This window comes from Vicia villosa, linkage group LG5, assembly GCF_029867415.1.
Source record: "Vicia villosa cultivar HV-30 ecotype Madison, WI linkage group LG5, Vvil1.0, whole genome shotgun sequence".
NCBI classification, from domain to species: domain Eukaryota; kingdom Viridiplantae; phylum Streptophyta; class Magnoliopsida; order Fabales; family Fabaceae; genus Vicia; species Vicia villosa.
In genome coordinates, this window is record NC_081184.1 from 170,758,961 (window position 1) to 170,831,049 (window position 72,089).

The 72,089-nt window shown below is 31.1% G+C and overlaps 4 protein-coding genes across 6 annotated transcripts; 3 read left to right on the forward strand and 1 right to left on the reverse strand.

Annotated features, from left to right (window-relative positions):
• The first annotated feature begins 4,348 nt into the window (after nt 1-4,348).
• LOC131606016 (protein neprosin-like) lies at nt 4,349-6,566 on the forward strand. The gene is made up of 7 exons (XM_058878303.1): nt 4,349-4,465; nt 4,549-4,635; nt 4,751-4,894; nt 5,511-5,672; nt 5,787-5,840; nt 5,958-6,098; nt 6,178-6,566. The coding sequence occupies exons 1-7, from the start codon at nt 4,349-4,351 to the stop codon at nt 6,556-6,558; spliced, it is 1,086 nt and encodes a 361-aa protein (XP_058734286.1). The 3' UTR covers nt 6,559-6,566.
• Nucleotides 6,567-30,869: 24,303 nt separating this feature from the next.
• Nucleotides 30,870-38,447, forward strand: LOC131603904 (AMSH-like ubiquitin thioesterase 1). Its single transcript, XM_058876363.1, has 14 exons — nt 30,870-31,165; nt 31,796-31,860; nt 32,009-32,084; nt 32,169-32,348; nt 32,533-32,627; nt 32,847-32,952; nt 33,026-33,072; nt 33,326-33,656; nt 33,849-33,938; nt 34,329-34,391; nt 34,478-34,552; nt 37,023-37,085; nt 37,569-37,621; nt 38,080-38,447. The coding sequence occupies exons 1-14, from the start codon at nt 31,049-31,051 to the stop codon at nt 38,252-38,254; spliced, it is 1,536 nt and encodes a 511-aa protein (XP_058732346.1). The 5' UTR covers nt 30,870-31,048; the 3' UTR covers nt 38,255-38,447.
• A 3,799-nt stretch (nt 38,448-42,246) lies between these two features.
• On the forward strand, nt 42,247-43,350 carry LOC131608202 (uncharacterized). The gene has a single exon (XM_058880125.1). It carries the CDS (start codon nt 42,442-42,444, stop codon nt 43,081-43,083), a length of 642 nt encoding a protein of 213 aa, XP_058736108.1. The 5' UTR covers nt 42,247-42,441; the 3' UTR covers nt 43,084-43,350.
• Nucleotides 43,351-58,905: 15,555 nt separating this feature from the next.
• Nucleotides 58,906-61,373, reverse strand: LOC131603905 (uncharacterized). Of its 3 annotated transcripts, XR_009284547.1 has the most exons (5): nt 60,958-61,373; nt 60,813-60,882; nt 60,446-60,568; nt 59,769-60,090; nt 58,906-59,277 (listed from the first exon to the last, which is right to left on the reverse strand). XR_009284547.1 is itself a non-coding variant. In XM_058876364.1 (3 exons), the coding sequence occupies exons 1-3, from the start codon at nt 61,324-61,326 to the stop codon at nt 60,543-60,545; spliced, it is 465 nt and encodes a 154-aa protein (XP_058732347.1). In that variant the 5' UTR covers nt 61,327-61,373; the 3' UTR covers nt 59,324-60,542. The 3 variants fall into 3 exon arrangements, 1 of the variants encoding a protein (XP_058732347.1); XR_009284546.1 differs by having other exon boundaries at nt 59,769-60,568; XM_058876364.1 differs by lacking the exon at nt 58,906-59,277 and having other exon boundaries at nt 59,324-60,568.
• Nucleotides 61,374-72,089: the final 10,716 nt, after the last annotated feature.

Here is a 72,089-nt window from a genome sequence, read left to right on the forward strand (position 1 = left end):
AAGTATTCATTTGTAAACCATTTTTACATTCTTTGTATTTGTTTAAATTCTTGTATTTTTTAGTCAGTATGGAACAATTGGTATTTGGTACCTGCATTCTTAAAGTCTGCTTGTGTTGGCACCAGGATAGTGATTGTCATTGAGTAATTGTTATATCTTAATCACATTGGTTCCTTTATATGATGTTTATATTTCTTTTGGAAATGAGATATTAATGATGTTCCAAAATGATCTAAAATATCTTGATCACATTGTCCTTGAAGGTTTTTCAAGTTTACTTCTAAAGATATTTCAAAATGATCTAAAAAATCTTGATCACATTGTCCTTGAAGTTATTTCTAAAGATAAGAATACGATAAAACGTTATCAATTAAATTGAAATTTTGTTAAAATGAATAATATCAGGGAGATTAAAGTAAATAACATCAACGACATGTCACACTCACATCATCCTTCATTATTCATTTTAAAAATTTTACAGTTATCATTTTAAACATATTAACTATTTTAAAAAAAATATTCATGAACAAATAATAAATATTCTTTGTTTTTCAATAATTTTTCTTTTATCACCATTACTATTAAAATATATAAATTTATTATGCATTTAAATTAATACATATAATTTTCTTTTATCCATATCTTTATATTTCTTTTTAATTCACATTAATACAATAATAAATAGCCGTCCCTTTTACTGATTTACATACACATTTTTTATTTACTTTTCTTCTACTTATAAGGAGATGGAGGGTCAAACATATTTTTTATAAAACTCTTATAAAAAAAGTGGTTTTTTTATGACAAAAAATTGAGTTAAATGAACTTGTAAAAAAGGCATTGAAACCAACTTTTTTAAAGCTTAAAAGAGGTGGTTGCAGTTCGAATCTCAATGAAAGCATTTTTTTCCCAATTTTTCTACGATTTATAACATCTACAGTTATGTTTTATTTATTCTTTTTTTTCTTCTTCTGTTTACATAATCATTTTTGTAAATACTAGTATTGTCCAACTTTTTATTCGTTTTTGTATATTATATCTTATTTTATCGTATAATGATTTTCAATAATAATATTATTAATTTTTTATACTATACACTAAATTATAGATGATACTACAACAATTAATCAATACACATTATATATAATATAACTTTTACGAAACAACTTTTAAATTAAAAATAACTTTAAAGTTTAAAAAATAATCATAACCAAACAATTTTAACTTTAATTTAAAAGCTCTTATTTTTAACTTTAACTTTAAAATAACTTTTAATAATTAAAAAAGTTGGGCCAAACAAAGCATGTTAAAAGAAGAATTTGGTGGATAAAAATGAATTTAAGCTAAGTATTTAGTATTTTTAAGATATTACGTTCAAAGCTTAATTATTAAAAAAGAGAAGAAAAATAAAAAAATAAAGAGAAAAGGTAACAATAAAAAGAGAAGTTTAGTCCATATGTCACTAAGGAACTATCAATGCAAAAAGGGACAACTTGAGAAAATAAACCTGAAGAAACAAAATCAAGCAACCCGCAAACATTAAAGGTCAAAATCAAGTCATTGAAATTTGATGGGCCAAATTCAATCAATTGTTCAACTTGGAGAACCTAAATCAAACAATTGAAACTTGGATGTCAAAATCAAGCAATTGGAAATCTTGGGGACCAAAATTGTATTTAAGTCTAAAATTTATTTAAAGATTATTTTAAAATTAATAATAATAATAATAATTATTATTATTATTACTTCTTTTGGTTTATTAATTATTGAATTCAATATATTTATTTAATTTATCTTATTGAATTTAATTATTATTATTATCATTATTATTGTATTATTAATAGTAATTGTTATTATTATTATTCGTATCATTTTGATAATAATGATAATAATAATTAAAAACTACAAATAAATAATTATAATTATGGTTGTTATCTGGAGGAATTATATCAACTTCATATTTTTATGCTTACTAGATATTTGTTTCATTGCCAAATAAATATATTATTATTATTATTATTATTATTATTATTATTATTATTATTATTATTATTATTATTATTATTATTATTATTATTATTATTATTAGGATCACTATCAATATTGTCATTTGTAGTTTCTAATTTTACAATGAAATAAATATTAAGTCAAAAAATATATATAAAGTTGATATACACCTCCTATTACTATTATAAATAAAAATATATATACTTTTTATATTCATTAAATACATGATACATCCGATTATTATATATATATATATATATATATATATATATATATATATATATATATATATATATATATATATATATATATATATATATATATATATATATATATATATATATATATATATATATATATATTGAGAGAGAGAGAAAGAAAGGGATATGCACTGACAGTGTAAATTTTTTTTACACTGTCAACCAATCACAACCATGTATTCAATTAAAACATAATTTTAATTTAAAAAATCTAATATGATATGGCAAGTGTAATAATTTTGATTGGTTGTATGTGTAAAATTTATTTACACTGTCAGTGCACTACCGTTAAACTCATATATATATATATATATATATATATATATATATATATATATATATATATATATATATATATATATATATATATATATATATATATATATATATATATATATTCATTGAATATATATATATATATATATATATATATATATATATATATATATTCAATGAATATATATATATATATATATATATATATATATATATATATATATATATATATATATATTCAATGAATATATATATATATATATATATATATATATATATATATTCATTGAATATATATATATATATATATATATATATATATATATATATATATATTCAATGAATATATATATATATATATATATATATATATATATATATATATATATATATTCATTGAATATATATATATATATATATATATATATATATATATATATATATATATATATATATATTCAATGAATATATATATATATATATATATATATATATATATATATATATATATATATATATATATATATTCATTGAATATATATATATATATATATATATATATATATATATTCATTGAATATATATATATATATATATATATATATATTCAATGAATATATATATATATATATATATATATATATATATATATATATATATATATATATTCAATGAACCTAAAAAGTTTAGAATAATGATTAAAAGGTGCACTTTCTATATTTATTATTTTAAACAAACATTGATTTTTGGCTAAATTACAGTTTAAGTCCCCCTATTTTGGCCATCTCATGAAATCAGTCCCCCTATTTATTTTTTAAACAGTTTTGGTCCCCATGTCCATTTTTCATTCAAAAAATACTGTTGTGTACTATTTTTTAGATACGTAGCATACTTTTATTAACTTGGAATAAGAAATATTAATTATTGACGATGTTTTCTTCCTTTAATCGTCTTCTCTGATCGTCGTCTTTTTCTCCCAGCTTGCTTGTTCATCTCTTTCATTCTCCAAAAAACGCTCTCTACGTTCTCTCTCATTCATAAAGTATCCCAAGAATACAAAAAACTTAAAAATCAACATTTTTTAGACGATAAATGGACATGAGGGACCAAAACTGTTTAAAAAATAAATAGGGGGACTGATTTCGTAAATTGGCCAAAATAGAGGGACCAAAACTGTAATTTAGCCATAAATTTTTATATTCTTTAATTAATTGATGTATCTGATTTATATATTAACCAGATACATTAGTTATTCAATAAATCTAAAAAATTATTTTTAAGAAGTTATAATTTCATTATGTATTATAAAAATAAATTTAAAATTTAATAATTACAACATAAATATTATTAAAATCACCCAATTGTCAAAGCTCAAGCCTATTAAAGATCATAAATAAATAATATACTCCCTCTGTCCCAAATTATAAGAGAAAATCACTTTTTAGATTCATTGAATAATCAATGTATCTGGTCAATATATATAGACCAGATACATTAATTATTCAATGAATCTAAAAAGTGAATTTTTCTTATAATTTGGGACGGAGGGAGTATTTATTTACAAGTTAATTATTTAAATCTCACCAAGTTTTTGACAATTAATGGTTATACTTATAATTATATATTGATTTAATTATTGAATTTTTTTAATCATTTATTTGAATTTCGTTTCATTTTAATTTTTAAAGTATAAATCGTATGGTTCAATTTTATATGGAAAGTATGTGTATGTATTAGTATAAATACGTATAAACAATTGAAAAACTATTAGATAGAAATCTTTTAGAAGTGGGATCTATAAAGTTATGAGGTTATTTGTGGCTCTAGTTCTTAGCTTTTTCGTAGCATTTGACAATGTTGATGCAAAAACTAAAACTCTAACTAATGAGACACATTATTTTGTTACATCAGATAACATGATGGTATTGTTTATTATTTATTTTTCTTTGCTATAATTTGTTTTACATATCTTTTACTTGATTGTAATTTTTGTAAACTAATCCAGCGTCATGTGGACTTTGATTTTGATTGTATTGATATCTACAAGCAACCTTCTCTAAAGCATCGTTTATTAAAAAATCACAAAATTCAGGTATAAATAGTTTAAATTCTTATTGGTTTAGTTAAATTACTTGATTTATCATAGAGTTTATTGTTTAGAATTTAGAATATAAATCATTGATTGCTTCCATCTCATTGTCAAATAGCTTTATCCAACTTTTACAAGATCAAAAAAGTCATCGTATGTTGGTAATATCATTGAAGAATGTTCAATAGGAAAAGTTCCTTTTTACAAGAAAACAAAAAGACATCGAAATGAAGGCTTTCGGTCAAATTCGCTTGACTATCATGTAAGTAGATTATCCTAATCATACCATGCAGTGTAAGATTATAGATTATTTAATAAATTTAAACTACCATGATATATTTATATTGGAGTTAGTATCAACACAAACCAATAATATTTTTTCACAACTAAAAATATATTTCGTAATGTAAATTAATAATTTTAAATATAAGTTGATGCAAAAAGATCTACACCACTATTTTAAGTATTTGATAATTGTCTAATTTTTATTTATGTTTAAAAAAGGAAAATGTAATTTTTTTAGCACGTACAAGGATTATATATATATATATATATATATATATATATATATATATATATATATATATATATATATATATATATATATATATATATATATATATATATATATATATATATATATATATATATATATATATATATATATATAACAATTTTTTTAAAAATCATGTAAAGGTTATAAAGTTTTAACATAACAGTAAAAAATAGTTATGTATTGTCTTGTGTGTAAAATATGCATTTAGTATATATCGTGAAAAGAAAGATTAATAGAACATGTAATACAAACATTTATAACTATATAATTTTATATTGAAATATTATATAATTTAAATATTGTATTTATTATTATTCTCTAGTCGGTTACCCTCGATACAACTGAAGCTATGACATTTCATGGAGCACATGCACTGATGGGTATCTATGATTTACAACTTAAAGGAAAACAATATAGTTTATCTGGAATTTGGATTGAGAGTGGTCCACCTTCTAATCTAAATAGCATATTTTTTGGCACCGGGGTAAGTTATTTTCAAAAAGAATTTTAATTTCAAACGTGTATTAATGGTTTTTTTTTATGTTTCAATAAAATTATTTTTTAATGTACTATTTGTATCAATTTTATTATATACAAGGTTATGCCATACTTATATGGAGATAGTCAAGTTCACCTAACAGCACGATGGACGGTATTAATAGAAATTCAATGTTTTTAATAATTTTAAAAATTCGTAATAATCAGACTATTAAATTATAAGACTAAAAAATTTTAATATTGTTTTTCTCAATTTGATACAAACATGCAGGCAGGTGGATCAGAATGTTACAATAGTCATTGTCCTGGTTTCGTGCAAGTGCATAGTAGTTTATATCTTGGAATGGTCCTATCACCGGTTGATATCATTGGGAAATTTGAAAAAGAAGTTTTAGTTATGACAATAAAACAAGTAATGTTCATTTGAATTTTTCTTACTTATATATGTTAATCTATATTTTATTATCTTTTAATTTCTTAAATATTTGTAGGATAAATCAACGGGTCATTGGTGGTTATGTCTACACTATCAGCAAGAGTGTTTTGGATATTGGCCAAAAGAATTTTTCCCTCACTTAAGTTCAGGAGCATCTGTCATAAAATATGGAGGTGAAACTTATACTCCACCTGGAATGGTTAGTCCTCCAATGGGTAGTGGAAGATTGCCACAAGAAAAATTCAAAAACTCGAGTTTTATGAAAAATATTGAGATTATTAATTTAGAATATAACGAAATCGACATACAACCTAAAAATATGAAGGTAAATAAAGGGGGTAATTTAAATTGTTATGACTTAATATATCTTGGTGATCAAGGAGCATTTGTTCATCAAGCTTTGTTGTTTGGTGGGCCAGGTGGAAAGTCGTGTTAATGATTGAATGTATTGAAGAATAAAGTTATTCAAAGTATTTATAAAAACTTATTAAATAAAGTTAATGATTTCTCTCTTCTATTTTATATTTTTCCCAACGATATAAGCTATCTTATTATAATGGTCTATAAGCTTTATAATTTTTGAAATCTTACTTGACTGAGTTCTATCATCTTAAGAATGAGTTCTATCATCTTAAGAACGTCTTCGCTCTCAGAATTGTCACCTGTCCAGTCTTCCTCTGTATCGACTGAATCAGAAACAGAGGTTAGATTTATAACATCTAGTGTAACATCTTTATTTCTCTAGGCATGAGAATAAAGACTAGTGAGACCATTTGGAAATTAAGAGTTGTTGAAAGAAATTAATGGATTAATTTGGAATTAAGTAAAGGTTAGTGAGGACCTTAAAGACTTAGTTAGTATTGGACTAAATGGAAACCTAGTAAATACTACTTGGTTAAATGGCATTTTGGGTATTGAAGAAATTATATCATAGAAAAGGGTTTTTTGGTAGAGAAACACTTTTGTTCTCAATACAAAGAAGAATTTTGTTGGAGAGGAAGAGGAAAAAAACGTGAATGGAAGAGAAAGAGGAGGCAAGTTAGTTCAAGCTCATCATCATGCCTGTGCAAGATAGTTGAAGGTTTTGAGGTTTTGGACTTCTAGAAACAAATTGGCTTAATCATCATCAACAATTTCAGTTTCTTCATCTCTCAAATCAAAATCTTCAAGCTTGAAGTGAGTTTCATAGTTAGAACTTGGGTAGGAATTGGGGTTTTGTGATTAATTGCATGTTTGGGAACAAGGGTTTGAATGAGAAATTATTGTTGTATGCTTGATTAATGATGGAGTATGTGTTCTTGAAGTGATATTATATGTATTGAGTTGCTGTTACATGTTAGGGTTTGGATAGGGATGGATTAGAATGTGTTGGAACTAATCTTATGCAGGAAAAATGCCATTTTTGGCTTTGATTCATTGAGCAATTGATTGCACACCAGTGCAAATTGATTGCACTGTGAAAAATTGACTTTCTACGCTTCTGATTCAGTGAGCAATCGATTGCACACCAGTGCAAATCGATTGCACCTCACAGAAAATCTTCCCTTTATTGTTTCGACCATAACTAGAGTTCCGTAACTCAGAATTAGGCGCTGTCGGAGGAATTGGAAAGCTAACGGAAAGGACTACGATATGCTTAAGCTTCTACAACATTATCATATTCTTAAATGATGATCAAATCTACGTGAATATTCTTGTACCTTGATTACTAAAAGATAATGCTCAGATAACTGATTCGTTAACGGTTCTAAAGGCCTTGGTGCCCAAAATTCAATATATTTATTTAATTTATCTTATTGAATTTAATAATAATGATAATAATAATTAAAAATTACAAATAAATAATAATTATAATTATGGTTGTTATCCATTGAATAGAGGAATTATATCAACTTTTAGTCTTGCCGTTATCAACGGCAAACGTGGAACATGTTTTTTCAACTATGAAGTTTGTGAAGAGTCAGTTATGTAATAAAATAAGTGATTAGTGGTTAAATGTCCGTCTTGTAACTTTTATAGAAAGAAATGTTCTTGTAACAATTAACAAAGATGTCATTTTAGCTCATTTTCAAGAAATGAATGATAGATCCCTTCAACAAAAAAGAAAAGAAATGAATGATAGACTATTTTGATTGTAATGTATTACATTAAACAATATTATTATTCATTTTTAATATGATTTAGTTCGTACTTTCTTTTATGTTTAGCCACACCAATATATATTGTGTGAATCCGCCCCTAAATCCAATAGATAAGTTAATTGAGACAATTTTAACGATGAGATTAATAATATTTATTAAAATATTTTTAATTACAATTATTGAAATACTTTAGTGAAGAAATCATTAAATAAATATTTCACTGATAAGATATTATATTAGTTTTTAAAATGACAGTTATTTTGATTTTTGAGATAAAAATGTAAATATAACTTTTTTTTATAAAACAAAAAGATTATTATTATATTTTTAATTAATTATACAAATGGATATGTAAGTTTTGTTTCCACTATATGATTTTCTGGAATTGTTCTTATATTTAAGTATAAAGTCCTGATGTCTAACAATTTTATTGGTAGAATTTTAATTTTTTTATAAGAAATATTGTAGGCTTGTTCATGTATTCTAAAATGACTTAGTTGGTAGTTTTACACATGTTATTGACCAAAGAATATGTTATTTTAATTAGTTAGTGGTCTTTTTTTTTGTTAAAACAATTTTCCATCAAGTATATGTTAAAAGAAATATTTAAGCTAAATGCATTTTTGGTCCCTCAATTTTAATTTTATAAATATTTTAGTTAGGGATGTCAACGGGGCATGGAATGTTCGGAAGATGCTTTCCCACTTCCCACCACACCTCCCAATTTATTTTCCATCTCCATCTCCAATCTCCACCACGGAGGGATATTTTCCCATCCCCATTCCCACATATCTCCACGGAGATCCACAGAGATCAAATTTTAAGAAAATTTCTATATGTTTTGATCAAAACTGTGACACTAGTATTTCATTATTACCATATAATTGAAGAGTAATTACCATAAGGTCAATAAAAAAAGAGAATGTTTGTTGTGGTGATGATGAAGAAAATGGAGAAGATGATGAATGGAAGACACAAAGATAATTGAGAATAGAAAATGAGGAGATAGTGTGTGCATACTATGTCTTGGATACACTTTTTAGAGTTAGGTATTTGAACAGTGAAACAATACATTATACAATAACACATAAAAATAAAATGTTACACTAATGACTCTTCATTTTCTAATACATTAATATTTTTTAGGTAAACTTTTATAATTATATATTATATTAATATTTTCTAGTCCTTATTTAAAAAAACTCAAGTCATATGTCACATTTTAAAATAAAAAACTAATTAAAAAATATTTAATTTAATATAATTAATATATTAAATGATATTTATTGATTAACAATTGATGCCACGTCATATTTTAAAATAAAAAATTAATTTAAGATTATTAATAAATTAAATAAGATTTATTGATTAACTAATGGTGCCACGTCACATTTTAAAAAATATTAATTAAAAAAATATTTAATTTAATACTATTAATAAATTAAATAATATTTATTGATTAATAATGGTGCCACGTGTTAAACAGTGTAAATTAAATTAAATGAATTTTTTTACATAAGGTGAGGGTTGAACATCTTCAATTGCACATCTTCAACCATCTGAGCTATTACTTCTTTAATTGCATAATGCCCCAGATATTTCATAAACAACATGAAAATTAAAATATGCACATCAAACTGGGGTTGGATGCAAAAATTCCTTTATATAACAAAGGTTGGAATATCAATTAGGGATGATGACAATTGTTGTTGATTTTGTGTGTTGTTGGTTTTCACGTGTAACAAATATACAAAAAAAAAAAAACTAGGGTGTTTATTTAATAGAAGATACAATAGCATAGATGGTTAAGGATTTGTTTATTTTAGGAGAGGGCACGAGTTTAACACTCATCTCAAGCAAAAATCTTATTTTATTCAAATTTACAAAAGCTAAGTACATTGTAGCATCTGGATATACATTTTAGGGATAAGCATGATGAGGCTAAACATCATTTCTTTTGTGACTATGTTCATAAGGGAATTTTAAATCTAAAGTTTATAGATACAAACCACCAATAGGTTACTAATATCTTTACAAAACTCATTCCCGAAGATAGGTTCTTGTTTATTTTGAATCATTTAAATATGATTGAATGACCATAATGAAAAAGATGAAAATCTCAAAATGTTTATTTCTTAGAAAGTCAAATGAGATTATGGGATATATTGCTTCTAAGACCATTTATAACTGAGGTGTTGAAAAATTTAGTCAATAGTTGAATAGGTGCAATAAGGTGTTGAATAAAGAGTTGAAAGTGATGTGGATTAATATGTATTAAAAACATTTAACATGTTTAATGAGAAAGTGTGGGCCCACATATAGTACTTTGCAAAATTTTATTGGTTGTTGTGATTGTTTAAAATGGTGAGATTTGATGTTGAATTTTATTAAACAAAATTATTGTAGTGAGTAAAAATTAAATGAGTGTTGAATTATTATGTAGAAAGAAAATAAGATGATGTGGAGAATAAAAAGTGAAAAAAAATTATTGAATATGCAAACCATTGTGCATAGCACAAACAAGTGAGCTTTTATAACTGAGAAAGTATCTTGTGTGAGAAATGTCGTAAGTCCAGAATTTTTCTTCAAAGTTCTAACTTTTGGATTTTATTGAGATTTATTGCATTAACTGTTGTCGAGCAAACAAAAGGTTTTTGGTTCAAACTAAGACAGTTGTCATACGCTGAACCTCTTGACGTTTGAGTGACTTTACTTTATTGGGATTAGGTAAAATAGTTGTATGCATCACTCTTTGTCGGTTTCTACACTGTTCAAAATCGTGTTTCATCATTACAAAACTTTTCATTTAAATTAGTGGCGGAGCCAGAAACTTTAGACAGCTTGGGCAAAAACTTTATACTATTGATTATTCATTTGTTTTAATTTTCACACCCTATTTTTACTAACTTTGCCCCTGATTTTATCTAAAAACTAACTATTAAATTGAGGAGAGTACAAAGAAAATAGAGGTTGAACTCGGGCGTCTATCCGGGCTAGCTGGGTCTTGGCTCCGCCCTTTTAAAACCCACTACACTCACATTTCATACACCACACCTTCAAGCCCACACTTTCTATTTTCATAAATCCTAAAAACACTACGCCAAATTTAAGCTACTAAAGCGCAGCTACTAAAGCGCAGCTACTAAAGCGCTTTTAGCAAAAGCGCTCTCGTAGGGTTTGCTAAAAACAAAATTAATAAACAAGGGAAAATGATGCAAAAAAAGCGCTCTGGTAGGGGGGGTATGAGAGCGCTTTCAAAAAGCGCTCTGGTAGGGGGGGTATGAGAGCGCTTTTAAAAAGCGCTCTGGTAGGGGGGTTATGAAAGCGCTTTTAAAAGCGCTCTTATAGGGTGGGTGCTACGAAAGCGCTTTTGGGATAAAAGAGCTCTGGTAGGGGGTGTTATTAAAGCGCTTTTGAAAAGCGCTCTAGTAGCCCATTTAAAAAATTATATATTTTACAAACACACGCGTTTTGTTTCAGATCCAAAACACGCGAAACCCTAGCATAGAAGAGAGAGAGAGAGAGAGAGAGAGAGAGAGAGAGAGAGAGAGAGAGAGAGAGAGAGAGAGAGAGAGAGAGAGAGAGAGAAAGAGGAAGAAGCTACACTCCATCGCCTCTACCCCGTTACAGCCGAAGAGGAGGCGGAGGAGGAGGTCGCAGTCCAAGTCCCCGTCGCCGTCACCAGTCTTCTTGTTCGCAACCTCCGCCATGACTGTAGGCAGGTTTCTTCTCCTTTTTCATCAAATCTTTCATTTTTTCCTCCAGAATCAACAATTGAAATGGATTGTTTAACATCGTTGTGCATTTTTTGAAATGGATTGTTGTTGTTTATGTTTTGATTGGAATGAAAAGTGAGTATTTAATTGGAGATTAAGCAATATAAAAGTATTAAAAGAAAAATAAGTAGTAGAAGTGAAACATTGAATAAAAAGAGGAAAAGGGTAAAGTGAATCATTCCTGGGCTGCAGGAAACAAATTTTTATTTATAATTTCCCAAAAAAATCCGCAGCTATACCTTTCGAATATTTTTTTTGCAGGTAATTCGTGTTTTTCTAGTAGTTGTATAAATTCACTTGTGAGTATTAGTGAGCATTCAACTGCATAAGTCTTTACTTTTCATGTTAAGGGCATGTTTAGGTGAAGTTATTTTAGCTTATCTGTTGACTGAAGTATGCACTTGTTATGGAAGACAATGCGAAAAGAACTTATGACATTTTCATTAGTTGTTTTAAGCTTATTTTGTTTAGCTCTCTTATTATAAACATTTCATATACAGGACTTGTTTGTTACATATTATAAAAAAAAATTGTTTTATGTTGCTTGTTCAGAGTTTGATCCTTGTGTTGATTTTTATGTTTACTTCGTATGAAATCTTTTGATTTTTCTTGTTATGAATTTTTTTTTATGTTGGAAATTGGAATTGTGCAGGAATTTTGGGTTGGAAATGAAGAGCTTGTCAATCTGTATGAGAAGAGACTTGGTGATGCTGGATATATTCATTTTAAGCTCGGAAGGACTAACAACTGTAGGCAGGTTTCATCAACTTTTACATGATTCAAGATTTTCTATATGTAGTTAGTAATAATCACGTTTTTCTATTGTAGGTTGAGCTTCAAACAGTGGATGGACTGGTAAAGGATAGAACACAATGTGCCCCTGCCGATTATGTTCCATAGAATATGAATCAAGTAATTGTACCCCGAAGTCTTCTGTGGAAGGATCCTTCGGGGTACAGTTATTTGATTCATATTCTGTGACACAATACAACATAGCTCAGGTGACTACTGGTTCTCCACTAAAGCATCAATACAACATAGCTCCAGATAATACAGGAAGCGTACATTGGTTGCATAAGAACTCGGAAGTTGTTTCCCATTTAGTTGTTTTGGTTTAGAAATATGTGAATTGGTTTAGTTGTTTTGGTTTAGAAATATGTATATATATATATATATATATATATATATATATATATATGTATTTTGATTTACATTAATGGTATATAATATAATACTTTTTTTGTATATAATCGATATCGATTATAATGGTATATATCGATTAGAAATGATAAATTATAGGTTCATGAAAAAATACTGCCAAAAAATTGTAAATTACAGGTTCTGAAATACTGCTGCCAAAAGTGCAGGTTTAGAAATAATAAAAAAATTATAAAAATAATAGACACCTACCAGAGCGCTTTTGAAAAGCGCTCTTATAGGGGGGGCTATAAGAGCGCTTTTTCCAGAAAAAGCGCTCTCATAGGGGCGTCTACCAGAGCGCTTTTTCCAGAAAAGCGCTCTTATAGGGGGGGTCTACCAGAGCGCTTTCAGAAGCGCTTTTGTTACCTACGCCAGCGCTGGCTGTAACACCCCTCTAATACCCCGCGGTAATTAACAAAATTAAATCAGAGTAAACATGCAAAGGGTGTCACAATTCAAAAATAAAAGAAAACACACGTTCGGCATATGTCATGCATTCACTGAAACATCTGAATTATAACTCATTAGATAAAAATCATGTTTACACAGCGGAATCAAATCATCAAGTCAACATTACATCGTTAATGTATCAGACTTCAAATAAAATAAACAATAGAGTTATAATCGAAACTCAAAACATCGCATTCCCAGTGTTACATCTATCAGAGCATGACACCGACACAACAACTAAACCGACTTATGAGCTAATCCTCACTAAGTCGAAAGCAGCTATCCTCAATCTGAAAATATCAACAGTAAGGGTGAGTCTCATCACAGTTAACAAATGTTATTGCATCTTAAATAACAACACATCATAGTTTATCATTCACCCAATTACATCATATTCAGATTATCAGGAACATCCATTGTTTACACAAACATCATCAGAACACATCTTTCATACAGACAATCATACTCAACACTAATTCAACAAAACACGCAAGCAACACATCATCAATATTTATAACACTGGAATACTTCCAATCATGTTATAAAAGTATGCATATGTATGAACTGACACTATGCATGTGGTACCAACATCGTCAAATGGGAATAACCCATGACCGATCCAACATCATCCAGATACGGCCCTGCCAGCACAGATTCCTCACAATGGGAATCATGCCCTTCACTGATCCAACACACCCTTATGGATACAGTATCATCAATGCACATGAATGAATGCAACATATACAACATACTTATACCATCGTCAAGTCTAATGAGTAACATCATCAAATACTCATTTCATCATCATCATTAACATCATCATCATCATCAAAGTATGTTTATATACATTAGCATCATTCAATACAATCAATCATCATCATCATCATCATCATTTAAAGAACATACATGTGTCCATATCAATCATCATCATCAATAAGAAGAACACACATGTATCCACATCATTCCAAAACAAATCAATCAACATCATACAATTCTCTACAAATCATCACATCATAATGTTTTCAAAACAACATCTTATATTGTCACATTTCATCATATATGTCAACAATACATCATCCAATCAAACAAATCGTCACATGATTAATATTTCAACATAGCATGTATTTACACATCTCATCACATATATGTACAATACATCATTCATCAAGAAGTAAAATCATATTAAAAAAATAATTGGATTCACACCTCATTTCATCATTTAAACACATAGGCTATCTCATAAGATTCATCGTGCACGAAACGGCACTAAAAACGGACCTACGGTTCAAAAGTTACACATCATTTAACTTTTCCAAGAAACAACTAACGCTACAGCACGCGGCGCAACCAAAGTTCGCGGAGCGACCTGAACCACAAAAACACGTTCGCGGCGCCAACCTATGCACGCGGCGCGGAACGAGAAAAAGTTACGCCTTCGCGGCGCCAACACGGGGACGCGGCGCGAACTGGCGATTTCGCAGACTTTCGGGTCTGCGTCAGATCCTGCGATCTGACTCAATCTGAGTCCAAAACTGTCTCTAAACGTCATATATAGGCAGTTAATCATCAATTGCATCATTATTCATCATCACATATCAAAACAACACATAATCAACCAATAATCCATGCAATTTTCATCAATTCATAACCTCCCTAAACCTAACATATGATCCAATTGACTCAACAACATCCCTAATCAATATTATTATCTAAGAACACGATAATAGATGATAACCAGAGAGTCCCCCCTTACCTTAGCCAAGAGTTCTTGATCTTTGGTCCTCTTCCTCTTTGGTTCCTCTTTACGTTCCTCAGCTCTTCTCTTCCACTTCTCATTTTTCACGTTCTGACTCTTTTCCTCCTTTCCCAATTTTCCTTATTTTATGAAACATAACATTTTAATTAGTAAAGGCTTTACTAACATAGTACCCCCTCTTTACTAACACCACACTTGGCCCAATAGCCTATCTCATATTTCTTTCCAAATAATAATTTAATTTCCAATTAAATTAAATTTAGAAAATATGGGGTGTTACAACTCTCCCCCACTAAAAGAGTTTTCGTCCTCGAAAACATACCTCAAGTATCCAGCTCGTATAAGAGTCCTTCACCTGACTCTCCAGCTCTCAATTAACAGTACCATCAGTCAATCCTCAAAATCCATCTAACATAACCAACGGGAAACATGTTTCATACATTCCAATCCCAGTTCTTACGTCACATTTAACCATCCAAGGTGTACCACTCGTAATATCTCCAAAAGGTTAACAACAATATAACTTTGAGGTACAACATATACCATACGCTCAACAACTGAGTAATACAATTACACAATCTATAGTATGATCACACTTGATCCACAATGCAGTAATGCATTCCATCTACCAACATACCAACCTTAGACACACTCTTCTATCTGAGCGATAAAACAATCCTTACACTTTTCACCAGCTGCTTCCTTCAAGAAACTCAACAATAATATTCGTATATCATCGGATTTCAACTTTCTGACTCCTCTTAAGTCACATCCGCAATTATCCAACACGTTACATTCCGCTTTTCCGCATTACTCTGATTACTCATCACAACCATCTATACCAAATAGATTTCTGAGTTTTACCCGATTCCGACTCTCTCTTTACTAATTCGTTCAAGAATCATTCTTCATCATTCATGGTACCAATTTACCACTTAGCAATACTTACTCGTACTCAAAAACAAATTCTTGAATTACTACATCTATTAAAACATTCTAACCATCAGAACGAGTATACACAAGCAATTATAATCACACTCATCAGCTTCAATACACAATTTCTTACAAAACAACTCAAATTGAGTTTCAATCTTTTCTAAGAATTAAATCAATTTCTCTCTTCATAGAGTATAATTCCTCATTATATCTGGAATCTACAATGTCACCTCAATAACAGCGCAAAATTATTACAACATCATATAGCATCAACTCTTCGTTTTAATTTCGCCGAATACATACTTGTTAACTACGTACAACCGTAGTAGCATATTCATCATCTCGGTAATTATTCAAAAGAGTTACAATCCTTCGACACGACATCCTCACATCCACTGGATTCTAAATCCAACATATAGATCAATACATATTCTCTATGTAGGCTTCCGACATATTAATTCCTTACTTCCCGCGAGTAGTACTCATAACACTACTCCACATCACACTTTCGCTGCGCGACTCTGATTACCCGTCTTAAGTCATCATCCACCGTGTCGCACTCTTTCATATTCACTTCTTCATAAGTTCACACAACATAGTGAGTGATTATTCTCACGGCTTAGTATTCATCACATCTTAAACCATTAAGGTAACAAAACAAGCTTATCTCTTCTATATGATTCCGTCTACTACCAACAAGAGATTTAGGGTGATCAAGTCCTAAATTTGTCAATATTAGTTGAAAATCATATTTAAGCATAAACCGTCGTTACTACATAATAGTGTCCCTTTCCTGAGTTTGCACCCAAACTTATTAACATCGTCATAGTTCAATAATCCACTACGGTGTCCTTCTTCTAGAATATTCTTTCGAAGCTCAAAACATCAGGAACACAAATCCAATCACTCAACCTCATTATACTATTCTCGTCGGTTCTGAATTCACCGCCTTTACCTTGGTAATTCAAAGTCAAACTGTCGGTCAACTCAACCTCATCTTTCTGACCTTCTCTAATCTCGTCAAGAATACTACTAGTCATCTTCTAGCATACCCAATCTAACACTATTAGGAGTGCCTTCACATACCAACTCAAGTCTCAAAATTGTCCAATTAAATCCAACTCATTCATCATTAGCACCGACATATTTAAAGACTTCCTACGCAACACAGTAACACAACATTCATAACTTGTGGTTTTAATCCAAATTCTATTACATCCTTCACGTCCAAATATCATCCCACTCGGAATCTCAACACAGTCTTCCTCACGTCAACAAATGTTAGAAATTCCCTACAAATTCTTCTTTTATACTTATCGTTACTTTGCCATCACAAATACGATTCCAAGGGTTCTAAAGTTTATTCCATCTTTACTACTAATTCACTTCTCACTAAAATCCATCGGTACTCAATTCATCTTTATCACCGAACATCTCGTCAATTAATTCATCGACAACATATTCTACTCAATTCTGTTTCAAACAATCGCGGTAGTAGGCATTCTTATTCAACAAGTTTCACGTTTCCTTAACCAACTTCACAATATCTCCTTATAGGATCAATCTACTGTATTTATAACTCTCCCATAAGTTATAACATAATCTCTCCTCTTCGTAGGTTCAAACGGTACATTAATCCGACACTCGGAACTCAAGATATGAATTTTCCAGTCATTGCCCGAAACATGCAACACCGATATCATGTAGCGACACTCTATACGATATATCCAAAACTCTTCAAATGCTATATTCAATTCTTAAAATTACTCCTCAACAAACCTTCTAATTATTCCTTCGATCCATTCAACACTGACACTGACGTCTCGTTCAATACTAACCAACAAGTCTAGTTCTAAGAGCAAACGTAACCGCAACTTCACGTCTTTCCAACATCATCTTGTCACAATTAAATATGTTACAGCTGCTGCAACTATTTTTATAACAAAGTTCATATCGATAGCTTTCTGTCGCTTCAAACAGAACTCAAATCGGATGTCCAGAACTCCAGTTATGAATTTTCGAAGTTCTGCAGCTATTCAGCAATTTTTTCTGCGTTTTGCTTACGAAAATCTCACTCCAAAACTCATTCTCTTCAACTCGATCACATTCCAAACAGCCCCTTATCATATCTCTTTGCCTCCAAACATTCTTATAACTTGAGCAACACATCCCATCGCTGAAGTGCGATTTCTGAAACATTACGACCGCAATCCTCTTGCAACTTGCAGCTGAACCCCTTCCTAGACGCAAGGCTACTCAACTGACAACTTTGCAGCCCCTCAGCAGAGCTGATACATTTCAACTTCCTAATTTCCTCTCCTACACATAATCATCAATTACCTCTAATCATTTTCCTTCCAGATGTTCCAACTTAACTACCAGTCAAGTCCTAATTTCAAGTCACCTTCGATTCGGAAAACAACAACTCCAACAATGCTTGCACTGTTGCCAACAACAGTAATCAATCATCTTACAACTGAAACATAACTGAGAAGCGAAGCTTCTCCCCCACTTGTTTCAAACCAACTTCCACAACAAACAACCAAGTACCGACAGTGATTCACTCACATGTCGCGTACCAAGGGATAATATGCCGACAGTATTCGACTGTCGTGCAACTCAACTGACTCGACAATTGGCCAGACGGACCGACCTGCTCTGATACCACTATTGTAACACCCCTCTAATACCCCGCGGTAATTAACAAAATTAAATCAGAGTAAACATGCAAAGGGTGTCACAATTCAAAAATAAAAGAAAACACACGTTCGGCATATGTCATGCATTCACTGAAACATCTGAATTATAACTCATTAGATAAAAATCATGTTTACACAGCGGAATCAAATCATCAAGTCAACATTACATCGTTAATGTATCAGACTTCAAATAAAATAAACAATAGAGTTATAATCGAAACTCAAAACATCGCATTCCCAGTGTTACATCTATCAGAGCATGACACCGACACAACAACTAAACCGACTTATGAGCTAATCCTCACTAAGTCGAAAGCAGCTATCCTCAATCTGAAAATATCAACAGTAAGGGTGAGTCTCATCACAGTTAACAAATGTTATTGCATCTTAAATAACAACACATCATAGTTTATCATTCACCCAATTACATCATATTCAGATTATCAGGAACATCCATTGTTTACACAAACATCATCAGAACACATCTTTCATACAGACAATCATACTCAACACTAATTCAACAAAACACGCAAGCAACACATCATCAATATTTATAACACTGGAATACTTCCAATCATGTTATAAAAGTATGCATATGTATGAACTGACACTATGCATGTGGTACCAACATCGTCAAATGGGAATAACCCATGACCGATCCAACATCATCCAGATACGGCCCTGCCAGCACAGATTCCTCACAATGGGAATCATGCCCTTCACTGATCCAACACACCCTTATGGATACAGTATCATCAATGCACATGAATGAATGCAACATATACAACATACTTATACCATCGTCAAGTCTAATGAGTAACATCATCAAATACTCATTTCATCATCATCATTAACATCATCATCATCATCAAAGTATGTTTATATACATTAGCATCATTCAATACAATCAATCATCATCATCATCATCATCATTTAAAGAACATACATGTGTCCATATCAATCATCATCATCAATAAGAAGAACACACATGTATCCACATCATTCCAAAACAAATCAATCAACATCATACAATTCTCTACAAATCATCACATCATAATGTTTTCAAAACAACATCTTATATTGTCACATTTCATCATATATGTCAACAATACATCATCCAATCAAACAAATCGTCACATGATTAATATTTCAACATAGCATGTATTTACACATCTCATCACATATATGTACAATACATCATTCATCAAGAAGTAAAATCATATTAAAAAAAATAATTGGATTCACACCTCATTTCATCATTTAAACACGTAGGCTATCTCATAAGATTCATCGTGCACGAAACGGCACTAAAAACGGACCTACGGTTCAAAAGTTACACATCATTTAACTTTTCCAAGAAACAACTAACGCTACAGCACGCGGCGCAACCAAAGTTCGCGGAGCGACCTGAACCACAAAAACACGTTCGCGGCGCCAACCTATGCACGCGGCGCGGAACGAGAAAAAGTTACGCCTTCGCGGCGCCAACACGGGGACGCGGCGCGAACTGGCGATTTCGCAGACTTTCGGGTCTGCGTCAGATCCTGCGATCTGACTCAATCTGAGTCCAAAACTGTCTCTAAACGTCATATATAGGCAGTTAATCATCAATTGCATCATTATTCATCATCACATATCAAAACAACACATAATCAACCAATAATCCATGCAATTTTCATCAATTCATAACCTCCCTAAACCTAACATATGATCCAATTGACTCAACAACATCCCTAATCAATATTATTATCTAAGAACACGATAATAGATGATAACCAGAGAGTCCCCCCTTACCTTAGCCAAGAGTTCTTGATCTTTGGTCCTCTTCCTCTTTGGTTCCTCTTTACGTTCCTCAGCTCTTCTCTTCCACTTCTCATTTTTCACGTTCTGACTCTTTTCCTCCTTTCCCAATTTTCCTTATTTTATGAAACATAACATTTTAATTAGTAAAGGCTTTACTAACATAGTACCCCCTCTTTACTAACACCACACTTGGCCCAATAGCCTATCTCATATTTCTTTCCAAATAATAATTTAATTTCCAATTAAATTAAATTTAGAAAATATGGGGTGTTACACTGGCTTTCACAGCGCTTTTAGGCGCTTTTAAAGCCCAAAAAAAGCGCTTTTAAAGCCCCAGCGTGTTGTAGTGAAAGCTTTTTCTCTGAAAAATACCAAACTTGTTCATCTTCATCACAACAACAACATCAATCTCATCATGGGTTTTAGGAATTAATATTTGTATCACTGAAGATTCTATTGCTCAACTGTTGTACCTCAATAGAACAGGAAAAGTGTGCTACAAGACGGATCCTTCTTATAATAGGAGGAAGCAAATTAATTACTTCAAGAGTTTTTCAGAATAGATAAGTATATCAAAGATCTTCTTCACCCTCATCTCAGCGTGTGGACTCCTTTTCCAATCACAACTACTTAAAAAACCTTCCATTAGAAGCCTTTGCTGACTCCTTTTCTAATCAAGATTTCTCCATCATAGTCCATAGAATCACACCCTTCTGATTCTGAAGATGGCTCTAATCTTCAGATCATAGTCATTCTAGATAGAACTTCGGCACGAGTTTAACACTCATCTCAAGCAAAAAAATTATTTTATTCAAATTTACCATTTATAACTAGTCATTGTTTGTCATGTAATTAATTAATAAGTATTACAAAATGAAGTGCCAACAAGACAAATCATAAAATGAAGTGCCAACAAGACAAATCTAAAGGAGACAAAAAAAAAACCCCAAAAAACATATTGAACAGGGGATTAAAAAGATGACTTTTTTTAAAGCGGACTTACTTTTTATTTACTCTTCTTCTACTTATAAGGAGCAGGGCAAATAAAAAACTGAAAAAATAATCTTAAATTTTAATTATCTTTTTTTATCCTATTTTTAAATTAAATGTTAATAATTATATGTAAATATAAAAACGTGTACCAACAAAGAATTTGATTAGCTTGGTTGTTCATGGTAGAACTTGTATTTTCAAAACCCACTAATTCGACTTCACCTTTTGATTTAAATATAATATACTAGTGTCTCACTGGATAAAAAATTTTATACTAAAAAATATATTTTATAATTTATAAATAAAGTTTTATTAACATTATAATTTGTCTTTGCTATTAGATGCATACAAAAAAAATTATCAATAATAAACTATATTTTATTTATAAAAATATCCTTATTACTAAAAAATTTAATTTATTTAACTATAAAACAAATTTTAAATTATAATGCTAATTTAAAAAGAATAGAATTTGTCTATAGAATATTTTAAGTAAAAAAAATTAAAAAACACTTATAATATTTTAAATAATTTTGATATAATTTGCATTTATAATTTAAATTATAAGTTAATTATTTTGACCTTTTATAATATTATTTAACTATTTTAAATAAGTTTAGATAAAAATTCAAAAATATCATTTATTTATAACATCAAATTAATAATTAAAGTAGAAAATAAGTAAATGTGAAATTAAAATAGAAAAATTTAACCAAAAAAAGTAATTAAAATTTATATATTTAAAAATGGAAATACTTCTTTTAACCCGTTCTCTTCTACAACTCAAGTTCTTCAAAATTTATATGTTTTTTTGTGTTTCTAATTTTGTTGTTTTCTAATTCTTAATTAGAAACACAAAAAAAAAATATAGCCAAAAATTTTAAAAACAAAACTAAAACTAAATATAGAAAGAAAAAGAAAAACTATAAGTTTAAAGAGGGAGATGATTCTAACATACCATTTAATATTATTTTGTGATATTCAAAATATGCACCTATGAAAGAAAATATAACTAAATTTGAGTGAGAGAATTAAAATCATAAATTTAAAATACAACATAAAATATTAATTTGTCTTTAGTTTATAACTTAAACTCAGTTGTACATGAGTGTTGATCTTGGTTAAGATAATTCTGTATGCCTGTTCAGAATCTGATTGTATTTTTCATTCAATAAAAAGATTTAAAATGATTTCTAGACCAATATATGGGATGGTCCTATATTTGTATTAGCTTGTAGTATTGACATAATAGTCAATGATACAAGTTATAAAATGTTTAATTTTTCCACCAATGATGCTAATCTAAGCTCTTCATTATGCAGACATGTCTTAGAGTTAGCATTGCTTTACTACCAAAAAATTGGTGATCTTGGGCTTCTTCATGTTGGAAAGGGATGTCTATTCTTGCAAGCTCTTCACTTCGTATATTTCTCAAGCATTAGAGATGAAGCCATGTGTAGTATAGCTACTGCCTGCACAAATTTAAAGAAGCTTCATATCCGACGTTGTTATGAGTAGGGATGTCAACTTGCCTCCGTTAGCGGGGATCCCCGTGAGGATTCCCCGTTTGGGGCCCTAAAGACGGGGAATTTTCCCCCCACGGGGATGGGGAACAAAGTCTCCCCGAAGACACTTTGGGGACGGGGGTGGCGTAAATATCCCCCGCCCCGTGGAGTCCCCGCCCCGCCTAAAATAACATAATGTCCTGAATTTATGTATAATTTTAAATTATTATGCAAGTTTATTTTTCATTTCATATGATTAATCTTATACAAAAATTAAAAATACATATGTATTGTTTGTAAAAGAGTGGGATCTAAATGATTATTTCAATTTTTTTTGGTTTGAAATTTTGGTGGTCATGACACTCAATATTATAGATTAAATATTGTTAAAACAATATATTTATCTTAAAGGAATAATTTCTAAATTTTTTGTGGTTAATTTTTGAAGCTTTTACTATTAACTTGATTTAAAATAATAAATAAAAAAAATCATGTTTATGGATCTCCACGTGAACCGCGGGGATCAGTGGGGACCCGCGGGGATGGGGAAGAAAATTTCCCCGAAGCGGGGATGGGGAATAAATTTGAGGGCGGGTATTGTGATGGAAATGTATCCCCGCCCCCGCCCCGCCCCGCCCAATTGACATCCCTAGTTATGAGGTACTCCATTTGTGTTCATGTTTAATTATAGAAATGAAAATGTCATTACGTATGTGTAGCTTCATTTTTGGCTTTGGACGTTTTTGTTTGGGTGGCTCACTTTCAAAATGCATTCTGGACCTTATAAACTAGAATAATGCCATTATTATTCATTTTGGCCATAATTAATACTAGCATGCATTTCACACAATTCTACTAATTTGGCGTTAAATATTTCAATATTTCAAGTAATTTATTTTTCATTTGCCTGACTTCACATTCAGATATTACTTTATTTTAACACAGTAGGGTAAACGGAAAGATGCAAAAGAAAAGAGATACTAAGAACTCCAAATTTGGTTTTGGAGGCCGGAAGGGACCGAAGAAGCAGAATACAGCTGACACAACTAATAATTTTGGTGGATTCAGTCAGGGTCTTCGTGTTGGAAATAAGAAGAGGAAGAGATAAACATAATCTTCTTTTGATTTGTTTTCTCACAAAAATGGATGTCATAGAATGTCTGTGGCCATGACACATTTTTTGGGATGCTGATATGGAAAATAACAATAAGGATGATGATCAAGCATGGAGAGCTGAATTTGGAGCAATCTATCAAGAGCATTATTAACAATTTGACTACTGCTTATTTGATTAGAAATCGATGAGTTTGAATCTGATCCTGCTTGGATCAAAAAGTATTCATTTGTAAACCATTTTTACATTCTTTGTATTTGTTTAAATTCTTGTATTTTTTAGTCAGTATGGAACAATTGGTATTTGGTACCTGAATTCTTAAAATCTGCTTGGGTTGGCACCAGAATAGTGATTGTCATTGAGTAAATGTTATATCTTAATCACATTGGTTCCTTTATATGATGTTTATATTTCTTTTGGAAATGAGATATTAATGATGTTCCAAAATGATCTAAAATATCTTGATCACATTGTCCTTGAAGGTTTTTCAAGTTTACTTCTAAAGATATTTCAAAATGATCTAAAAAATCTTGATCACATTGTCCTTGAAGTTATTTCTAAAGATAAGAATATGATAAAACGTTATCAATTAAATTGAAATTTTGTTAAAATGAATAATATCAGGGAGATTAAAGTAAATAACATCAACGACATGTCACACTCACATCATCCTTCATTATTCATTTTAAAAATTTTACAGTTATCATTTTAAACATATTAACTATTTTTTTTAAAATATTCATGATCAAATAATAAATATTCTTTGTTTTTCAATAATTTTTCTTTTATCACCATTACTATTAAAATATATAAATTTATTATGCATTTAAATTAATACATATAATTTTCTTTTATCCATATCTTTATATTTCTTTTTAATTCACATTAATACAATAATAACTATAGCTGTCCCTTTTACTGATTTACATACTGGTAAGAGGAGGTTAGTAGGCATCTACCGATAAATGTTAAAGACATTAACTTTTCAATGTTAGATATATATTTAGACATGCTACTGTCCCAATATTATATTGCATTGCGAGTCTTATATCATTCCAGTTTGTGAAATTATCTCTTTTTCAGTTGTAGTATTATTGTGTTGTTTCTTTTAACCGATGTTAGAATTGGATTATAAAAATGTAAAGAGAGAGTGAGTTCAATGCTTCATAGTAGTATATCAGTATTACACATCATTGGCGATTATGAAAAGTCTATAATTAAATTATTTTCAATTAATTATTTATTTGTATGGTTAAAGTATTTTCAACCATTATTTTTTAAATTATTGAGTTATTAATTTAAATTATTATAGAATATGAATAAATGGTTTAAACAATAATCAAATTTAAAAGCGCTATTATACCTAATTTAAATTAAAAATATGTATAATTGTAAATAAAATAATTTATAAAAAGTTACAAGAGAATAAATGTATTTTGAAATATTTATATAATATATGTGTATCACTTTAATTATATTTTAATTTTCTTAAAATATATCATTTATCAGTTTAATTATAGTTTAATTATCTTTCTTTTATTAATGACTTTATTTTTTAATATTCAATTTTTTTAATAATAGAAATTTCATAATTTTACTCATTTTAACTAAAATTTAGGCTTTTACTAATACCTTTTATTATTCTCAATCCAAATGCGCGTTTAACTTGGTTGTTGTAGTAGCAATATTTTTTTTAATTCATACGACACGGGACCAGTCTCAAACGTTGACGCCCACGCGGATATGGGCTTCTGTACGTGAATTTTTTAAACTGCATATATGAGAACGGGTACTATAGTATCCTATCCATACCCTACTAATTTAAAACTTTTCCAATTTTAACAAAAATATAATCTTTTACTAATACCTTTTATTTGATCCATTATGTTATTTTTGTGACAAAATAATAATGGTAATCCTTTTGGGCCTATTAATCCCACTGTATTAACTAAAGAACAAAATCATCCAAGGCCCAAACTATTTTGAGATATTATTAAATTATTTATTATAACCAGACCCTGGGTCCAAACTGTTAAAAATAATATTTGCCTTTACAAACATATTATAGTATTATATTAACCTATCCAGTCAAAATTTATTTTTTCCTAACATTTTTAATTATCCTCGACCACAATGCGCGAATACGACGGATACCCGTGCGAACGCATGGGTAAGACATTAGTTTAAATTATATATATGGTTTATATAACGGTTTTAAGAAATAATTAATTAAGTCAATTTTAATTATAAGATTAATACTACTTAATAAAATATTTTTAATCAAGCACTTGGGCTCCAGTGATAAAGGAGCTCCTGCTAAGGACGTAATCCGGAGAATATCGGGTTCGATTTCTAGGTGGGAACAATGCTTAGCCAGTGCTCATACCTCTCGGCACAAGCTCTGGATTACTAGGGCTATTTCTCCTAGGAACTAGAGTGCAAAAGAAATTGTTTTTTTTTTTTAATTTTAATGCATTGAATACACGAATTTTTAAAAAATATATATCATTTTAATCACTTAAAGAGTGCCCCGTGAGCACTCGTTAACATTACCCATAATTAAAAAAATACTACAAACACACCAACTCACTTTTTTCCCTCTTTTAATATTTGTTCTCATTTTTCTTTCTCTCACACAATATTTTTTTTCTCATCTTCTCAAACCCCGCCATCTCTCATATAATATTTGTCTCTTGTTCTCGTATTTCCTAATTCAAATACCTCTTATTTATTTCTCCAAAATTTACAAAGTTAAAAGGACTTTCAGATCTTTGTGCAAAACTTGTGGAAACAAATAAGTGCAACACGTTTGATATAGTTTATAATCTCTTGAAATTGACTTTAGTCTTGCCGTTAGCAACTGCAAACGTGGAACATGTTTTTTCAACTATGAAGTTTGTGAAGAGTCAGTTATGTAATAAAATAAGTGATCAGTGGTTAAATGTCCGTCTTGTAACTTTTACAGAAAGAGACCTTCTTGTAACAATTAACAAAGATGTCATTTTAGCTCATTTTTAAGAAATGAATGATAGACTATTTTGATTGTAATGTATTACATTAAACAAATTATTATTCATTTTTAATATGATTTAGTTCGTACTTTCTTTTATGTTTAGCCACACCAATATATATTGTGTGAATCCGCCCCTAAATCCAATAGATAAATTAATCGAGACAATTTTAATGATGAGATTAATAATATTTATTAAAATATTTTTAATTACAATTATTGAAATACTTTAGTGAAGAAATCCTTAAATAAATATTTCACTGAAAAGATATTATATTAGTTTCTAAAATGACAGTCATTTTGATTTTTGAGATAAAAATGTAAATATAACTTTTTTTTATAAAACAAAAAGATTATTTATTATATTTTTAATTATACAAATGGATATGTAAGTTTTGTTTCCACTATATGATTTTCTGGAACTGTCCTTGTATTTAAGCATACATTTAGTATCTATCGTGAAAAGAAAGATTAATATATAGAACATGTAATACAAACATTTATAAATATATAATTTTATATTGAAATATTATATAATCTAAATATTGTATTTGTTATTATTCTCTAGTCGGTTACCCTCGATACAACTCAAGCTATGACATTTTATGGAGCACATGCAGTGATGGGTGTCTATGATTTACAACTTAAAGGAAAACAATATAGTTTATCTGAAATTTGGATTGAGAGTGGTCCACCTTCTAATCTAAATTGCATATTTTTTGGCGCTGGGGTCAGTTATTTTCAAAAAGAAAGTTTATTTTAATTTCAAACGTGTATTAATAGTTTTTTTTATGTTTCAATAAAATTATTTTTTAATGTACTATTTGTATCAATTTTTTTTTTATATACAAGGTTATGCCATACTTATATGGAGATAGTCTAGTTCACCTAACAGCACGATGGACATGATTAATACAAATTCAATGTTTTTAATAATTTTAAAAAATCGTAATAATCAGACTATTAAATTATAAGACTAAAAATTTTTAATATTGTTTTTCTCAATTTGATACAAACATGCAGGCAGGTGGATCAGAATGTTACAATAGTCATTGTCCTGGTTTCGTGCAAGTGCATAGTAGTTTATATCTTGGAACGGTTGATATCATTGGGAAATTTGAAAAAGATGTTTTAGTTATGACAATAAAACAAGTAATGTTCATTTGAATTTTTCTTACTTATATATATGTTAATCTATATTTTAATTTCTTAAATATTTGTAGGATAAATCAACGGGTCATTGGTGGTTATGTCTACACTATCGGCAAGAGTGTTTTGGATATTGGCCAAAAGAATTTTTCCCTCACTTAAGTTCAAGAGCATCTGTCATTAAATATGGAGGTGAAACTTATGCTCCACCTGGAATGGTTAGTCCTCCAATGGATAGTGGAAGATTGCCACAAGAAAAATACAAAAACTCGAGTTTTATGAAAAATATTGAGATTATTAATTTAGAATATAACGAAATCGACATACAACCTAAAAATATGAAGGTAAATAAAGGGGGTAATTTAAATTGTTATGACTTAATATATCTTTGTGATGAAGGAACATTTGTTCATCAAGCTTTGTTGTTTGGAGTGCCAGGTGGAAAGTCGTGTTAATGATTGAATGTATTGAAGAATAAAGTTATTCAAAGTATTTATAAAAACTTATTAAATAAAGTTAATTATTTCTCTCTTCTATTTTATATTTTTCCCAACGATATAAGCTATCTTATTATAATGGTCTATAAGCTTTATAATTTTTGAAATCTTACTTGACTGAGTTCTATCATCTTAAGAATGAGTTCTATCATCTTAAGAATACGTCTTCGCTCTCAGAATTGTCACCTGTCCAGTCTTCCTCTGTATCGACTGAATCAGAAACAGAGGTTAGATTTATAACATCTAGTGTAACATCTTTATTTCTCTAGGCATGAGAATAAAGACTAGTGAGACCATTTGGAAATTAAGAGTTGTTGAAAGAAATTAATGGATTAATTTGGAACTAAGTAAAGGTTAGTGAGGACCTTAAAGACTTAGTTAGTATTGGACTAAATGGAAACCTAGTAAATACTACTTGGTTAAAGGGCATTTTGGGTATTGAAGAAATTATATCATAGAAAAGGCTTGTTTGGTAGAGAAACACTTTTGTTCTCAATACAAAGAAGAATTTTGTTGGAGAGGAAGAGGAAAAAACGCGAATGGAAGAGAAAGAGGAGGCAAGTTAGTTCAAGCTCATCATCATGCATGTGCAAGAAGATAGTTGAAGGTTTTGAGGTTTTGGGCTTCAAGAAACAAATTGGCTTAATCATCATCAACAATTTCAGTTTCTTCATCTCTCAAATCAAAATCTTCAAGCTTGAAGTGAGTTTCATAGTTAGAACTTGGGTAGGAATTGGGGTTTTGTGATTAATTGCATGTTTGGGAACAAGGGTTTAAATGAGAAATTATTGTTGTATGCCTGATTAATGATGGAGTATGTGTTCTTGAAGTGATATTACATGTATTGAGTTGCTGTTACATGTTAGGGTTTCGATAGGGATGTATTAGAATGTGTTGGAACTAATCTTATGCAGGAAAAATGCCATTTTTGGCTTTGATTCATTGAGCAATCGATTGCACACCAGTGCAAATTGATTGCACTGTGAAAAATTGACTTTCTACGCTTCTGGTTCAGCGAGCAATCGATTGCACACCAGTGCAAATCGATTGCACCTCATAGAAATCTTCCCTTTATTGTTTCGACCATAACTAGAGTTCCGTAACTCTGAATTAGGCGCCGTCGGAGGAATTGGAAAGCTAACGGAAAGGGTTACGATATGCTTAAGCTTCTACAACATTATCATATTCTTAAATGATAATCAAATCTACGTGAATATTCTTGTACCTTGATTACTAAAAGATAATGCTCGGATAACTGATTCGTTAACGTTTCTAAAGGCCTTGGTGTCCAAAATTCAATATATTTATTTAATTTATCTTATTGAACTTAATTATTATTATTATTATTATTATTATTATTATTAGTGGAGAGACATAATGATATAAAGAGGTTTTCTAAACTTTTGATAGGGAATTAGGATAGGAAAATTTCGAGAAAAGAGAATTTAAAAAATATATAATTTTTTTTAAAAGAATAATTTTGTATGAAGTTATTTTTCAAAGGAAAAAACTTGTAAAAAAAAGGAGATATGAAAATGGTTTATGATGAAAAATTTTGGTACCCATACATGCTTATTATTTCTTGATATTTTATCCATGCGTTTTTTTATTTATTTTAATTTTTTTTTTTGACAAATTTATTAATTTTAATTTAACTATAGCGAATTGGTGACGTAACCATCTCACCAACCTATATGAAATAAAATAAAAATTATCGTGATTGTGTTGACATAATTACCCTCACGAGAAACCAAAATGACAAGGAATCCTCTGATCTGAACAACCGTGTGCCGAGCCGAAGCCGCCATTGACGACGAATCGGAGAAGTTAATCTCGAGCGGCGCGGCGGTGTTGCGTCGGAACGGGAAACGCACATCATCGCATCACCATATTCATAATGATGACGTGTTCTTCGGAGACGATCAACATCGCTGCGAGAACTCAGAAACTCGATGTTGATAATCGGATTTCGCTGCGTTTCTACTACAGGATCGCTGATAATATCCTCAAACAGGTATATTTCAACTCAATTGAATTCACCCACAGTTTTTAGGTTATTTGATTTTATGTATACATGAAGAGAAGAAGATGAATTGTTGCATTTCAATTTGTACAGTGTAATTGTTAGGTTATATTCATCAAACTTCATATTGGAGAAATTGATGATAATATTATTCAACATTTTACCTTCTTTGTTTATGATTTTGAATTCTGAAGTGTTTGATAGTAGGTTATCTCTTAAATATGTGACTGATAAGAAATATTACGAGCACTGATTTTACTCTATAGTTTTGGGACCAGTATTCCCTGCAGTCATCAATTTGACATTCACATTCGACATTTTGTCGGTCGTCGTCGGTTAAAATTTTAAGTTAAACATTTTTATTTAATATAAATTAAAAATAGTATTGAAATTTTAACTGATTAATCTTAATGAAAAATGCATGAATGTGTCAAATTGACTACTGTAATAGATCTCATTTCATAGTTTTCATGCTATCGGATTTGGTTTTACTTTACAGTCATGTTATTTTCTGCACTCTGCAGCATCATGTAACGTGGTAATGTTTTTGTTTTACGTTAGAGAAATCATTACTTGCTTTGCATGGCCTCTCATCTCCGAATATTGAATTTGATATTGCAGGCTGATATTTTTCGCGCAGAGAAAAATGTTGTTGATCTATATGTCATGCTCCTAAGATTTTCTAGGTAATACAACAAGAAATCCTATATTGTTATTTGACTCTTAATGCTGTGTACTGTGTGTAGTAAATTTGTTTAAAATAGGCGGAATTCATTTTATTCATATCTATGTCGTCAAACTGAATTGAGGTTCTTTTCTCTTTGTTGGTGTTAGTTTGGTCTCTGAAACAATTCCACGGCACCGAGAATATAGAACATCTCCACAAAGCAAGAAAGAGTTATTGAGAAAGGTTAATTTTCAATTCTCTTCTTCAATGATAACATGTTACACATTCTTGGATGCAATTTAATGTATTGGTTCTTGATATAATTAGAAATTGTTAGCTTCGGTGATTGAGCTTGAGAAGTTGAAACCACTAGCACAACAGAAGATTTATGAGCTTAACAGCAGGAAATCATATCAACAAAGTGGGACGGAAAATTTTCGGTCAAATTTTTCGATTGATTTTTCCCCAGTGAAAAAGCAAACTATGGCTAGTTATGATCAAATAAAGGTAAAATTTATTAGAGAAATTTAATTGAAGGTTGTAGCTTGTGAATGATAATGTTTCCTTACAAGTGACAGTAATATCGTTCTTTTGGTTGAACATATTTTTACTATTTCCGTGCTCTCCACCTCCCCTGAAGAAGTTTTGTATAAATATTCATATGATATATTTTTTTTTTATTCATGACCAGGCAGTCAGACAAACTGCAGGAGAGCTTGTCTCCCGAGGATCAAGGTGCCAGCAGTTTCCTTATGTAAGGCCTGTTGAAGATAATATGAAAAGACTGTAAGTATTGGACTCTTCCTTCATAAATGATTGACCTTCATATATGCTGGTCAGTTCTGCATAAATTGATTCACTTGCTTTCTCCACTGGGATGAAGTTATATGAAGGCTTTGCAATTATCTTTTGCTAGTCATATGAGCCTTCTCATCTTATGGAAGTAGATACTGCTTCATGGACTTCTTTGCTTGATAACTCTTTTAACTATGTTTCTTATTGTAGATCTCTAACTCTCCCACGTCCAAAAGAAGAAACTCTCTCCAGACATTCTATTCTAGGTCCAAATGGGCTTAAAGGGCAGTGGCGACCACCTACAAGTGATAAAGGGGTATGACAGTGTTTAGCTGTATCTTTTGATGACTTTAAAAGATCATCCTCCTGACTGTTCTTTGTGGATGTAGGTGAGGTATCCAACTATCATAGATCTGTCTCCAGTTGAAATTCCAAGGTTGTGGCTTTATTTTAATTTTATGTACTATAATTTTATTTTGCTGGCCTTCTAGTCATTTAAGAAAAAAGTGATGTTGTTCATCTCATCCCAACCTCTTTCTCAATAATTGTACCTCATTTGAAGAATTTTAAACAACTAAAATTTTGAGGTCTGTACTCTGTAGTACATGATGCAACTTTGAGTTGGTTTATCTATTTACTTACATATAGTAACTACATTTCTTCTGTTGGATTCTCTTTCTGAATAACAGCCTTCACCAATCCTTGGAAGATGGATCTTTGAATAAAAAAGATAATAGCATTTCAGAACAGAATAGATCAGATTTAGAATCTACTCTTACCCAGAGTGAGAACTCCCAGGTCCAACATGCTGATGAAACTCCTTCACTTATCTCTTTTGAAGAAACAGAAGACTTGGATCCTATAAAAGTTATCAGACAGCCTTCTCCTCCACCTGTACTTGCTGAAGTACAAGATTTGGTTCCTACAGTATCACCTCATGTTGATGAGGCAGGATGTAAGACAGAGACTCTATCGTCAGATAGTTTTGTTCGTGGAGAGTCTCCTCTACAATTACACATTGTGAGTTGAAAAAACATTTTATCATTATTAATCTTTGATGGAAGCTTCTTTTAAGTTCATTTCAGGGGAGGAATAGCTCAGTTCATTTTGAGCATTTAGTTTCTTTGCTTACATACTTACCACTCCCAAAGTTTAAGAGTTGGTTGGTATGACACCATTCCTTATTTTCCTGATAATTGTTTCTATTTGCAGTCAACTGCAATGATGGGGAGCTTTATGAAGCTTGCCAAGTCTAACACTGACAAAGATTTAGAGACTTGTGGTATCCTTGCAGGCTCACTTGTAAGTGTTGTTTACATTTTTTATGCGTTAAAGTAATATCAGCAAGAATAGGTATATGACTAATGACGAGTTGAAATGCTAAGATTAACTTATGGATCAAATGTAGAGTTTTCTTTTCACATTAAACTTTTTTGGCTGTGTGCGTTATTTACTTTGAAAAAAAAAAAAATCAGCCCATTGCTGCAGCAGAAAAGACATTTGAACATTTTGTCTCATGTCCTTAGCTCCATTTTTTGGACTTCCTCTCCTTGATCATATGTTTTTGTGCATGAGCTTGCTATCTGTTTTGAAGTACTAGATTTTAAACTTTTCACCTTGGATCTATCTCTCTAACGCATAGTTCAACTGTGAGATATTGATTGTTCTTTTTCAAATCCAACTGATATGCAGAAAAACAGAAAATTTTATATTACTGCTCTAATAATCCCCAAGCAGGAGGCAACATCAAGCTCTGTAAGAACTCATTCATTATAAATCTCTTGAGTAATATCTATTATGGTTATTTACTCTAAAAATATGACATTCCTTTACTTGAGTAGTGTCAAGCTACAAATGAAGAGGAAATATTTGAAGCACAGGATTCACGATCTCTTTTTCCCCTCGGATGGATCCATGTGAGTTTCCGTTTTCTGTCTGGGCACTGGTTACAGCTTGTTTAATTTTTTAAAAACCTTTTCATGCTATTTGTTCAGATAAATTCTCTATATTATACCATATTCTTAGGGATTTGGCTCCAATAAAGTGAGTAATTAGCTTTATTAGAGAGTAAAATAAGATATATCAACCGTTGATGACAAAATTATCAGTTGATATTACATGACCATACATATTAAATCATGGATGTTCATGTTATAGACAGTTGATTTTCTAATTAATGATTGAGATTTCATGCATTAACATCTAAAATGAAAACTCTTTTTGAAGGAGTCAAATCCATTGTTAGGTCATATACTTCATTCTATAACTGTCTCTAGCCTTAGTAGTTAGTGCTACATCCCTAAGATTTCTAACAAAATTTCACTTCACAATAAGGCGATACTTCCGGTGGTGACGGTAGATATTATAATACAATATTTATAGCACCCTCCCCATTTTCTTTAATTTCTTAGGTTCATTTTTTTCTTCAGCGTACCCAGTTCAAAATTTCTGCCAATGTCATTATTGGTTTTTTCTTTGCAGTTTTATGACCCTGTTCCAATGAAACAAAAGTTGGCATAAGAATTTGCAAGTTTTGTTTTAAATTACAGAATTTATTGATATGTAAATAACAACGACAACAACAACAACCATCACAGTTTTTTCCCACTTAGTTAATATGTGAGCCAATATTGCCAAGACCGAGAGGGGTAGAAAGATCGTAATTAGGATCGGAAGATCCTACCGAACGATATACATAAGATCAGGAGAGGGTAGCAAGATTGTAAATCGCAAGATCGTAGTAAATTATAAAAAAAAACTATACTAAAATAATATATATTCCTTTGCCAGATTTTATTGGGAGAACCCTTAATTTATTACTTAGTAAGATATTATGGGAAGTTTTTTTTTAACTCATTATTGGGAACTTAACACTGTTATTATGACAAAAAAAATTTTCACCATACTATTTATTTGTTGTTGGACCGGGGCCATTTAAAAGAAACCCTAATTATTTGGATTTCTTTCTATTCCAACATCAGCTCAGCTTTCATAATCTTCATCTCCCATTGTGGCAACGTCATTATTTCTACGTTTTTTTTCTCACTTACGGTTTTGCCTAAACACGATCTTACTCACGATCAAGATCGCTATCACGTCGTGGGATCGTAAGATATGAAGATTAAGATCAAGATTTTGATAACGTTGTACGCTCAGTCCATTCTGGAATTTCAGTTGAGGAACACCTCATATTTACAAATATTATCATGGTCTAGTCACAAATTTCCTGATACTTATCCATGTCACAATGAAACTAGATATTAACTGTAAGAAATGTAGATTTTGATTGGAAATATTAAAGAATGGCATATGCACAAAGCACTAACCATATTTGGAATCTGGGGAGGGTGGGATGTGCACAATATTACCCTGTATAAGCTAAGGGGTAACACTTACGAAATTTGGAGGAGAGTAAATTGGATGTCATTATATCACAAAAAGCCTACGAATTTAATTCCATGTAAAGCCCTCTCACAGCCATACGTCTATATTGATTTTGACCAGTATGGAAAAGCAAGCTCTTGTAGGAAAGGTATAAATTATAAACAAATGAACCTGGAGTGATTTTCATAAACTTTAGTGCACAATGTTTCAAAGTTGGCTAAGATGATTCTAGGGTATATTGACGGTGAATGTTTATGAGTCGTTAAATATAAGGCTCCTACTCCCACATATGAGAAAGGTGAAGAAAATTAATTTGGAAAGAAAGTGGATTTCGGTAGAATCTAATCACGACGAAAAGAAAAGGAAAAATAAAAGCCAAACAATTAGTTATTTAAAAGCTATCCTTAAAAGTATATGGATTAATGGAAGGGCAGTCCAAGCGATCATGACACGGAGGGACATTTTTAGTCATACTTCTGGATTATTTTCTGAGAACAGCTATGGAGAGTTTCAGTTTAGAAATGTTTACTTGTGACTAGCATTGTGCACAGCCTTCCCGTGGTGGATTTAAAATTGTTTGCTTAAACGGAGCAGCCTAAACTTTTGTGGCATTTATGCTAGGAGGGTACAAATTGGGGTTTTTATATATTATTCCTTTCTATTTCCCAACTTCGGAAGACAATTATAAGAAATTATGTCATGTAAAGTTGAGTTTTATTTTGTCACTCTAGTTAATATTAGCAATAGATTCTTTTCAACTCCCAATTATTGGATAATATTGCCTGTGAACCTCATTGTTAAGGAGTGGTTCCATGTTATTTAATGGGATCCACTCAAGATTTCATGTAATAATAAAGGATGATGAAAAGAGAATGAAAGTGTGTCTTTTACTTGTTAGCACTCCTTGGTTTCATTTACATCGTATAGAAATTGTTATTTTTACTTTTTTAATCTCCTCATGTTCATGTTGCAATGCTGACATATATAATTCTGAATTGCCAGACTCATCCTACGCAATCTTGTTTCATGTCATCAATTGATGTTCACACCCATTACTCATATCAGGTGAGTTCAAGAGAGGTTTCATAAATTTTAGCTGTGATTGTTATTCATTGATGTTGTTTGCCTTAAACTTTGAGATGTATTTGTGTTATTGGCCATGAGTAATGTCAGAACACAAGAGAATATCTGCTGATGTGTTACTCGTAGATCAAACTTCTAACACTGTTTTATGAATTGATGACTTACAACTAGTCATTCTTGATTCAGTTTTCAATCTTTTTTTTTTATATATCAAACACTTAGTTGAAAGTATTATATACAATGTAGAAGTTTAAACTATATCTGAAATCCCATTTCTTCGATGTACCTTGCTTTAGATCAATCTCTTACAAATCTGGTGATTTTGCTAAAATTTGCTTTTTCTATCATCGCGGTTAAAGATGAGTCAATTTATAATGCTCAAGTCCTGTCAGAATCAAGCTAATTAATTTTGCCATTTCCTTGCAACTGACTTTTAATCCTTTATGAAAATGCTTGTCTCTGTAGATTATGTTGCCAGAAGCTGTTGCAATTGTCATGGCACCAACCGACAGTTCAAGGTAACATCTTGTCTCAAATGAATCTTGATAGGGAATTAGAGAAGAAAGCATACTATATATAAAGAAATAAACCAAAAGATAATAAGTAGGAAGCACAATAAAAGATATGTTAAACCTAGACAAACAAGTAGAGTCCTTTATAGAATAACTATAACCCATATAGAAATGTTGTAGAAAACTCTGATTCTATGGTAAGTCTTTTTCAATATAATCCTTGTTTAAAAATAAAATATCTAAAATATTCACTATGATAGCACAAAAAGTATATATAAAAAAACATTATTATAATGTCTCGCCTCTTTGTTCTCCTCCTCCTACATTAACATGTTTAAGTCAATTCTCCACCTAAAAAGAAATTAGTCTGAATGTTCTTAGATATATGCGTATAAAGAATGTACTGAATTTGGGTGCTGATAGTTTGTCTATTTTGAATAACTTTGTCTATTTATATGTACCAGAACCCATGGTATTTTTCGGCTGACAACCCCCGGTGGCATGTCGGTCATTAGACAATGTCAGCAACGTGGCTTTCATCCACATAATCAGCCTCCAGACGGCGGTCCCATTTATGATACATGTACAGACGTTTTCTTGAACCCAGATTTAAAATTTGATGTCATCGATCTTCGATAATAAGAGTTTTTTTTTTGTCTCTAGAAGGGTAAAAAAACTAGTCATTGAATTGTTCATATTACCACACTTTCTAAGATATATAGGTTTTACCATTTATCCAGCCATGGACATCAAAATGTATATCACGTCGGCTTTATTTGTAAAAGAAGAAATGTTGCTCATTGACAGTTTATTCTTGACTTTTACAGCTCTACTTATTTTGTAACTATACACCAATGGCATGTTCGCCATTCTTCTGTTCTGTAATGCATCCAGGAGATTTGGTGAAATCCTAAACTTCCAGTAAAAATATTTACGATTATTGCTTTGTGGCGAGAGTATTCTGTATTACATAACACAACATTTATCATAAAAGAAACTCTAGTTCTTCTAAATGCTCGAGTGTGTTACTCACTAAACAAAATTACCTTAACATGTCTATGTTTATATTTCAGACATGATTTACTCTATCCATTCAAATTATAATCAATTTTAAACCCAATTCTAGTTCAAGCCAGTTTGATGGACCGATCAACCCTATTAAGATCTAGTCTGTTGAATGAAATGTACAAGTCAGTTCGGTGTAACGTTTACAGCAGTGTTTTGAAGTGGCAATAAGTCAACTAAGATAGTAGAGTTCAATTAAAAAAAATTAAATAACAACATATTAAATACTTACTGAATAGAAGTAAAATATAATGATACTGGACTGTGACAATTCATTGTTGATACTTGAAAAAACCATTCCCTTGAAATTAAATATCAGAATGAAATGTGAATGTTTCTAGGTTTGATAATTGCAGTGACTTCTATATAGGGGAATCTGCCCTCAAATTAATTAAAAACTAGTCTGAAATATGTATCATCTTGGATAACTTGGGAGGACGGTTAAAAATCTGTGGAACCAAGTCACAAATAAACCAAACTTGAACCGAAATTGAAAAATGTCAAAAATTTAAAATTTTTTATTGAAAAATTTAATATAGTTTGATTTTTTTGACAAGTAGTTCAGTTTGGTAACAGCTGTTTTCTAATGATTTGGTATAATTTAGAATTTTGAATCGGTATACCAAATAAATAATTTGGTTGGATTCAGTTTATAGTAAATTGAAACGGTTTAGTTCGGATAATTATGGTTTGATTTTCTAACTAAATTTTATGACTATTGTTTAAGACTATTGTTTAAGTAACTTGGTAGACTAATAAAAAAATCATCGAATTGAATTATCGAACCAAATATAAAATAAAAATAATCAAACTTGGTTTGATTAATAAACTGTTAAAAAAACTGTTGAATCTAATTATTGAATCAAACTGAAATTAAAGTAACCAATTATGTTTGATTAATAAATTGAAACCGTATTGCAAAAATAGTCAGAACTGAACCAAATAATAAATAATGTTAAAAATAAATTTAAAACTTTTATTAAAAAATTATAATAGTTTGGTTTAAATAATGTTAAAAATAAATTTAAAACTTTTATTAAAAATTTTTAAAAATTATAATAGTTTGGTTTGGTTAAGAAAAAACCGTTGTTCATTTAATATAGTTTGAAATTTCGTACTAATATACTTAATCAATCATTTTAATTCGGTTCTTAGAGTAAATTAAAACCTTTCGGCTCGGCTCATATAACTTTTTATAATAGTTCGTTCAAAAGTGAAGATACAAGTTGAAGTAATTAATAGGTAGCAGTAACCGTTGTTTACAAGTCTTTGAATCTTATTGTCATTGATTTTCTCTTATTATTCAGGAACATATATGTCACATTAAAAAAATAAAATCCTAAGTCTCTACAATTACATTATCCTTAGTATCTACAATATTCCCTGCAAGAATACTTTCATGCATTGAAAATATATTCCTTACCACAAGAACAGGACAACCACCACCTATGTAATTGAACCATATTATAAACGAGTGGTGTGTTTTTTCTAGCCAAAATAGCAATCACAACCAAGTTTGTTTGTACATCATTTATATCAATAAAATGAATAAATGAAATAAGGACTATTTTGTCGTTACATGGGTCTTGTATATTGAGGTATACACATGGTATATTGTGAAATAGGTTAGTTGTCTTGGTTAAAGAAGGAAATAGCTTGCTATCTGTAGGGGGTCCTTCCTTAAAGGACACCCCAGCTTACCACGCTAATACATTGTTTGTTGTTAACAATTTGTCCTTACATTATAAGGAAGGCTTTAATATTTCCATTTCACAATGGAGTGTTGGAGGAGCTCTTAAAGTGAGAAACAATGGTAGTTGATAAAAAAAGCACGTTTTAGAATTTATTTTAATATATGAAAATAAGGAGAAGTACACTCACATCTAGTCTGATGTTTGTTAAATGACATATACATCTCTTCTAATTTCAAAACATACACATTTTTAGTGACAGATCAAAATCGTAGGTAAAAATTATCTATAACTATAGTTTTGGTTGTCACTAAAATTAGAGAGGGACGTCAATGTCATTTTAATAGTTTTGACTATCAATGTTATTTTAATATAATTTAAAGAAAATGAGCTAATTTAGAGATTCATAAGATTTCGAAAGAATCTCTTAAGTTCATAAAGTATTTACAAAAGTATTTAGAGATTACATATTAAACAAATATTCACATCAACATCAATCCTTAAATTTATGACTTTTGTTGATTTTTTGTTGAAAAATATGTAAATAAATCCATAACTTTAGTCATCTAAATTAAATTATATATATATATATATATATATATATATATATATATATATATATATATATATATATATATATATATATATATATATATATATATATATATATATATATATATATATATATATATATATATATATACACACTAGTTTTTGTTAATGGTTAAAATGACTTTTTTTATCTTGATGGTTAAGCATTATAAAGTCAAGAGACCATTGTTCCATTTGACCAAGTTATCTAATAATTTGAATGATGGGTAACACAATTTTTTTTGTCAAACTAAAAAAGTGACTCATTTTTGGAATTTTGGAATGTAGGAAGAGGAAAGATGAATCACAATTTTTAATTTGTAGAAAAATAATAATGATTGTAGTCCTTGTAACAAAAATCCTAGTCTTCGAGAGAGTTGGTCCTTCACATCATGATATTGAATTAGCCTCACCACCTATACATGCAACATTGGTTCATAAATCATGCACGTTTTTTCTTCTTCTTCTTTCCTTATTTTGATGAAATAATGGCAGATGTTATGATTTGTACCTCAAAACTTTTGATACTTGATATAAAGTTGAAAAGGTTAAACTAAATGAAAAATAGTTTAGATATATTATCATTAAATAGAAAATAAGTAGTTAATATTTATTTATATTTAATTCCCTAAAGTATGAGGCCAATTTTACCTATAATTTATTTGAAGGATTAGTATTTGATAGTGCTTCACCAACTAAATGATTTTTTTTTTTGTTAGTGATTGTTTATTTTATAATATTTGAGATGAGACAATATTGTTCCCCTTATCTGAAAAAAATATACAAAAATATTATGGTGGAAAAGAAGAAAAATCTTCCAAAGTGATTAGGATAAGAATTAAGAACCCTTCAAAGTCCATATCTTATAGAACAAGTCAGAATATACCAAAATATTCTTCCTTCAATCTATCAAATTTAAATTTATTATTTTTAATTATAATATCAATAGCTTACATTAATACATAATATATTTATGCAGAAATATATAAAAAAAATTGTATGGTTAGAGATTGAAATAAGTCGACAAATAGTTCTAAGAGTTAAAATTTGATTGCGTGGCATAAAGGATCCATCTATTTTGTCTGCATTATGCGAAATTAAATTTAAGGTTGGGACATTCTGATATATCCGTTCTGTCTCGTTTTTTTTTTTTTTTTACAATTTTACAAGTTTTAGATAAAACTTATATAGTATTTACAAGTCGGCTTTGCTACGTTCTATTTTTTTACGAGTTTTTTACGAGACCGACCAAGATTTTAAATTAACGCCTTACATAACATCCGTCCCGTCCTGTCCCGTCCCGCCCCGATCTTTTTTTATGAAACGGGATGGCATACTTTTCTGTATAACATTAATTTTTCCTTTTATATTTCCAATATTCACACAAGATCGCTACCAACCCTTCAAAACCAGTATAAATCCTATCATGCTACTGACTCATTTGAACCTTGAAATCCACTTTGCTTTCTGTTTTCAGTTATGTGTTCTGAAACATCTTCACCTCGTTTCTCTTTCTCCAATGATGTTTCAACAATGAAACATGATGATAATGATGTTCCTCGTAGAGACACATCTCTTCTTGAATCAAATCCTGATTTTGAATTCATCACTAGCAAAACCATCGAGTTTGAAACATCTTCAGCTGATGAACTTTTCTGTAATGGAGTATTACTTCCATTGCAGATAACAAACAACAAGAAAATCATCACTGAGAATTATAAGGAACATCCTCCTCCAGGTACGATGAATCTTCCGCCTCGTCCATTTTCGACTAAAATAAAGAAACAAGTTGAAGAAAAATATACTCAAACAAGTTCTTTTTGGGGATTCAAAAGAAGCAAAAGTCTTGATTGTGATGCAAAGAAAAGTTTTACATGCTTTTCGCCTCCTTTGTCGCGAAGCAATTCGACAGGTTCATGGTCGAATCTAAGGAGAATGAGTTCGAACAGGCAACAATCATCATGTTCTGCATGGAATAACTTGTATCCTGTACAAAAGTTTTGTTCAGGTAAGAGTTATGAAAATGGTTTTAGGACTAGTCCAGTTATAAATGTATCAACTATTTGTTGTGGATTGGGTTCATTCTTTAGTGTTGGGAAGCCTAAGAAGAATAATAATTGATTCGAAGGTGTGTTTGGTGTCGGATGCACGCTTATGGTTACATTCAATTAGTTTATTTGGTCAAAGAATTATGAAAGTGATTGTATGTTTTATATCACTTAAATATATATTGATTTGAATGCGTGTTTGATGTCTAACCGATGTAGTTACATTCAATTATTTTATTTTTTCCGAAGAATTATGAATGTGAATGTGATCGGATGTTGTATATTAGTGAATAGCAAAACCTTTTTAAATCTAAACTTACATATAGTATTATCTCAAATGTATGCTTAAAAACATTAGCAAAAAGTGAAGTGTCATTTGTGTATGCTATTAGATACACTTAAACTATACACAAAATTTCCTGTCAAAAAAAATTATACACAAAATGAAGAAATAAACACACAAATTGTGATTGACAATTCTAACAGAAATTTAGGGCATGTATGTTTTAGCTTTAAAAAAATGAATTTTTTCTTTGTATTTTTAAAAATAGATATTTTAAAATTGTTTTTCAACATACTACAAGTTATTTTATATTTGTTTTTTTTTTAAATGAAACATTAATTTTGACATTCTATAGCATAAACATACATTATTGAAGACCAAAACTTAGTTAAAATCACAATTTTTTTAAAAAGTTGTATTTTAAAAATGATTTTTATGAAAATCTATTTGAAATAGCTTCAAAATGAAGTGGATGTGAAATCCCTTATCTTCTTAGAACTATTTCCAGCTTTTCCATCCCTGAGGTAGATGTCCCTGATGCCTTTGTTTGGAGGAACACTACTTCTAGCCTTTTAACCATCAAAGATAACTACAAGGAATTTGCTAAGGACAAATTTGCTAATCGTTGTCCTTCAGCTCTGTGGTCTTCCTTCCCTTGGGACAAAGACTCCCCTCCTTCTCATTATATGATTGTATGGAGGCTGATTCATAAAAAGATGCCTACTGATGAAAACCTAATGCTTCGAGGTTTCTCCTTTGCATCCATGTTCAACCTCTGTCTGAACCAACCTGAAACTTTTGATCATTTATTTTTTATTGCTGTTTTGCTAAGAACCTGTGGAAGTGGTTGCTGAATCTTCTTATTCTTAATATTTCTGTTAGTGGTATTGAAGATTGCAGGAAAGTTATTGATATGAATTGGTCTGCTCAGGCCAAGTCTGTTGTTAAAGCTAGTGTGTTGGGAGTTTTTTTTATCATGTTTGGATTGCAAGGAACAAAGCTAGATTTGAGGATCTGAGAATTCACTGGAAGCACTGCATATCTTTGCTTGCTGCGCAGGTTCAAATGATTGGAAACAACACCAATAGGACATCAAACTCCACCATTTCAAACTTCACCATGCTCAAGAATTTTAACATCTCCATCAGGCCTAGTAAGTCTACTACCACTGTGGAAGTGTTGTGGACTTCTCCTCTTCATGGCTGGATTAAATGTAATGTAGACGGAATTGCTATCGGCTCTCCTTGGAGCTCCGCGTGCGGAGGTATCTTCCGAGATCATAACGCTCTCCATGTGCTCAGTTTCAGTTCCTTCTTGGGTAAGGAACCTCTGGAAATAGCGGAATTCTTAGCTGTCATTATGGCCTTGGAAAAGGCTAAGGACCTTTGTCTATCTAAGCTTTGGATAGAATCAGATTGCATTCTCGTTGTTAAAGCTTTTAAGGACCATAACTTTGTGCCTTGGAAAATCAAATTTCGTTGGCTCGTGTGTTGGGCGTATTCACTTTCCATAGATTTTATGATCACACACATTTTTAGAGAAGCTAACTTTTGTGCGGATTTTCTTGCCGGTATTGGATTAAAAAATAAAACTACAACTTGGTTCAATCATATTCATCAAGATATCATTAGCGAGTACTTGTTAGACAAGCAAGGTACCCCTAGGCTAAGACTTTGTCGTTAAGGGGTCTTGGTTTGGTCCCCCCTTGTGTACTTTGTTCTCCTTTTTTTGTTTAATGATATCTTTTTCTCTGGTTTAAAAAAAGTGATTTTTTAAAATTTTGATATCTAATTTTTTTTCCACAAATAAATGAAATACCAAAAATTATATTTTAAGAATAACTATTCAAACAAAATTTTCATTTGAAGCTTTTATAAAAAGTTTCTTTGTAAAAAAATTTCTCACAAAATTATGTAACACTATAAAAATCATTTAAAAAAACAAACAGGTCCTTAGAGTTGTTTCAATTACTACTTCTTTATTCTATTTTACATGCGATTAAGCTTTAAAATATTGTCTCATGATTGTATTGTAAGTTATTGATGAGGTATCTTCTATTTATCATTCAACACATTGGAACACCTTTTGAGATCATACAATTTATTGTAAATAGCTTTTAGATTTTAAATTCGGTCACTAATTTTATAAGGATGTCTTTTTATATAATTAGGTGAGCGGGAATATCAGTGAAGAAAAAGACGTCAGTGAACATTTTGACCGACGCACAATAGGAAAACACACATGTTGAAACTTTATGAAGTTTCACGACATACTATTACTCATAAGAAAAAGAAAAAGAGTAATAGTAATAGGGAAACTCTAAAATACTCTTTACAATGTTAGACTATGAAACACGATTACTCTAAAATATATGTCATATCGTATCCAATACATACTGATGTCGATACGTTCTGATACATATCGAAGGAGTATTCGAAATTTTTTTATTTAAAAAAGAAAAAGAAAAAAATTCCGATACGACGCGATACGCTGGAGACATGTAGCTGATATGTTGCAGATACGACTAGTTAATCTCATGATTATTCATATTTCTAAAACATGAATCGATCTTTTTCATCTCTAATTCTTCTTTCTTCAACTTTAATTACCATCACTTTCATTTTTTTTATTACAAGAATAAATTTTTTTCCTTTAATTACGTTTCTATCAACTTTAACTATCTTTTCTTTTTCTCATAATTCTTTTACCAATTATTATCAATTTTGCAAACTCAATTGATTTTTGTTAGAGAGTCATTTAAGTTATGTTTAATTTTAATATTTTTATATATGTATCATAAACGTATCGTATCCTAAATTTTTCAATGACTAACGTATCTCCATATCGGATATGTATCGAATCCGATACCTGTATTGTATCAGTGCTTCATTGACATTAGGAGATTGAAATTCGGACGCGCTCCAGTTCCAAACAAAAACCTTAATATAACAAATCTCTTCATAAAAAACGCTTGAATGCAAGTAAGCATTTTGTCCGAATTACACTTTTTAGATACACATATCGACAATCGAGTTGAGAACTAATTCGAACAGGAAAATGAATAACATATTTCCTTACACCTTTACAATTTTTTTTTTATTTGGAAACACAATCCTATTATATTTCAATATCAAAATGCACAAAATTTACTAAAATTTCAAGTGATGTACATGTCTATCGTTGATGATCATTGAATGATTTATCCAAAAGTTGAATTCAGATTGTATGAATGTTGATGGAAATTGTCTTATTTTTTTTATTAATTGTAGTTATGGTGCACCTTGATGTTGTGATAAAAACTAATGAACCTAATGATGATGATCTAGAATTACTCCAACAAGGTGTTTTCAAACGAACACGAGACCTCATTTTATAATAAAAAATTTAGAAAATTTGGAAGGCCACGATCTAGTTCATAATTGATTAGACTACAACCATAATCGATTATGACATAGTAAAAAAGGAAAGATTTGTTGGATCAGAAGCATAATCGATCACACAATTGCCATAATCGACTTATAGGCCAAATTTTGCTATATAATTGTTTATAAGTACTTCTTAATCGATTATGATTTGATTTAAAAAGTTTTGACCCAATTTAGAGTTATTTTCATGTGAAATTTTTAAAATAAATGAAGTTTTGAAAAAATTGTGAGATTACACTATAAATATCAGATATGCCTAAGAGGGGGGGGGGGGGTGAATTAGGTACTTTATAATTTTTTTCGGTTTTATGGTGTAAAGGTAATTATTTTTCTGGTTTATGGTGATGTTACTAAAAGATGTAAAGTGCAGAAAAATAAATGACACAAGTATATATCCTGATTCCCCTCACAAACCGAGAGTACTCCAGTCCCCTTACGCAGTAAGATATTTTAATATAGTTGGTATCTTGTACAAGCCTAACCAAACACCAAGAACAATCCTCTTGGACCAAGAACAATCCTCTTGGATTTTTCACTAAGACCACTTATGAGAACAATCCTCTCAAAGTGTCTAACTTGTTTCCAACAATCCTGGATAACAAGAATACAACAAGTATTTGATTTTGTATAAGAGTTTGAATAGTAGAACAATGTATCAATCACTTGATTGATCTTCCCTTCCAATGACAATAATTCACAATTCTTTAAAGTAATAGATTGCTCAAATATTTTCTAGTTTGGATGATATGAAAGTGTGTAGAAAATATCTTGAAAAAGATTGAAGAATAATAATGTGAAATTCTGAAAATTTCTAAGAGTTTTTGATTGGAAGAGGTGAAGAATGAATTTGAAATTTTAAGTATATATAGATGTTCATAACACCCCTTGAAATATCATAAGTTTCTATATTTTAATCATGAACCATTGCCAAGATTAAAGGAAAGATTTTAATGAAAAGGTGTATGAGAAGGTGTAATGAAAAGATGCTGTTTTTCAAAAACGTTCAGCAAGCAATCGATTGCACCTTTGTGCAAATCGATTGCACAACTTCTAACAGTCAAAAAATTCAAAAAACCTTCAGTGCAAATCGATTGCTATGTGGTGCAAATCGATTTATACAAGCAAAAACAGAAGCATATATAAAAACTTTCAGCAAGCAATCGATTTACAGTAAGTGTAAATCGATTTACACATAGTGAAAATGCAGTTTTTGTTTAAGAAAATTGAGATCTAAGAAAGAGTATGCTGTGCAATTTTATGGTTTGATTTTTGAGAATCTAAGACTTTAAGTAATTGGTAATTATGGTTATACCTATTCCAAAGAATCCAAAGCTTGAATCAAAGTCTTTACATATGATGCTTTATCTTGAATATCATCTTTTCCTTCTTGTCATGTATGATTTGTCTTCATCAAAACAAAAAAATCTTCATTGAGAATCTTGATTTCACATTCTCCCGCTTTTTGAGGATGACAAATAATCTTTACTAATGCATTGTTATTTTCGGAAAGCTTCTCCTTTAAGATGTATAACTCCCCCTCAATATGTGAAGCTAGGAGTATTTTGACTTGAATAATTTTGTGATGAAAATTTTGTACCTTAAACAAAAAGTCAAGGAAATATAAGCATATAGGTGTAACTTCCTTCTCCCCCTTTGACATTATCAAAAAGAAGGGAAAGATGGAAAAAATACAAGACATTATAAGAGATATAAAGAAACAAACATTCATTGATTAAAGAAAATAAGCATAACATGGATAAGTCATAATACCAAGAGTGCAAGATAAAATAGCTATGGTACTAAGTACCTTACAAAAACATAACATAAAAAACCATAATTTTAAAAGACATAGATAAGCTAAAGCATAACATAAAAGACCATAATTTTAAAAGACATAGATAAGCTAAAGCATAACATAAAAGACCATAATTTTAAAAGACATAGATAAGCTTTAAGGTTGGTCCATGTTATTGAAAGTGTTGTTGTTGTTGTTGAAATCAAAAGGGCCTTGGTTGAAGAAATCTTGTTGAATAGGTGGTTCGGTGTATCATGGAGGAGGTGCAGCCGGGTTTGTCGGACCATAAGGAGGGATATAAAGATGTGAATAGAGATAAGAAAATTGTTGGTTCACATCATGGCGAAACTCATTAATCCGATTTGTGGTAGATTCATTGATTAAGTTCCATTGGTTGTTAATAGAGGTGTTAAGGTTGGCAAATTGTGAAGTCATAAAATCATAGAGTTCTTGGTTGCTTGGACCGTTTGAACCATGAGAGGGACGAGCATCTTCTTCACCACCTTCAACCTCTTGCTCATTTCCTTCATTCTCCACGACATCTTCACCAATGTAAGTGATAGTTTTTGTGGCCGGATTATATAAAACACCCATCCGTGCATCAACATTCTTAACAGTAATTTTATTACTATTTGAATCCATAAGACAAACTTCATAGCCGTCAAAATCTATCTCAAAGAATTCCAAGATCCGAGTTATAAACCAAGCATATGGTAAGAATTTGGACTTATGATTGAATTTCAACATATGAACCATAATTAAACGAGCCCAATTAACCTCAATGTTGTTCTTCCTTGCATACAAGACTTGCATTTCAAGCTCCGTAACAGTGCAATGATTTCCAGCCCTAGGAAACATGATATAGACCATAAAATAGTGAAACAACCTATCGTCTATATAGAAAATTCCAGCAGACCATGAACCTCTTGATGGTTTAACACCACCTAGTCCCTTAACTCTTTTAGCATGAAATTCTTGTTCAGTCATCCTCCCTATACTATAGTAAAAATTTCTTTTATTTAAATCAGCCCATGCTTCATCCTCGTGGTCATAGAGAGAGCTACCACTACTAGGGATATTCAAAATACGACCAAGTAGTTTGAAGGTTAAACAAATTCTTTTTCCAGCAACATAAGAAATAAGTTTTCCTTTATCCATATGCATATTACAAAAGAACATTCTCACTAATTCCGCATAGTATGGTCCAAATGAAGATATGACCGGTTCCAAACCATAAGAGGCCAAAGTATTTTGAAAAGAAAAGCATACTTGAGGAAAGGTAGAAAGAATACCATATTTTGGAGTTTGAACATTCTTGGTTGAAAAGAACTTTGTATACCTTTCCTCTTGTTCAATGGTGAGATATTGAAGTAAAGGATTCACCATGGATGATGAAGAAGCTTTGCCCTTGCCTTTGCTTTAGTCTGAAACTTTTCTCTTTTGTCTTGAAGCCATGGAGGAGAGAATTTTCGGTTAGGGTTTGTTTGAGAGAGAGAATGAATTTTTTGACAATGTTTAGTGTTAGGTTTAAGAGAAAGGATATTATATATTTGATTTGGTCAAGAGAGATTTTAATGAGATAAGATTGGGAAGAGAGAGTGATGAATGGGTAATAAAAATGGTCAAGGATAGGTGGAAGGGTTGGTGGAAGAGTGGGTGGATAAGAAGTAAATATTCTGACCAACATTAAAAGCAAAATAAAAGCAAAATAAAGACAAAACGTACCAGGTGCAATCGATTTGCATAACATCAGAAAATGTAAAAAAATAAAAACAAACAGCAACCAATCGATTTGCACAGAGGGTGCAATCGATTTGCATAAGACCAGAAAGCGTAAAAATAAAAAACAAACAGCAACCAATTGATTTGCACACATGTGCAATCGATTTACATCAAAATAAAAAACATAAAAAATTAAAACAGACCTTACTGTTTCAATATGCAATCGATTTGCATATAGGTGCAATCGATTTAAGCATAAAGAAAATACAAAAAACATAAATAAAGCATGTTTTTTGACACACATGAATTGTTAGAAATGTGTACTTTGATTTATGGTAATGAAGAACATATTTAAACATCACCTTCATCTAAAATTCCAAGCTCTCGTCGAATTTTATAAAATGATTCTTTTGGAAGAGGCTTGGTGAAGATATCTGCAAGTTGATTATGAGTATCTACAAAAGTGACTTCAACATCTCCTTTAAGCACATGATCGCGAAGAAAATGATGTCGAATGTCTATGTGTTTGGTTCTTGAATGCATGACCGGATTCTTTGTAATAAGAGTATCAAGGGGTGGATTAAGAAATTGTCGTTTGTCGCGGGTCAAAAAAATCGTCGCCACGAAATTGTATCGAACAGAGTCGCCACCAAATTTTATTTATTCCAATGGGAAAGGGAAAATATTGATAAAACCCACAAATGAAATGAAATGGACAAAGATGGTCATCGCAACCAAATTAGGTTCGGGAGTCGGTTAAGTAAGGGGAAGGTATTAGCACCCCTTACCTCCATCGTACTCGATGGGACCCATTTAGTTATTCTTGTGATTTATTGTTAGTTTATATCTACTTGCGTTCTAATTATTATATGGACAAGAAAGAAACGGGATTTGGATTTTTTATTATTGTGCTCGCCAAGATATTTGAATCTTGTGCCTACGTATTCCCAATGGGGAAAGTCAGAGCGTTCGTAGTTCGGGGCTACGAGTTTGTTGATTGATTTTATGGGTCTAATCGCACTTGGGCGGGAAGACGAGTTTTTTGAATGTGGTTCGCACTTGGGCGAGATTTGCACTTGGGCAAAGAAAAGATGAGTTTGAATTGAAATCGTTTTATGAAAAAGTGGAATTCAAGCATTTAAACAATGGCTTAACGGCCATCGCCTAAAATACTTGAAAAAAGCATTTGCTAAATTGAGCTTGATGAAGTTTTTAATGGGATACAAGCATTCAAACAAAAGCTTAACGGCCATCGCCTAAATGTTTGAAAGAGCAACTTGTACAAGTACGTACAAACCCCTCTTGATTCATCCATTATAAACTACACTCAATTTGATTATTAAAAGAGTTCTTGCAAAAAGGTTAGACAAATCGAACTTTAAAGAGTCTTTAATGGAATCTAAGCATTCAAACAAAAGCTTAACGGCCATCGCCCAAATGCTTTAGAGCAACTTGTACAAGTACGTACAAACCCTTCTTTTCATCCATTATTGGCAAAAATTCGATTTAATTATTAAAATCATTTTTTGAAGTTTTTGATTGTGATAAAAGAAGTTTAAAATGGATACTTGGTGTTAACCAAAAATGATTATGAAATTGTTTGAAGTGGGAAAAAAGTGTTTGGTGTTGACCAAGGTTTATTAAGATTGTTTTGAATGAAAGAATTTAGTACGAGATTAAGCATACGAGCATACAAGAATATGGCAAGTAATTCATGCAACAATTCCAACAAGATTATATTTAAAAGATGAACAACTTGAAGAAAATAAAATCTTTTTGATCTTTTGAAAATATTTGAAAGAAATCCTAAACATACATCTAAAGAGAAAATATTTTTTGATCTTTTTAATTTGATAAAAATATTAAATATTTTTTCTTTGATTTTGTTTTATCATTTTTCAATAAAACTAAACTATTATTATAAAAAAAAAAACTAAACAAAAGACTAGATGAGCCAAGAGTTTTACTCGGCTAACTATATGGCCTAAGATAACAACACAAATGGAAGCCCAAAGTGTGAACAAACTCAAGATTTGAACTGGGCCGACATGATCCGACCCGCGACCCGCCTTCCTCACTAACAAAGTTGATGGGTTGAGAAACCCTACAAACAGAAACACGCCATGCTCCTTCGGATCAAACGTAACTCTCTTTCTCTTATCTCACGAGAACTCAGTGTTCTCACACTCGGCTTCCATGGCTTCTCGATTTTCATGGTGAATAACAACGACATCTCTCCATCTCTCAATCGTTTATGTTCAAAATAACAACACTCAACAATCAAACATCATCAATCAAGCAAGAAACCTAAACCCCAATCGATCCCCAGCAACCCCAATTCAATATGCATCAGTGAAGGTTACAAGTTAAATACATGAACTCAGAAAAATGAAAAGCGTAGAACAAGACAATCAAAATGAAGGGGAAAATAAACCAGGTATGATTCCAAATCTCCGTTCTTCTCCGATATTCGTTTGCCTTTACTCCGTCTTCTACTCCGTGAATCTTCTCCTTCTTTGTTTCTGGATTTTCTGTGCGGTTATTGGTTCTGATTATAGTGTGTTGGGAGAGTGAGGTTAGGGTGATGTGTTGTGTGCTGTATTGTTGAGTTCCGGTTTCTTCCTCTTCTATGTTGCTGTTGTTGCGATTCTGAGTGTATTGGTTGTGTATGGTTTTGTGTATGAATCGGTTTTATGAGTTTCGCGGTGAGGGTTGAGTGTGAAGGTGGAAGGTTTTGAGAGATTGCGGTTTGAGGGAGTGTTGTGGAGTGTTTCAGATCAAAGAGTGAGGTCTTGAAAGGGTAAGTGGTGGTTCGGATTTGAGGGATTGAGTTGAGGAGTTTGTTTGTTGAAGGATCACGAGGGAGTGTGGTTTGTGAGTTGAGTTTGGCAGAGGTTTGTAGTGATTTTCAGTTTTGAGTAAGGTTTGAACAAAGACTGTATGGGTTCTGTTAATCGAGCAGAGGTTCCTCTCGTTAATCCTCTCCCCCCTTTTTCAATCGTGAAAGCATGCTCTTTATAGGTGAACTGAGAGATGTTTTGGGGGGGAAATCAAAGGGTTTTGAACATTTGTGGTAGTCTGATTATTGCTTTTCTGATGCAGGTTTATGGTTGTCCATTTTGGTGTATGATTTGGATTGTTGTTGCAGGGTTTTTTGGACTCTTTTGGTGCAGTGGAGCAGCAAGTCGGCTGGAGCAGGGTTTTGACTATAGCAGAGTGGTGAAGAGGCTTGGTATAGCAGAGTGGTGAAGAGGCAGCAGCTGCAGTTTTTTTGGACCTTTGCTGCAGGTGGAGCAGCAATTTGTTTTGTATGGTGCAGGGTCAATGGTAGGGACCATTTGTGGAGAGCGTGGGATGCAAGAAGATAAAGAAAAAAACTCTTTTTTTTTTTATATATTTTGATGATATTGTAATGAACTTATTTAAATAAAATAAAGTAAAAAAACTAATTTTAAAACTCTTTCTTTTTTTTTTTATCATTTTGTATTGTCCTACACACTAATATCTAAAAAATGTCTATTTAAATGATAATTAAATTAATCATAAAGGGAACATACTATTCAATCAACTTAACTACTATACAAAAAAAAATACATTTAATTAAAAAAAACAAAAATTCATAGGAAATATTTTTATGCAAGATAAAATTACTACCAATTGAGATGATGAGAAAACGATCGCAAATTTTATACTGATTTGAAATGCAAATGTATGGAATCGAAATTTAATCTGGATACAGATGAATTGATTGATGCTAATGTGAATGAATCAGATAAAAAACTTGGGTCAAAATTTAGGGTGCGACAGATGCCCCTATTTAATTATCTTTAGCCAGATAGCTCGAAGGACTTTGATCTTCGGGATATCAAAGGCGAAAGGTAATTAAATACTAAGTGACCTGAATTTTGGCCCTTGATGCGATGAAATGTCATGAATGCATGGGTGCATGAATTCTTGTTGAGGATATGAAGATGAAAAGTAAATTTTGTGGGGATTGAAGAAATGGTTGTGTCAAGGAGTTCTAATGAGAATAGTTGCTGAGGAAAGGTAGTGGTATCAAAAATCATTTTTAACCAATGAGTTGATTTGATTAAAACAGGGAAACAACTAACATCGACCAATGAGCTAATGTAGGTAAACAACAATTCGTTATCAACTAATGAGTTGACTTTAAAAGACATAACTGACATAAACCACTGAGCTGATGAAAGTCGACACATCGTCCACAACCAATGAGTTGAGTACGATTTAAAACAAGAAACGCCAACATCAACCAACGAGTTAATGAAGGTAAACAACAATTCGTTATCAACCAATGAGTTGAAAAAAGGCATAACTAACATCAACCACTAGGTTAATGTAAGTAAACAACAATTCGTTATCAACCAATGAGTTGATTAAAACACATAACTAACATCAACCACTAGGTTAATGCAAGTAAACAACAATTCGTTATCAACCAATGAGTTGAAAAAGGACATAACTAACATCAACCACTAGGTTAATGCAAGTAAACAACAATTCGTTATCAACCAATGAGTTGATTAAAATACATAACTAACATCAACCACTAGGTTAATGCAAGTAAACAACAATTTGTTATCAACTAATGAGTTGAAAAAAAGACAAAACTGACATCAACCACTAAACTGATGAAAGTGGACACATCGTTCTCAACCAATGAGTCGAGTACGATCATAACAGAAATAAAGTTGTCATCAACCAATGAGCTGATGAAGGTATGAAGAAATTGATCTCAACCAAAGAGTTGACTTATGTTAACCAGAAAATAAGACTGAAATTTCAACCAATGAGTTGAGGAGGTAAATGCTAAATTTCAACCAATGGGCTGACAACAAGAGAAGGATTATCTTCAACCAATGAGTTGACTCAAATGACAAGGAAATTGATGAATGATTTCAACCAATGGGTTGACTCAAGTTAACTAGAAGATAACGATCCCTTATGAGGCTTTGTGCTTATGTACGAGACATTTTTGTTTTTTTTCTTTTGTGCAAATTGATGCACGTGAAATGATGACTGATCAATGCAAGTAATGAATTTACTAGATGGGAGGTTGCCCCTTGAATGATATGCATGATTGATGAATGCATGTTATGAATGAAATTTGTGGTTTGCAATGTTTTGATATGTGCCCCAGTGGAGGGTAATGAAAAAAAAAATTTGTGAGGTAGAAAAGGTTTCTTGTTAAAAGGTTTGTGCAAGCACAATTCCCGACACCAACTTTGATTTTAAAGACTTCTTGATATGGCATAGTCTTCTTGGACTGCTTGAAGGAAAGGGTCTTGGTCTTGATTTGTCCCAGAATGCTGAGTCTATGGAGAAATTTATTTCAACAAAGCTTTTGGATTCAAATTGATGATCCTGAGATGACATGCCCCAGTCCTTGGGAACTTTGAAATGAAATGCCCCTAAATGATGGACTTTTGAAGTGATGTGACTTTGCTGATGCCACTTCAGGCTCTTCAAATGATTTCCATTGTTGGAACTTACTTAATGGAAAGTGCTGATATTACAAATGAAACTATTCTATTCAAAATGGTAATTTTAATGCGATGTGCATGCAAGTTTTGAGAACAATCATTTATTGAAATGAATTTGTGGTATAGAAGTTTGAAAATCAAGGTGTGAAAGATGATGTGATAGCGTGGTATCAAAACAAAATGATTAGCAAACATTGAGGAGTCAGGTCAACGCAACCTTGCTTTTGTTATGCTTTCAAAAGAAACCTTGCTTCAATTAGGACTTTTGAAGGTTGTAACGTGGTCAGGTTCACGGTTTAAGAAACAAAGGATATAGGCTCAAAAAATTTATTTTTAACCCACCCATTCTTCGTGATGTACTCCAGTCCTAAGTTCAGTTAACTAACACGTGTATTCAAATTCCAAGAAGGATTACGAATGATGCTTGAGAACCAATGGATTCTAAGGTGGCAGTCACTCATTCTTCTTTTGGAGTCACACAAGTTTGTTCTTGCTTTTCTTTTGACTATGATCTTTTGATCTCTTTTTATTTACTTTTGTATCCCTAGTTTTTTTTTTGCCTAAGTCTCCTTTTTAGGTTTTGACTTAGCGGGCTTTTCTTTGATCTTTCTTTGTTTGAACAACTTGTGTGACATTTGTTCAATGGTATGAGAATTTGAGATTGGTGACTTTCTTATTGATATTCCAAGGGAAACAACTGTTGTAAGCTTTGGATGTTCATTATTACTTCGACATTGTGTACGAAGAGAGGATGCGGTTGAACCTTTGATCGGGAATGGTTCCCATGAAATGATCTTCTTGGAAATCAGATGCATTAGTCATTGTAACTGAACAACTACCCTGCCCCAGGTTTTGATGAAGGGTTTAAATTTCGTACAGAAAGAAAACGCCTACTTCTAAGGCTCAAAGGGGTTAACGAGGGATTATCTTCCTTATATCTCCGGTGTTTGGGGATTTGAAAGAATGCCTGTACATCATCAACAAAGTTTTATTTGAAAGCATACTGATGCAAATTGGGTATTCGTTTTTTCGTCATTCTCCCTCAAATCTTGCTTAGACAGAAAGTTGATAAAAAAAATGAAATGGAAAAGCAAAATATTTTTTGAATTTTGATTTTGTGTAAGTGATACGGAATTAAAGCAAGAAAAACACATTATGATTGATTCAAAACAAATGCAATGCTCATTTCATTAAAATTACGATTAAGGATTACAGAATTCAAATGCAATGAATAATTAACATGTCTTATGCAAATTCAATAAAATCATGACACTGTCTAAAAAAATAGTTCACAACAGCGTTTTAGAGACAAAAATGGTCATGAGATACTAAAACTATTTAAAAATAAATAAATAAATTGATTTTGTGAGTTGGTTAAAATAAAAGAACTAAAACGCTAATTTATGGTCTCTTTGGTAAAAATAGTGGTTGACTGATAAGCTAGCTGATAGCTTATGACTGATGATTGATGACTGATGACTTATAGCTTATTGCGGATGGTTGAGACTGATAGCTTATAAGCTAATTGAAGTGTTTGGTAAAATTAGCGGTTCAATTAACTTATAAATGTAAAATAACATAAAAGATATTAAATATATAATTATTTTATTTTAAATTAAAATAATTTATAAGGATTAAAAATAGATTTTAATTAAAATAATAAGGATAAAAAAGGAAGAAAAATAATAAGCGGTAAGAACTAAGCTAAAACGCTATTTGAAATAGCGTCTGAAAAATAAATTATGAGCTACTAAAATAAGCTATAAGCTCGTGATGAAAAAACAGTTACCAAACGAGTTTAAATTATCATATGAGCTAAGACATAAAACATAAGCTTGAAAACATGTCTTACCAACAGAACTTTAGTCTAAAAAAATCAACCACCAAATAAAAAATCTACCTACCAAAAAGTAAAAATATAATAAAATTATATATATATATATATATATATATATATATATATATATATATATATATATATATATATATATATATATATATATATATATATATATATAGGGGTGGCAAAACGGGCCGCCCGCCCCGCCTTATGCCCGCCAAAAAGCGAGCGGGGCGGGCATGCCCGCCAAGTAAAATAGGCATCAAATCATGTCCGCTCCGCCAAGATGGCGGGTTGGCGGGCTTACCCGCCTATTTTTATTTATATTTTTTTAATAGATTAATATGCTTTTATTACCTTTTAATTAAACTTTTCACTTATTTTTTAAAACAATTTTTTATAAAAGTAATTTTTTAACAAATTTACTCTAAAAAATATTACAAATATTTATAAATAAATGTATAAATAAACCATCAAGAATTGCAATTACTAGAATTAACTAAAAAAAGAGTGAGTTTTGGAGGAGGAGCGGGTTTTAGCGAGCGGCGGGCTTTGGCGGGGCGGATATGGCGGACGGCGGGTTTTGGCGGGACGGACTTTGGCGAGCGGCGAGCCTAAAATTCCAACCCAACCCGCCAATCACTACGCCAAACAAGTAAAAAGACAGCGCTTTTTTTGGCTTTAGGCAGCGCTTTAAAGCGCTGTCTATTCCACCGCTGCTGTAGGTAAAGGCAGCGCTTTTTTTAACCTTGAAAGCGCTGCTAAAGGCCCCCTATAGCCAGCACTTTTACTTAGAAAGCGCTGCTAAAGGCCCCCTTTAGCCAGCACTTTAACTTAGAAAGCGCTGCTAAAGGCCACCTTTAGGCAGCGCTTTTCTGATTTTTTTTAAGAAAAAGCCTCTTTAGGCGCTGCTAAAGGCCACCTTTAGCCAACATTTTTTTCTAAAAGCGCTGCTAAAGGCAACCTTTAGGCAGCGCTTCTCTTTTAAAGCACTGTCTATTCCCAACTTTATGCAGCGCTTTCATATAAAATAAATTTTTACCAGAATTTTTGGCCATATTTTGCACCAGATTTTCACCACATTTGACACCAGATTTGATAGTTTTAATATATAAAACAACAACTTGAAAATTATATATATATATATATATATATATATATATATATATATATATATATATATATATATATATATATATATATATATATATATATATATATATATATCACCAAATTTGCATATACAAAAAATCTACATATATATAATTAATAATATATACAACAACTTGAAAATTCTAAAATGCTAAAATGATGTTAAATCTACATATTACTATCTTCGAGAATTTCTAAAAAAATAACAACAATGAACTTGTTATTAGATCTCTAAAAAAATAACAATAATAACCCGAAAGATTTCTTCACAAAATTGAAACTCAAGACAAAAGCACTAATGAGTATATTAGATCTCTTCCCTTTATTAGCTACAAAATTCTCAGCTGTACATTTTGGTTGTCCAAAAACTTCAGGTGAAATAAGGCCGCTTGCATCCTGTACATCTCCAACAAAAGCAAGAGCTTCTTCAATGACTTTATATTTTTTACCACGGTGTTCCGACAGTCTCATTGCAAGAACAATTCTACTCTGTTCCAAACGAGCAATTGCAGCATCTCTTTCAACACGCTTCTGTGTCTGAATGGTCTACATATCAAACAGAATGAAATTATAATTTAGAACAAAACCATATTCAAAAAACAAACAAGGTGGGGCCGAAAAAATCATGATAAGGAAATCAAGCATATAATTAACTGATTAATAAACCTTCTCAAGTTCCAGAAGAAACTAAAGGACAAACAATGTCTACAACCTATATATATTGTCGGCTCATTTTATGCATTAAACATCTTAACCATCACATAAACCAAATAATAAACCTTTACATTTTACTCATTAAATCATACTTATCCCTGTTATACAAACCTTCCTTTCCATGGAACATTATTTATATTCATTACCTTTAACAACAATTGGGCCATTCTTTATGAATACAAAGGCTTTATTTCATCCTGACCGTCAAATGTTAATCTTGTAACAATAGTATTCTCATTGAGATAGAATTGTACTACATTGGTATTTGACTTTTATTATCATTATAAATAGCAGTAACAGGTACACAGCATAATTAGGATTACCAATTGCAGCACAATAACATTGTTGCGGCAGGGCCCCTGGCGATACAGTGCCCTCCATTGTGTTGCAGCTCACAGGAGTCAGTTGCATCCATTTTTGTGGTCTTCAAGATTCTCGAGCGCGGTCCTTATAGCATTAAGACTCTTCGCTTCACGAACAGGGTCATCGCTATCTTCACTCTACGGCCGAAAATCCTTCACGAAAACAAAACCGACACTGTCGCATGTCGTTTCGGTGGCAACCGCGTCATTTTTACCGTGAGAGGAGTTCGTGATAGTCTTCAAGACAGAATTCAATAGATCTTCTACTGGTTTCAAGCAAACACTAGAGATAACAAAATGTTTCCAACAAACCTATCACTTCAGTTATTATTAATCTATCATTGTCAACAATGAACACGCATTAGAACTCATGAACACAAACATTGAAAAAGATATAGATTGACATCGCGAAGGCATCCAAACAAACATTAAGACTATAGTTTATCATTCAAGATTCGAGAATCATTATAATCCTATCATATCAATAGAACATCCAAGTAAGAAAATTATAAGTTTGAACAAACAATCCCCGCCATGACATTGTTCGTAATATTCGCGGAAGATTACAAAACAGATTGTAATGTGTAACAAATTTTCCAGTGTATATTCCTAATCATATATAGAAGTGATTGAAGTACCTCCTGGCAGCAAATGTAAGAATCCTCTGCTGGGACCGACCTTCCTCATCAACACCTACAACACTGTTTATCAAATCCATAGCAGCATTGTTCTGGTCTATGTGCTGCTGTTGACTATCTTGGCTGTGGAAATAGTACAATGTAAACACGAATTTCACACGTGCACAAGCGAAAAAACACTCTCAATTTCAAATCCTTATTACTTCCATAATTCAATATCTATATTTCAATATAAATGGTAAACTTAGAAAATTTCTATATCAATATAAATACAAAAATTTGAGCAATTTCTCTTCACTAACCGCAATATATCTACTAGGCTGGAACATAAGAACATACAAGATAATCGAAAAGTTTAGAGGTAAACCTGTAAGGAGAGCCAAGGTTAGGTCAGAGTGAGAGATTCGATCGTAGGCGTCACCGAATTCAACATAGACCTTCAAAAGCGAGTGATGAATTTAGTAGATTATTGCGGCAAAAGTGAGTGTTAAGAAGTTGGAAGATGAGGGAACCTGTGATGGAGAGAGACCAGAAGGGAATGACACTAGAAGCTTGAAGGAGGAAGGTTCTGTGTTAGTTAAATTTCTAGATTTCTTCTCCTTCTCCATGGCTACGTCGATGAGAGAGTTAGAATTTGATGCTTCCACTGACCCAATAATGCCATGGTTCAAAGTATATGTCACATCTGGAGGTTTCTTCGTTGGGGTTTCCTTTGTTTTGTGAGAAAAAGAGCGGCTGTGAACGGAGGGCGGAGAGGAGAACGAAGACTGTGAACGAAGGGAGAGCGACGGCTGTGAACGGCGGGCGGAGGGAGTTCGTGCTCTTGCAACTGTGAATGGAGGGAGAACGACGGTTGTTAGTAGAGGGTGGATGGAGTTCATGCTTGTGCGGCTGTGGAAGAGAGAAGAGGGAATTAGACTGAATTTAGGGCTTCTGTCATTTTGTTTTAATTTTTATAAATGGCATAAGGCAGCGCTTGTTGAAAGCGCTTTCTAAAGAGGGTCTTTAGCAGCGCTTCTTAATATGGGCCTTTTAGCGCTGTCTAAGATGGGACTTTTAGCAGCGCTTTTCATAAGCGCTGTCTAAGATGGGCCTTTTAGCAGCGCTTTCAGACAATTTCGTACGTGTTTTCCGTATTTTATTTTTTATTTAACTTATAGCAGCGCTTTTGGAAATAAGCGCTGTCTAAGGTGCGCTGCCTAAAGTCATTTTTGGCGTAGTGAATTTTTGGCGGGTGCGCGGGCGGCCCGGCGGGCTCCGACCCGTTTTTCCACCCCTATATATATATATATATATATATATATATATATATATATATATATATATATATATATATATATATATATATATATATATATATATATATATATATATATATACTATTTAATTGATTAATTAAACATCTATATTTAACTATAATAACCTAGGATAAACTTTAATATAATTATGGTAGGTGAGATAAATTAAATAATATTAGGTAGAGTTACTTTGATGATAACTTTCAATATCTTTTTCTTTTAGTATATAATTTTTACAATTTTAATAATTTAACAGTTGAGATTCCAATAAAAAGTTGTATCATTATAGATGAAGAATCGAGAGTTCAATCTATTTCAATCTAATAAATAATTGAAAAGGTCAGTGTCTCCTATTCAAAGAAACATATGGCAATTGATCATATTTAGAGTTTGTCGTAATTTTTCTTTTTCTTTTGTTTTGTAGAGAGAAGGAGGAAAAGGTCACTTTGTTATATTCAAAGGAAAAGACGGCAATTGTGGTTGTCATTGGAGGTGGCAGCGGTGCATAATTGACGCGTGGAATGTGAATGTTTCTGAAAACATAAAAAGGAGATAGATACTTGAAAACATGAAAACAATTTATATGCCAATACATTTATTAGAAAAGAAAACTCATATACGTCTCATTGTTATTATCTATTGAATCGTGATAATATATATATATATATATATATATATATATATATATATATATATATATATATATATATATATATATATATATATATATATATAGGAGGGATCAAATTACACCCGAAGAGTTACACCACGAGTTACACTCGTTCAATAACCACATCTCGAATTAATATTTTTTAAATTCAACCGTTGGATTGAAACATAATATCATATAGATCATACCTATAAAGTTTGAGCTTAATCTATAATGATTTACTATATCATCAAGATATCCAAAGATTATCGTCAAAATGAGCTTTCATATAACGTTAATTTTGATGTAATTCAATGACATAGTAAATCATTATAGATTAAGCTCAAACTTTATAGGTATGATCTATATGATATTATGTTTTAATCCAACGGTTGAATTTAAAAAATATTAATTCGAGATGTAGTTATTGAACGAGTGTAACTCGTGGTGTAACTCTTCGGGTGTAATTTGATCCCTCCTCATATATATATATATATATATATATATATATATATATATATATATATATATATATATATATATATATATATATATATATATATATATATATATATATATATATATATATATATATATATATATATAATTCAAAAGATTATATAAAATAAATCATGTTTCATTCAAAATATAACATAAAATTTATGAATTAAGATTTTATAAAATTAAAATGTATTGACCTGAGCATCCATAATAAATTGTAAAATATTATATTAAAAAATTGTTAATAATAGTATACTATAAATTTAATGTGGAGTAAAATTATTAACGGCAAGGATTAACTAGTGCAGTAATGGTCATTATCCGCGTAGTTACAAGCTTTTAATCATTAAGATTATAGTATTTATATTATTGATTTTTTTCCTGATTGTCTTGGTTCAAGGTCGGTCCTGGAAGAATGTAGTAAGTGATAAACAATGTTAAGAATAATATGTCTCAATATCTTTATTATAATAATAATAATAATAATAATAATAATAATAATAATTATAATAATAATAATATAAATTTACATTTATATTTAAAATATGATATTATTAAAATTTATAATTTATAGTTATGTTTAAAATATTTTAAAATTTTTCTTTTTATTTTAATATATAACTTATAAATACGCTTTTGTATTATAATTTAGTTTTTCATATAAAGCGATGAATAAATTATTAGAGTGTAACATCTTTATATTAAATAAAATACATCTCACATAATTTTATATAAAAAAAAAAAAAATCATGGAAGAAGTTGCATACACACATGTGAAGATGGAAGAAAAAGAAATCAACTAGTTAATTTATGATAATAACTCATAATTTATAACACATGTAGCTATATTTTTTATGTTACACGCAATATGATCGTATGTTATATGAAAATATAGATGAACAACAATCAACATTCCATTCCCTGAATAAATCTTTATTGTTACATAAAATATGTTTGTATTACATGAAGATGTAATGACCAACAAATAATAAATATGATTTTGTGTGAATTACATGCAATATGCTTATGAATTATATGATGTATAAAAACAGCCGCTAACAACCAATTACTACATCTTTCCACAACTAATGACTATTTTAATGTGTTGGATAAAATATGCTCATATTACATGAAGACATAGACAACCAAAAATCAACTACTACATCTTTATGTGTTACATCAAATATACTTGTGTATCATATGAAGATTGGGTATTACATGAAGATGTAATTGAACAAAAACCAACAACCAATGAATTTGAACCTACATATTTAATGGTTAGACAAATCATACCTATGTTTTATATTAAGAATATTGTAATACTTAATATTTATGTTCAAAATAACATTTAAGGCATCAAATTTAATAACGGATACATTAGGTCAATCATAAATACGACAAAAAAGCATGAGACAAAACTTGTCTTCAAATATAACATACTCTTAATAGAATACAATAGTGCTAGTATATCACATACAGGGCCGACCCAATCGGCATGGAGGCCCCGTTTAAATTTTAAAAATAGAATTAAATTTAAGAAAATATAATTTTAAAAATTATGATTTTACACCTGTTTTTTTAAAATGATATAAAATGATTGATGTTGGAAAATAAATTATAATTTTACACCTGTTTTTTAAAAAATAGGTGTAAAATCTACTACTTTTGTAATTAAAAAAAATATTTGGGCCCCTCAAAATTTGAGGCCAAGTGCTGCAGCTCATGTTGCACCTGTGGAAGGCCGGCCCTGATCAAATATACATCAAGATAAAACCAAATGAAAATAAAATTAGGTCTTCAACTTTAGAATTTTTTTCTGCTTGCCTTTTCTTGCAATTTTGCGTGGATGAGAAGACATTTTAGTGAGTTCATTAACCAGAACCACAAATTTTCTACTTACCCATGTCTCGGGTCTGATAACTATTATAAATAGTTCTACAAAAGTTTTATGATAAATAATAATGCTAAATGTGGATTACGTACACAATTCATTATTTTGTCAAATTTTACGAGTCTATTCTGAGTGTAAGATTTTTCAAAATGTCTTACTTATCCTGGTAATATCATCATTGATTGAATTTTATCTAATAACATTAACCCATAGTCATTTGACTAAAATCTTTAATAAACCATAAGCATTATTAATAATTCTTAATAACATTTAAGCCACTCTTGATATAAAATCATCATAGTCTCTCGAATGATATTTATATGTATGAAATCAATTCATGAGGTCCAATGGGTGTCAAGACACTCAAGCTAGGTTTTCTGTGCCTATTAACAACATTTTAGGCAAAAAATTACAATATGAATTGATTCACCAACTGTTAAGAATCCACTCATCAAGTCAGTAACTTCATAACCAGGTTGGGAAACATTCTCGTATGAATTCGATTCCAAGACCAAACTTTGGAATGCAATAATATAATATTACTAGTACACCACATATACATCAAGATAAAATCAAATGGAAATAAAACTAGGCCTTCAACTTTAAAATTCATTCTACTTACCCTTTCTTGCAACATGCCCGTCGTTAAAAAAAAATAGAAACTATGTGAATCAGTTAGTGAGTTCATTAGAATCACAAATTATCTACTTACCTAGTCTCTGGTCTTATAACTATTATAAATAGTTCTACAAAGTTTTATAACAAGCAATAATGCTAAAGGTGGATCACTTACACAATTTATTATTTTATCAAATTTTACGAGTTCACCCTAAGTGTAAGACTTTTCTATAATGCCTTACTTATCCAAGTAATATCATTAATGACTGAATTTTGTTTAATAATGTTAATGCATAGTCACGTGACTAAATTTTCTGATAAACCATAAGCATTATTAATAATCCTTAATAACATTTAAGCCACTCTTGATATAAGATCATCATTGTCCCTCGAATAATATTTCAATGCCTCAAATCAAATCATGAGGCCTAATGGGTGTTAAGACACTCAAGTCAGGATTTTTGTGCCTATAAACAACATTTTAGGTAAAAACTTACGGTATGAATTGATTCACCAACTCTTAGAAATTCGCCCACTAAATCAGTAACTTTATAATCAGGTAGGGAATCGATTCTTATGTCAATTTGATTCCCATGACCAAAAAGGTGCCTTGGAATGTAGGAATTGATTCAAATCTTTAAATAAAATAATTTTTATTTGTAAGTATCAGATATGCCTAAGAGGAGGGGTGAATTAGGTACTTTATAATTTTTCCGGTTTTATGGTGATGTTAATAAAAGATGTAAAGTGCAGAAAAATAAATGACACAAGGATATATCCTGGTTCCCCTCACAAACCGAGAGTACTCCAGTCCCCTTACGCAATAAGATATTTTAATATAGTTGGTATCTTGTACAAGCCTAACCAAACACCAAGAACAATCCTCTTGGACCAAGAACAATCCTCTTGGATTTTTCACTAAGACCACTTATGAGAGCAATCCTCTCAAAGTGTCTAACTTGTTTCCAACAATCCTGGATAACAAGAATACAACAAGTATTTGATTTTGTATAAGAGTTTGAATAGTAGAACAATTTATCAACCACTTGATTGATCTTCCCTTCCAATGACAATATTTCACAATTCTTAAAGTAATAGATTGCTCAAGTATTTTCTAGTTTGGATGATATGAAAGTGTGTAGAAAATATCTTGAAAATGATTGAAGAATAACAATGTAAAATTCTGAAAATTTCTAAGAGTTTTTTTTATTGGAAGAGGTGAAGAATGAATTTGAAATTTTGAGTATATATAGATGTTCATAACACCCCTTGAAATATCATAAGTTTCTGTATTTTAATCATAACCCATTGCCAAGATTAAAGGAAAGGTTTTAATGAAAAGGTGTATGAGAAGGTGTAATGAAAAGATGTTGTTTTTCAAAAACGTTCAGCAAGCAATCGATTGCACCTTTGTGCAAATCGATTGCACAACTTCTAACAGACAAAAAATTCAAAAAACCTTCAGTGCAAATCGATTGCTATAAAGTGCAAATCGATTTGCACAAGCAAAAACAGAAGCAAATATAAAAACCTTCAGCAAGCAATCAATTTACAGTAAGTGTAAATCGATTTACACATAGTGAAAATGCAATTTTTGTTTAAGAAACTTGAGATCTAAGAAAGAGTATGTTGTGCAATTTTATGGTTTGATTTTTGAGCATCTAAGACTTTAAGTAATTGGTAATTATGGTTATACCTATTCCAAAGAATCCAAAGCTTGAATCAAAGTCTTTACACATGATGCTTTATCTTGAATATCATCTTTTCCTTCTTGTCATGTATGATTTGTCTTCTACAAAACAAAAGATCTTTCATTGAGAATCTTGATTTCACATTCTCCCCCTTTTGATGATGACAAACAATCTTTACTAATGCATTGTTATTTCCGGAAAGCTTCTCCTTTAAGATGTAAACTCCCCCTCAATATGTGAAGCTAGGAGTATTTTGACTTGAATCATTTTGTGATGAAAATTTGTACCTTAAACAAAAAGTCAAGGAAATACAAGCATATAGGTGTAACATCCTTCTCCCCCTTTGACATTATCAAAAAGAAGGGAAAGATAGAAAAAATACAAGAAAGTATAAGAGATATAAAGAAGCAAACATTCATTCATTAAAGGAAAATAAGCATAACATAGATAAGTCATAAAAACAAGAGTGCAAGATAAAATAGCTATGGTACTAAGTACCTTACAAAACATAACATAAAAGACCATAATTTTAAAAGACATAGATAAGCTTTAAGGTTGGTCCATGTTGTTGAAAGTGTTGTTGTTGTTGTTGGAATCAAAAGGGCCTTGGTTGAAGAAATCTTGTTGAATAGGTGGTTCGGTATATAGTGGAGGAGGTGCAGTCGGGTTGGTCGGATCATAAGGAGGGATATAAAGATGTGAATAGAGATAAGAAAATTGTTGGTTCACATCATGGCGAAACTCATTAATCCGATTTATGGTAGATTCATTGATTGAATTCCATTGGTTGCTGATGGATGTGTTAAGGTTGGAAAATTGTGAAGTCATGAAATCATAGAGTTCTTGGTTGCTTGGACCGTTAGAACCATGTGAGGGACGAGCATCTTCTTCTCCACCTTCAACCTCTTGCTCATTTCCTTCGTTCTCTACGACATCTTCACCAATGTAAGTAATAGTTTTTGTGGCCGGATTATATAAAACACCCATCCTCCCTATACTATAGTAAAAATTTCTTTTATTAAATTCAGCCCATGCTTCATCCTCGGGGTCATAGAGAGAGCTACCACTACTAGGGATATTCAAAATACGACCAAGTAGTTTGAAGGTTAAACAAATTCTTTTTCCAGCAACATAAGAAATAAGTTTTCCTTTATCCATATGCATGTTACAAAAGAACATTCTCACTAATTCAGGATAGTATGGTCCAAATGAAGATATGACCGGTTCCAAACCATAAGAGGTCAAAGTATTTTGGAAAGAAAAGCATTCTTGAGGAAAGGTAGAAAGAATACCATATTTTAGAGTTTGAACATTCTTGCTTGAAATGAATTTTGTATACCTTTCCTCTTGTTCAGTGGTGAGATATTGAAGTAAAGGATTCACCATGAATGAGGAAGAAGCTTTGCCCTTGCCTTTGCTTTGGTCTGAAACTTTTCTCTTTTGTCTTGAAGCCATGGAGGTGAGGATTTTTGGTTAGGGTTTGTTTGAGAGAGAGATTGAATTTTTGACAACGTTTAGTGTTAGGTTTAAGAGTAAAGATATTATATTTGATTTGGTCAAGAGAGATTTTAATGAGATAAGATTGGGAAGGGAGAGTGATGAGTGGGTAATAAAAATGGTCAAAGATAGGTGGAAGGGTTGGTGGAGGAGTGGGTGGAAAAGGAATAAATATTCTGACCAACATTAAAAGCAAAATAAAAGCAAAACGTAGCAGGTGCAATCGATTTGCACAAAGGTGCAATCGATTTGCATAAGACCAGAAAGCGTAAAAAATAAAAAACAAACAGCAACCAATCAATTTGCACAAAGGTGCAATCGTTTTTCATAAGACCAGAAAGCGTAAAAATAAAAAACAAACAGCAACCAATCGATTTGCACAAAGGTGCAATCGATTTACATAAAAATAAAACATAAAAAATTTAAATCAGACCTTACTGTTTCAATATGCAATTGATTTGCATATATGTCCAATCGATTTGAGCATAAAAAAAATATAAAAACATAAAAAAAGCATTTTTTGACACACATGAATTGTTAGAAATGTGTACCTTTAATTTATGGTTATGAAGAATACATTTAAACATCACCTTCATCTAAAATTCCAAGCTCTCGTCGAATTTTATAAAATGATTTTTTTGGAAGAGGCTTGGTGAAGATATCTGCAAGTTGATTATGAGTATCTACAAAAGTGACTTCAACATCTCCTTTAAGCACATGATCGCGAAGAAAATGATGTCAAATGCCTATGTGTTTGGTTCTCTAATGCATGACCGGATTCTTTGTAATATTTATAGCACTTGTATTATCGCATCGAAGAGGAATGCATCCGAGATCAAGTCCGTAGTCACGAAGTTGTTGCTTAAGCCAAAGAATTTGTGCACAACAACTACCTGCTGCTATGTATTCTGCTTCGGCCGTACTAAGGGCAACACATGCTTGCTTTTTACAAGTCCATGATACTAATTCATTTCCAAGAATGTGACAAGTACCACTTGTGCTTTTACGATCAGTTTTATAACCTGCATAATCCGCGTCAGAATAACCAATTAAATTGCACACACTACCTTTTGGATACCATAAACCGACGTTGGTCGTTCCTTTGAGATACTTCATGATCCTTTTAATTGTCATAAGATGTGATTCCTTTGGATTTGCTTGAAAGCGAGCACAAAGACAAACACTAAACATTATGTCAGGACGACTTGCCGTCAAATACAATAAAGAACCAATCATACCTCGATACTTAGTAATATCAATTGGAGTACCAGATTCATCTTGATCAACATATGTACCGGAGCCCATTGGAGTATTCATTGCTTTACAATTATCCATATCAAACTTCTTCAATAATTCTTTACAATATTTGGATTGATTGATAAAGATTCCGTCTTTGAGTTGCTTAATTTGTAGTCCAAGAAAGTAGTTCATCTTTCCCATCATAGACATCTCGAATTCTCCTTGCATCATTAATGAGAATCCCCCACACATTTCTTTGTTCGTCGATCCAAAAATGATATCGTCAACATAGACTTGAACCAGTAAAGTGTTACTCTTGATTTTCTTAATGAACAAAGTTTTATCAACCTTACCCTTTTCGAAACCCTTTTCACACAAAAAATTGCTAAGTCTATCATACCATGCTCTTGGTGCTTGCTTTAAGCCATAAAGAGCCTTTCTCAACTTAAAGACATGTGTAGGATTCTTGAAGTCTTCAAATCCCGGGGGTTGTTTGACATAGACTTCTTTATTGATGTAGCCATTCAAGAATGCGCTCTTGACGTCCATTTGATAAAGCTGAAAATTTAATGAACATGCATAAGCAAGTAAAAGATGAATAGATTCTAACCTTGCAACCGGAGCAAATGTTTCTTCAAAGTCGATTCCTTCTTCTTTATTGTAACCTTGGGCCACCAATCTTGCTTTGTTTCGAACAATTATACCATTCTCATCAAGTTTGTTCTTAAACACCCATCGAGTACCTATGATGTGTTTATTACTTGGTCTAGGAACAAGTTCCCAAACTTGATTTCTCTCGAATTGATTTAATTCTTCTTGCATTGCATTTATCCATTGATCGTCTCCTAAGGCTTCATCAACTTTGGAAGGTTCAATTTGAGAAACAAAAGCCATGTGTAAGCAAGCATCTTTGAGATTTAATCTTGTTGCAACTCCTTGGCTAATATCACCAATAACTTTATCAATAGGATGATCTCTATGAGTTCTCCATTCTTTTGGTAGACCATTGGTGTTTGATTCTTGTTGTACACTTTCTTGTTGAACACTTTCTTGTTGAACTTCCGGTGCCTTCACAATTGTATCATTTGAAAGTTCTTCCGGGGGTAAATCTAAAGGATCATCATCATCACAAACAACTATTTCCTCTTTGGAAGTGTTAGTCTCATCAAAAGATACATGCATGGATTCTTCAATAGTTAAAGTTCTTTTATTATAGATTCTATATGCTTTACTAGAGAGACAGTAACCAAGAAATATACCTTCGTCGGATTTCTCATCAAACTTACCAAGGTTGTCTTTGTCATTGTTGAGAACAAAGCACTTGCATCCAAAAATGTGAAAGTGAGCAATGTTTGGCTTTCTTCCTTTGAAGAGTTCATATGGAGTCTTCTTTAAGATAGGTCTAATGATTACTCGATTTCCAACGTAACATGTCGTACTAACCGCATCCGCCCAAAAGTATTTAGGAAGATTTGCATCACTAAGCATTGTTCTTGCAAGTTCCACTAGAAACCTATTTTTCCTTTCAACTACTCCATTTTGTTGTGGAGTTCTTGGTGCTGAAAAATTATGAGAGATACCATGTTCTTCACAAAATTCTTCAAATGATGCATTTTGAAACTCTCCACCATGATCACTTCTTATGGATACAATCTTTAACGACTTTTCATTTTGGATTTGTTTTGCGTACTTCTTAAAGGCTTTAAAAGCATCACTTTTCTGCACAAGAAACAAAGTCCAAGAATATCTAGAATAATCATCAACAATAACTAAAGCGTATACATTACCTCCGAAGCTTCTTGTCCTTGATGGACCAAATAAATCCATATGCAACAATTGAAGTGGTCTTGTTGTAGTCACCATATTCTTTGGTTTGAAAGATGATTTGGTTTGCTTTCCCTTTTGACATGCATCACATAATTTATCTTTGACAAACTTTATCTTAGGTAAGCCAATAACAAGATCATGTTTGGTTAACTTATTTAAATGATCCATATGAATATGGGCTGCTCTTTTATGCCATAATCATGATTCATTATTGTTTACCAAAAGACATTTTACTTTCAAAGATAAATCATTTAAAGAAATCATAAAAATGTTATTAATTCTTGTACCTTTGAGTTTTACCTCATTGGTGACTTCATCGATGATCAAGCATTCCTCTTTGGTGAATTTGATCTTGAAGCCTTTGTCACAAAGTTGGCTAATGCTTAGAAGATTATGCTTTAGTCCTTCAACATAAAGAACATCTTCTATGGAT

Coding starts and splice junctions, on each gene's coding strand:
- LOC131606016 (XM_058878303.1), top strand. CDS start 4,349: ATGAGGTTATTTGTGGCTCTAGTTCTTAGCTTTTTCGTAGCATTTGAC. Junction 4,636..4,750: donor TAAAAAATCACAAAATTCAG/GTATAAATAGTT, acceptor ATTGTCAAATAG/CTTTATCCAACTTTTACAAG. Junction 5,673..5,786: donor GCATATTTTTTGGCACCGGG/GTAAGTTATTTT, acceptor ATTATATACAAG/GTTATGCCATACTTATATGG.
- LOC131603904 (XM_058876363.1), top strand. CDS start 31,049: ATGATGACGTGTTCTTCGGAGACGATCAACATCGCTGCGAGAACTCAG. Junction 32,085..32,168: donor AGAAAGAGTTATTGAGAAAG/GTTAATTTTCAA, acceptor TGATATAATTAG/AAATTGTTAGCTTCGGTGAT. Junction 33,657..33,848: donor CTCCTCTACAATTACACATT/GTGAGTTGAAAA, acceptor TTCTATTTGCAG/TCAACTGCAATGATGGGGAG.
- LOC131608202 (XM_058880125.1), top strand. CDS start 42,442: ATGTGTTCTGAAACATCTTCACCTCGTTTCTCTTTCTCCAATGATGTT.
- LOC131603905 (XM_058876364.1), bottom strand. CDS start 61,326: ATGAACTCCATCCACCCTCTACTAACAACCGTCGTTCTCCCTCCATTC. Junction 60,883..60,957: donor CTGGTCTCTCTCCATCACAG/GTTCCCTCATCT, acceptor TCGCTTTTGAAG/GTCTATGTTGAATTCGGTGA. Junction 60,569..60,812: donor AACCTTGGCTCTCCTTACAG/GTTTACCTCTAA, acceptor CTATTTCCACAG/CCAAGATAGTCAACAGCAGC.